General features: G+C 36.1%; 5 protein-coding genes and 1 long non-coding RNA gene across 8 annotated transcripts; 3 read left to right on the forward strand and 3 right to left on the reverse strand.

Annotated features, from left to right (window-relative positions):
• Positions 1-6,475: 6,475 nt before the first annotated feature.
• On the reverse strand, positions 6,476-8,649 carry LOC103996690 (SWI/SNF complex component SNF12 homolog). 2 transcript variants are annotated; one of them, XM_009417651.2, is made up of 3 exons: positions 8,465-8,649; positions 6,859-8,376; positions 6,476-6,760 (listed from the first exon to the last, which is right to left on the reverse strand). In XM_009417651.2, exons 2-3 carry the CDS (start codon positions 8,343-8,345, stop codon positions 6,688-6,690), a joined length of 1,560 nt encoding a protein of 519 aa, XP_009415926.1. In that variant the 5' UTR covers positions 8,346-8,376; positions 8,465-8,649; the 3' UTR covers positions 6,476-6,687. The 2 variants fall into 2 exon arrangements, with proteins under 2 accessions (XP_009415926.1, XP_009415927.1); XM_009417652.2 differs by having other exon boundaries at positions 6,859-8,385.
• Positions 8,650-13,239: 4,590 nt separating this feature from the next.
• Positions 13,240-22,195, forward strand: LOC135648656 (O-fucosyltransferase 1-like). Its single transcript, XM_065166534.1, has 9 exons — positions 13,240-13,391; positions 13,487-13,661; positions 14,846-14,927; positions 15,046-15,116; positions 17,142-17,230; positions 18,266-18,389; positions 18,501-18,784; positions 19,989-20,118; positions 21,088-22,195. The coding sequence occupies exons 1-9, from the start codon at positions 13,384-13,386 to the stop codon at positions 21,718-21,720; spliced, it is 1,596 nt and encodes a 531-aa protein (XP_065022606.1). The 5' UTR covers positions 13,240-13,383; the 3' UTR covers positions 21,721-22,195.
• A 2,098-nt stretch (positions 22,196-24,293) lies between these two features.
• On the forward strand, positions 24,294-26,937 carry LOC103996692 (RPM1-interacting protein 4). Its single transcript, XM_009417654.3, has 4 exons — positions 24,294-24,575; positions 25,674-26,165; positions 26,297-26,470; positions 26,750-26,937. The coding sequence occupies exons 1-4, from the start codon at positions 24,570-24,572 to the stop codon at positions 26,780-26,782; spliced, it is 705 nt and encodes a 234-aa protein (XP_009415929.2). The 5' UTR covers positions 24,294-24,569; the 3' UTR covers positions 26,783-26,937.
• Positions 26,938-27,746: 809 nt separating this feature from the next.
• LOC135649611 (uncharacterized) lies at positions 27,747-29,279 on the forward strand. Its single transcript, XR_010501346.1, has 4 exons — positions 27,747-28,288; positions 28,632-28,673; positions 28,824-29,047; positions 29,156-29,279. It is a non-coding gene; the product is annotated as an uncharacterized LOC135649611 (long non-coding RNA).
• LOC103996693 (ubiquitin carboxyl-terminal hydrolase 5) lies at positions 29,256-43,498 on the reverse strand. Its single transcript, XM_009417655.3, has 13 exons — positions 43,165-43,498; positions 40,075-40,332; positions 39,594-39,738; positions 39,344-39,403; positions 39,180-39,275; positions 38,477-38,896; positions 35,629-35,769; positions 35,375-35,545; positions 32,182-32,439; positions 31,929-32,074; positions 31,010-31,570; positions 30,260-30,533; positions 29,256-29,703 (listed from the first exon to the last, which is right to left on the reverse strand). The coding sequence occupies exons 1-13, from the start codon at positions 43,287-43,289 to the stop codon at positions 29,521-29,523; spliced, it is 2,838 nt and encodes a 945-aa protein (XP_009415930.2). The 5' UTR covers positions 43,290-43,498; the 3' UTR covers positions 29,256-29,520.
• Positions 43,499-44,300: 802 nt separating this feature from the next.
• Positions 44,301-50,625, reverse strand: LOC103996694 (ER lumen protein-retaining receptor). 2 transcript variants are annotated; one of them, XM_009417658.3, is made up of 7 exons: positions 50,402-50,625; positions 48,083-48,131; positions 47,866-47,965; positions 47,553-47,668; positions 44,930-45,003; positions 44,786-44,849; positions 44,428-44,692 (listed from the first exon to the last, which is right to left on the reverse strand). In XM_009417658.3, the coding sequence occupies exons 1-7, from the start codon at positions 50,490-50,492 to the stop codon at positions 44,656-44,658; spliced, it is 531 nt and encodes a 176-aa protein (XP_009415933.1). In that variant the 5' UTR covers positions 50,493-50,625; the 3' UTR covers positions 44,428-44,655. The 2 variants fall into 2 exon arrangements, with proteins under 2 accessions (XP_009415931.1, XP_009415933.1); XM_009417656.3 differs by having other exon boundaries at positions 44,301-44,692; positions 47,866-48,131.
• Positions 50,626-50,856: the final 231 nt, after the last annotated feature.

The raw sequence follows: 50,856 nt of genomic DNA on the forward strand, positions 1-50,856 counted from the left end.
ATGGTAACAAACAATTCTAAAACATCTCTAATTTTTTGGAACGAGTCTGAATTAAATAGCAATGATTTGGATCACTTTTTTTAACATTATTTATTATTATTATTATTATTATTATTATTATTATTATTATATATATATATATATATGTATATATATACATACATATACATATATATATACATATACATATACATATATATATACATATACATATACATATATATACATACATATATATACATATATATACATACATATATATACATATATATACATACATATATATATGTATATGTATATGTATATAAATGGTCACTAATGAGTTAGATGTGTCATTTGCCATGACCCAAAAATTTTGATGACAATATTGGTGACAATATTTTGTCACTAAAATTTAAATTAGAAATGATTTTAATGAGGGTATTCTAATGTATGTGTCGTCACCAAAATTTTATTGAGTGACAATTACGTAAACAAATGCTAGTTGACATATATGACATCTATGACCATTTGGAATCGTGTTTTGTCATAGGATAACCACAAGGCTCCATATTTCTTTCAATTAGAATTGTATCTTTAATATCCATCCAAAATTATCGAACCATGGTCTACAATATTTTCTACTTTTAACCAAAATGATTAACCTTGATTTGGATATTATGAAACGAACAAATATATATTTCAATTTATAAATCATAACATTTCGTTAAGACAATTCATTTAATCCATATGATGTCCTTAAACACCTCATAAGGACATATATGACGAGAAAAAGCTGATGATATGCATAGAGACATGTAGGCAAGTATGATGATTTCAACACACTAGCAATAACCACTAATAATAGTCATGTTAGCGAAAATAAGACATGGAATCGCACAATAGGATTAGGAGATCATTAGAAAAGAGTAACGAATATAAAAATATATAAAACGAGACTACATTGCAAATATTGAAATCATTTAAAAGGTCTTTTTGACAATATAAATGTTAACAAACAATTCTAAAACACCTCTAGGTTTTTGGAACTGAATCTGAATTAAATAGCAATGATTTGGATCACTTTTTAAATATTATATTATTTTATTATTATTATTATTATATATAGATATATATACATACACACATACATACATACATACATATATACACATACACATACACATATATATACATATAAATATATGTATATGTATACATATATAAACAATCACTAATGAGTTGATGTGTCATTTGCCATGACCTAAAAATTTTGATAACAATATTGGTGATAATATTTTGTCACTAAAATTTAAATTAGAAAAAAATTTAATGGGGTATTCTAATGTATGTGTCATCACTTTTTTTAACATTATATTTATTATTATTATTATTATTATTATATATATATATATATATATATATACATATATATACACATATATGTATATGTATACATATATAAACGGTCACTAATGTGTTAATGTGTCATTTGTCGTGATCCAAAAATTTTGGTGATAAGATTGGTGACAATATTTTATCACTAAAATTTAAATTAGAAAAAAAATTTAATGGTGATATTCTAATGTATGTGTCGTTACCAAAATTTTATTCAGTGACAATTACGTAAACAAATGCTAGTTGACATACATTGCATCTCTGACCACTTGTAATCATGTTTTCTCACAGGATAACCACAAGGCTCCATATTTTTTTCCATTAAAATTTCATCTTTAACATCCATCTAAAATTATCGAACCATGGTCTATAATATTTTATACTTTGAAGCAAAATGTTTACATTCATCTGGATATTATTAAATTAACAAATATATATTTCAATTGATAAATCATAACATTTTGTTAAGACAGTTCATTTACTCCATATGACACCATTAAATACCTCATAAAAACATATATGACGAGAAAAAACTGATGATATACATAGAGGCATGTAGGCAACTATGATGATTTTGACACACTAGCAAAAACTACTAATAATAGTAATTGATGTTAGCGAAAATAAGACATGGAATCACACAATAGGATTAGGAGATCATTTGAAAAAAACAACAAATATAAAAATATATAAAACGAGACTACATGTCCAATATTGAAATCATTTAAAAGGTCTTTTTGATTATATAAATGTTAACAAGCAATTCTAAAACATATATATATATATATATATATATATATATATATATATATATATATATATATATGTTTTAGAATTGCTTGTTAACATTTATATAATCAAAAAGACCTTTTAAATGATTTCAATATTGGACATGTAGTCTCGTTTTATATATTTTTATATTTGTTGTGGAAGAGTGAGTTCCATTCTTTGACTTACTTGTTTCATTCTGCAACTAGGTAGGGTGGTGACCGTAACTCTTAATTCTATTACAAGCCTCGGGTAGGTTGGTTTACTTAACACTGTAATAATCACTGAATTCAATGGCCAAGTCACATTAGCCCAACTCCTGACGCTCCTATAGCTCACTACCGCCCAGAATACAGCACTTTTGTGGAAGTTCAGAAAGAAGTATTAGTGGCCCTAATATTAAGTCGCCAGAGCTGTTATAGTAGTTGGCAAAGGGGAACTTGCTACTTCAGAAGCGGTTTCAAGATCTTAAGCAGTTGAAAGAGCAAGAGAGGGATATCAGGACCCAGCTAGCTCTTTTATGGGATAGGATGACTGATACAGAGTATGAAACTAGGATATCCCACCTGACAATGCTGTTAAGGTTTCATAGACTGCCCATGGCATATCCCACCTGACAATGCTGTTAAGGTGGATAATTCTTTCCCACCGTTAGGCAGTATCCTAGCTCTTTTCCTCTTATTTCACTGGGCAACTGTAACTACAAAGGCAAGAACTGGGCAACTGTTTGACTCGGTCCTCTAAGCAAGAGATAGGTTCTCAATCAGCAGGGTGCCCCAACACAGGTTCACTCAGGACTTGCTCTGGACCTAAAGGTAGAGAATAGAGTAGACTTAAGAATCCAATGAGATAAATCAATTTGGAAGAAAATCAAAGAAATATGAAAAAACCAAGAAAAAAATAGATCTTTTGCCTATACTAACTAAGTAGACAAACAGTAGAGAAAACCCTAGGAGAACTTTCACTCTCCTCATATAGGAAAACACTTCAGAAAGGAGAGTTTACAGTTTCGGTCTGTTATTAAAGTATAGTTCAATTGTTTAGTCATAGAAGCAATAGGTTCGACAAGGTCAGCAGTTAGAGCAGAGCCAAAGCCAGAGGATAGGTGGGCAAGGTATCATCTGTAACCAAGGAAAAGAGGTGGGCAACGTAAGCAGTTAAGTAAGAAGTAGAGTGAAGTTCTGTTCTTAGAATTATCCACCTTAACAGCATTGTCAGGCGGGATATGCCACCTTAAAGAGAAGAGGGAATCTTTGTTTGCAACGATAGAATCTTCCGCTGGGTAAGGTACTGGTGCGCGCCGCAACCGCTACACATTTTTAGTGACTTGGCTGATAGCATTAGTTGTTATATATATATATATATATATATATATATATATATATATATATATATATATATATATATATATATATATATATATATATATATATATATATATATATATATATATATGAACGAGTCTGAATTAAATAGCAATGATTTGAATCATTTTTTTAATATTATATTATTATATTATATTATATTATTATTATTATTATATATATATATACATATATATATATATATACATACATATATATATATACATACATATATATATACATATATATATATATATATATATATACATATAGATATATGTATACATAGATAAACGGTCACTAATGAGTTGATGTGTCATTTGCAATGATTCAAAAATTTTGATGACAAGATTGGTGATAATATTTTGTCAGTAAAATTTAAATTAGAAAAGATTTTAATGAGGGTATTATGTATCATCACCAAAATTTTATTCAATTACGTAAACAAATGCTAGTGGACATACATGGCATCTATGACCACTTGGAATCATGTTTTCCCACGGGATAATTACAAGGCTCCATATTTCTTTCCATTAGAATTGCATTTTTAACATCCATCTAAAATTATTGAACCATGGTTTACAATATTTTTTACTTTTAACCAAATGGTTAACCTTCATCTCGATATTATTAAACGAACAAATATATATTTCAATTGATAAATTATAATATTTTATTAAGACAGTTCATTTACTTCATATGACACCCTTAAACATCTCATAAGGACATATATGACGAAAAAATGATGATGATATGCATAGAGGTATCTAGACAACTATGATGATTTCGACAAAAACCACTAATAATAGTCATTGATGTTAGCAAAACTAAGACATGGAATTACACAATATGATTAGGAGATCATTGGCAAAGAACAACGAATATAAAAATATATAAAACAAGACTACTGGTCCAATATTGAAATCATTTAAAATGTCTTTTTAACTATATAAATATTAACAAGCAATTCTAAAACACTTCTAATTTTTTGGAATGAATTAAATAACAATGATTTGGATCACTTTTTTTAACATTATATTATTTATTATTATTATTATTATTATTATTATTATTATTATTATTATTATTATATTTATTTATTTATTTATTTATACATATATAAACGGTCACTAATGAGTTGATGTGTCATTTGCCATGATTCAAAAATTTTGATCACAAGATTGGTGACAATGTTGTCACTAAAATTTAAATTAAAAAAGATTTTATTGGAAGTATTCTAATGTATGTGTCATCACCAAAATTTTATTCAGTGACAATTACGTAAACAAATGCTAATTGACATACTTAGTATCTATGACCACTTGGAATGATGTTTTCACACAGGACAACCACAAGACTCTATATTTCTTTTCATTAGAATTGCAACTTTAACATCTATCTAAAATTATCGAACCATGGTTTATAATATTTTTTACTTTTAACTAAAATGGTTAACCTTTCAATTGATAAATCATAACATTTTGTTAAGACAGTAAATTTACTGCATATGACACCCTTCAACACTTCATAAGAACATATATGACAAGAAAAAAGTGAAAAAAGTTTATACGCATAGAGACATGCAGGCAACTATGATGATTTCGACACATTAACAAAAACCACTAATAAAAGTCATTCATGTTAACGAAAATAAGACATGGAATCATACAATATTGTATTCACAAGTAAAGCAATACGATACAAGACTGGAAAAACTATTCTTAGAGATCGCAGAAGCAATCTTGATCTTGAAATAAAACATTTCAACACAATAGATGAAAAGAATTGCAGAGTGCAGAAGAAAATGAATACACTAACAGCACATCATGAACACTGAAAGCAACACAACTGAACTCGGAGGGCAATTGACATGCCACAGAAACTTTCCTAGCCAAAAGCCAGTGAAGACAAAAAGAATCTACATAAGCTAAGATAGAGAACAAACAATTCACATAAGCTAAGATAGAGAACAAACAATTCAAACAGAAGATGCTGATGTGTTATTTGATAGAATTTTGAGAACGATGAGAATAAGCATAAGGAGGTGTAGCAACAACCAAAGCACCAAGTTTCTACATGATAGATGCCACAGAATTGGGAACACAGGCAAGAAATGGAAAGGCGAAACAAGATTTTTGAAAGGAGGTTTTTTTCCTGATAATCCAGGAAGCTTACAAGAGAAACGTGAACTCTACATAAATGAAAACAAGTTGAACAAAAGTCATCCGGTGGTTCATGATGACCACAAAGCACTCACAGTATCTATTAGATTTTGGCAAAAATTATCTTTTGTTGTTAGAGCAACAATAGATATTTTTAAATAAGCATTGTCATTCGTATACAAGTACTGATTTAAATTATCGATTAGATCAAATCCATGGTTTATTTATTGTCCTTGTGTACCCAAAATTATATAATTGGTTGATCATGTATGGTTATTATCAGATTTAATTTAATTAACAAGGAATGACATTTTGAAGCTAATTTAGGCTATCTTGTATTTCTAATCGTCTTTCTCACTTTACATATCTCTTTTTTTTCTCAAAAGAGGGGACTTCTACTTTTTGATATACACTAAACCTTTGGCAAATTTACCACAAGATTTGCTTGCAATTAAATCAATGCTCATCATCCATCTATATGAAAAAAAGGCAGCCTAACGTGTGATGCGTCCGCTGCTTTACAAAAAGGTCAAGGCATGCAGCCTTACCCTTGCAAGAAGGAAGCCATTCCTGTCGCTTAATTCGCAAAAGAAAAGAAAAAAAAAAACTACCATTACGCCAAGGTTTGTGCTCTAAATAAATTCATCCATAAGAAACAATAATTCATCAACTAGAAATCATCTATTATATCTAATAAAGTAATTCAATCTGTCAAAGTAATATAATCGCACATACAAAAAAATATACTGTCATCCTACACATTAAAACAATGTAAATAGGACTTGAGGACGACAAAAACAGGTCTAAAGCAAACAGCTCCCATATTTTAAACTTTAAAACAATTTAAGCATTACGTAAATTGGGTTTTCACTGGCAGACTAGAATGATCATTGTAGAATCATTTTCCTTGTAAAATAACTCATAAAAGACAACATACAGGAGTACCTACTAAATATGACCTATCCCATGTCTAGAAATTTTAGGCAAACATTATGAGCAACAAGTCAATCTTGTATTCATGTGCTACCAGGAGCATCGTTGCCAGCTGCAGGTTTGCGATTGAGATATCGGATGACAGCATCTTCAACCCTGTTATATTTCCATCAGTAGCACAATACATAGTCAGCATAAGAAAAGCTACTCCTTAGGGAAGTTAAAAGAAGCCAACACATAAACAAAAGGCATACCATGGTTGGTTATAGAAGTCAGAACGGCGTTCCCTCTCAGCATTCCGACTTGCTTCACCTGCAACCAGTTTCAAGTCCCTACTCTGAGAAGCAATCAGAGTGTTTATGAACTCTACAGGAGATTGACTGAATCCAAGAAAGAAAGCCCTTCTCCTACGATGCTCATGAATCTTCTTGATAGAAGCGCATATTACTTCATCACAAGCTTCGATATCTCTGTGTTTCTCTGTGTTGGCAAGGAAAGCTGACATTTCCTTCTGCAGCGGAAATGGAACATCAACTAGCACATCATAGCAGGCATTGCCCACAGCCCCATTTCCTGAAAGCCTAATCTTATGCTCCAAGTGAATGGGTTGTGGTGGATACAAATGATGTGAGATCTTCTGCGACACCATAGCAAACTTCATCTTGTCTTCTCCAAATATCTTCTTCAAGGGTGGATCACAAGCAAAATAGGAAGAATCTGTAGTGCTCTGCAATTTCTTCGCCTTCACATACTGCCATATCCCAGCAATAATTCTAGCTCGTGTATCAACCTCGATCCCAAGCACCTCCATCAGCGGAGGTGACAATCTGAACTTCTCAGGATTGTAATTCATCTCAAGCCTTATACTAGCTGTGAACTCTTTATCCCCCCTTCTCTTGACCTCAAAGCCCTCCTGCGGCACCGGGGAGCGTGCCTGCTCCCACACGATCGTGGGGTTCTCCGGGTAGAGTGATGGGTCCAATGCGATCGTAACCCTCCTAAAAAACGATGAGAACTTGGGATACATGGGGTTGGGCTTAGGCAGCGCACCAGCAGGATCAGGGTCGACCCCATCCTCCAAGATCCTTCCGACGATCTTCAGTGACCAAGAGGGAGGCTCCATGGGCTCAGGGATCATCCGCGTCTGGTTGGCGAAGGTATTGAAGACATAAATTCTAAGCGTCCTCTGCATGGAAGGCGGGCTTCTCAGAGCTTCTTGGATATCGATCTTCTTCCTCGCGAGGGCCGCATCGACCCGGGCCTCGAACTCAAGCAACTGGGTATAGAGGGCAGACTCGGGCAAGAGGGCAGCGACTCGGTCGGGCAACTGCTTCTCCGGAAGTCTGCGCTTCTTCCTCCGGGCGGCAGCGGTTATATCGGCGGCCTTGATGATTGGGCTGGCGGCGGCAGAAATGGGGGCCGGGGGCCGCGCTGGGGGCTTCTGAGGAAGCCGTTTAGGGCCGCTCGACAAACCAGGCGTGGAGAAGGAGGGGGAGTTGGAACCGAGCAAACCGACCTGGGATTGCGAACCCATCTGAATCTGGAAAGGGGAGTGTACTTGCGGCTGGGCCTGCGGATGCGCTTGGGAGTGGAAGAGACCCTGGAAAGGGGAAGAACCCGGCGGCGGCGGGGGGCGGAGATGGGGCGGCTGGTTAGCCGACGCCGGTGAGGCCATTCCAGGGTTCCCTAGCGGTGGCGGGCCGCCGACACCACGTGGCTGGTTGTTGTTGTTCGACGCCATCAAAGAACCACCAATTCGAAACCTCAGAACCCTAATTAATCTCCAAACGCCAAAATAACAACTTTAAGGAAACGAATCGAAGCCCTGATCAGAACGCCAAATCGAGACAAAGATCTCACCTTTCGGTGGAAGGAGGCGTCGATCTGAGGAATTTCCGATGGACTTCCCGGTGAAGCGAAAAAACCCTATGGGGATTAGGGTTTAGATGACGGAGAAGGAAAGAAGGAAGCTAACTTCTCGCCGTTCGTTTCCCTCTCTCTCTCCGTAGCTCGTCCTTTCTCTTACATCTCGTTCTCTTTCCAAACACCTTTTCAGATATGGGGACGACGCGAGCCATATACTCGCCAAGTCGGTCTAACCCAACCTAATCTAATGTCTCGAATCGAGCCCTTTGGACCGGGATTGAACCCAACCCCAATTGATTTGGGTCAGATTGGAAAGAATAATTTGGACTCCAATTAGGAGTCCAACACTGAGCTTTCTTTAGTTGATTAAATCAAAAAAATCCAAATCTTATTTATTTATTTATTTATTGTAAAGTCTTCTTATATCTTTCCATTTCTCCCTTCACCATCAAATCATAAAACCATGTTCAGCAGAACAATTCTTAGATGTGACACTAGAAAGCATAATCGATGTAAATGGCTAATCATCAGACAATTTATTGGCTTTTATAGAAATGCAATACAACATATATCTCATTGGAGTAGTCATATAAGATTTGGTTCCCTGATGTGAAGAAAATGATTGCTTGTGGTAGCAAACAACAGCCACTTCAGTGAAAAGAGCTCATCATCTTCTCTTTCCTTCTCTCCTTGAAGCTTAGTCTGCACAGCAAAGGCAACAAGCAACACTTTCCACTCCTCTTATCTTTACTGGGAGTTGGAACGTCAGCGACATGGGAAGTCCCATCGTGAGGGATTCCCGGGAGTAAGGTGGCATCAATCTCAGAGAACTCTGGCTTTCCATTGATTTCACTCTCAGAAGAAGGATTCTCCTGAAGAAGATCAACAAGTTTCCCTTTTGCAATAGCTGAAGAAGGCTCAGATGTGGTGACAGGAAATGTATCAGCAGAGAATGCTTTGTTTGTACTGAAGCTGAAAGGAGTTGAATCTGAACAAAACGAGGATGAGATGCTACAAACTAAGACACAAAACAGCATGAGAATTTTGGATTCTGAACGGCAGTAATACCTCCGTTGACACTGACAAAGTCATCTTCGGAGTCAGAATCCAACCATCCTCGTGAGTCAAAGAAGGCTTCCCTTTTACTCGCTTGAAAACATAAGATGCTTCATTCATATTTCACGAAAAATTAGGTTAAAATATGAAAACGACATAATTATCGTATATCTATTTAAGATGAGAATTAAATGCTTTTATAAACGATGTATGCATCTCGAGTAGAGGTTTCTATGATTAATTTTTTATCTTTTAAGAAAAAATAAAATTATTTTTTAATTTTTTTTATTTTTTTTTTAACAACATATGACATATGAGAACAAAGACCTAAATTTATGGGACTTTTGGCACTTCTTTGAATGCCAAATTCACTATAAAAAATTGTGGAAATTAATGATGAAATGCAACCCCGATCTATGATTTCGGATTCAGATATAATTTATGAACTTCCACTGAATCATTTTTACACCATAATCAAACCTATGGATCAATAAAACTAAGCAAAACTCATGTTCGTTTTCATCCCATGAGGATCTATTGTTTCTTCCTGAAAAGAATGCATTTTTAGGTAATATTTAGAAGAGAAACAAAATCTAACAGCAAGATCGTACCAAAATCCGCCACAACTTCGTCTTCCGCACGGAGAGAAGGCTTCTTCTTCGGTGTCCTCGGGGATGAGAGCTTCTCGGCCTCTGAGCCAACTCCCAACCGAGGGCTCATGGCCGACTCCATGGGCTACAGGAGGAGACGAAAGAGAGCCCGAAGAAGCTTCAGATAGCTGATGAATGCAACAGAGACGACGAACAAACAGTTTTAAAGAACCAAAGGGATGTGGAAGCTTGATGGATTCCAAAGCAACAGTGCAGTTGCAGAATGACTTGTGAAGGAAGCTTTGGTGAAATCATGGTGTGGTCTCTGGCTATCATATTTTGCTGTGGGTCTCAGCCATTTCCATGTTCTGCCGTTACTTCCACATGCATTTATGCTCGCCCGACTGTTCCATTCATGCGGTGCTGAGAAACTATCGAGTTAGATTATGCATTGTCAGCCAGTAACTGTTCGATGGTGAGAGACATTATTTATTATCTTAGGTTTCCTGTTTGACAGTATCACTGTGGAGCGGATGAGATATCGCTCGACCTTTCATGTCGAAGAGCGACGACGACACTTAATCTCTGAATGGAGCATATTCTGGCACGCCTGGCATGGCAACGGGCGAGAGCCACCTCATGACCGACATGACACACGTGTGCTGACAAAGCACATCGGAACTAGGGACGATAGACGTCGTACTTGTGTCGTCTGAATCTGTACGATATGGCATTGTCCTACCTCGAACCATCCACGATGATACAAGGCGACGTCGTATGATGCGAAGCTGTGCAAGTCGGCTCATGTCGTGCGAAAAGTATCGATCGATCTCTTGAGGTAGCATAGATCATTAACAAGCCTCGTACGATCACCCCTCCGACAAATAAGTATAAAAGCCAATCGCCTCTTTGCGAACAAAGAAGAGGGAGAAAAGAGAAAAAAATATCATATGGAACTAACTTAAACTTTGGATGAGTGAAGTCGGGAATCCCCCTCCCGACGTCGACCTTTTTTCATAGGAAGGAGTAATAATCGAAGGCCCGTCTTATCCCAATTGGTGAGGCTTATTATTAACCTGACTTGATTCGATCACCACATCTCTAGATCCTCTTGTGAGTGATCTTGCATCTTCGAGATGAAACCTAGCTATGTCGACTCCTCTACCACTATGTTCAATTCCACAATAACATCTATGAGTCAGAAGCCCCCATAAAAGTTTGTATCAGCATGTAATACGATGGAATATCGAGAGATTGAGTGTAATTGTTATGCTAAGAGAATATGAAAACCTATGCTATTTCATATGAGGATTTTAAAAATCTTTTAAATTGATCTAATAATGGGTTTTCTACAATATAGTATTTCTTTAGATAAAAATATTTATCATGAAATATCCCATAGATTATATATTAATAATGATTGAATAATCCTATGATCATTCAATAGTTTGTTTATTATAATTATATCTTTATTAGATGACGGTAGGTCATGAAGATGATTCACACCTTGTAAGAGTTGGAACATTAGAATCTTTACTATATTCTCGAAAAATAATTATCATGTATTTCGTAATTCAAAAAATTACGTCATGACTCATAATCAAATAGTTGATATCCCTTGATCATTATTTTTAAAGTATTTTAATCTATAACTTAAGAGTCACAATCTCTTGGTTATATTTTTCTTTGGTTCTAAAGGTAACTCATCAATTGTCTTTTTTAATTTTATTTACAATCTCAAACTTATAATTGAGTCATTTACAATCTCTTTGGTTCTAAAAGCTTATAACCGAGTCATTTTGAGAGATGGTGTTGCTAGACTATGTACTTTCCATAATAATCAATCAATTAATTAATTATAAAAAGAAGATTAAAAGACAAAAAAAATATATGTAGGTGATGAAAACCCCAATACACATATAGAATAAGAAGGCATCGATATTGGTATAATGAGAGTCTTGACGACAATAGAGATGACCTGATTAATTGTGTTAATATACTCGTAAAGTAATAGTTGACAGTGGTGATATTGAGGATTAAACGGAGTTGATGTCATAATAGACGATGGGGTTGTTTGAAGGAATAATGAAGATCGTCAATGGAAAGGGAGGGGATGATAGTAGATGAAGAAAAGAGGCTATGGGGGGAGCCAATATCAATAGTAGCAAAGAGAAAGAGACAACCATAATAAAATATAATTCGGACAATAAGAAATTTTATAAAATATTTTTACTAAGTCAAGAGTAGAAATGATAATTACATTTTATCATATAAAAACTCAAAGCCTGAAGTTTTTTTTTTCCTTCTTGTAAATCATCCATAAATAAATATAAATTATTATTATTTTTTTGATGATTTCTCAAAAAATAATCCTACTTTCAGTATTTCCGATAGAGTGCTCCAAGTTTGAAAAATTTTAAAAATAATTTTTTAGAATAATCATTTTGCATTTATCGATCACCTCCTTTCGTTTCACTTGATTGCACATTCGCCCCATGCTTGGCGATCTTGCCTGTTGGTTCTCGCACGATTAAGGAGGGATTGTCTGTTAGTTCTTGTATTACAATCATCGATCAAGAAAGAAGGAGAATAGTCTAAAGAGGGAGAGACGAGAAAGAGGAGTCCAGGGAAAAAAAAAGAAAAGGAAAAGACGAATCCGATAAAGACCAGTGGGATATGGGAAAGCAGCTATAAATAATCCTATGTTCTCTCCTGTCTAGCGCGAGGACCATGATTAACCATGATAAGGATCGATAGGTGAGTGAGGATTGGTAAATCGAATGGCTAGGGTTATCATCAGGGTTGCTTATCACTGACAATAATTTTTTAAATTATGATATTAAAATAATTTTTTCGTATAATCTATATCGGAAATTTTCGAACCTTATAATAGAAAAAGATTCTAAAAATGCATTTACTTTATTATTTTGAAATAAATTTAAATCGTCTTCGGCATCATTAATGTGACGGTGGATTACATAAAGATCCCCATTTACATCGCACCCATCGGTGTTTTCCTTTATCACCGGCGAGGTGATTAAAGGATCCACTTCATGGGCCTACCCGTTTCCCAAGGGTGTATATTTGGGGCGTATATCTAAAGCGGATGGGCAAAAGGTCTTACGCAACCACAGTTAACTTGTTCCTGCGGTGTGCTCGTTTTAACCTCGTCCATCACCCCCCGAGATCTTCACCTTTTCCCACTCGTAAGTCCGAGCACAGCCACAAAGCGTGCAATTTTGCCAAGTAAACTAATCCTCGATTCCGATGCGGAGGTGCGAAGACCGGCTTCACCTCGTCTTTTCTCCTCTCTTTTGCTTCGTCTTTCTTCCAATTCTTGTTCCATTAGGTTTCGAATGTTTTCACGCAGGGGTGGAGACATTTGGGGGCGGAGAGGCGGCGGTGGCGTTGGGGGGCAGAGGCCGCTGAAGCATGGGATGAAGGGGATGGCGGCGCGTCTGTCGGTCGCGTTGATCGTTCTCGTCATCTGTACGTTGTCGCTGTTCTCGACCATCGGCGTCACCCGACCCTCGAACCGAGTGGAGGTTAGTTTGATTTCTGGGTCCTGAATTTCTGGAGATTAGTCGCATTGTTCGATGTTTCGGTTCTTAGACTGGATTCAAGGCTGGGATTGGTGAAAAGATCCTGTTGGGGTTGTCGCAAGATCACGGTGGAGTGGAGCACATTGGTCGAGAGTTTTGAGATATCTAGGAAGTTGGGCGTGCATAAAATGTAGTTAAGAGCGTGAAATGATGATTAACTTTGGCAAGCAATGGGAACCTTCAGCACGCATGGATAGAGATAGACTGAGGTGAAGTCTCATTGGTCAGACATGATTGTTGAATACAAGAGTAAAACGTTTTGTGGTGCAAGATGTTCCTCATTACCAGGAATGATCTGAATCACAATCAACATCGATTTGTTTAGTGCAATATAAACATAGGAAACATCAGAACTTTGATAGTCATCATGTGAAAGATGATCAGTAAGAGCTTTTTTTGTGTGCTTATGTTGGATAATAGTGCTCCAACAATTGTTAAGTGATTTCTTGAAATGGTCCAGGAACTAAAGAAGCTGAGGTACTTTGAGTAGTCTCATATTGTTAAAGCGAATTAACTCAATGAAATTATGGACCAGTTCTTTGATATTAAGGATTGTTTTCTTTAATTTTCCTTCCGTAGATAACCATGGCAATTGTTGCAGTGACCTCAGCCGAGATGATTCCTCAGCATTATGCATTCCTCAGCTTGATACATGTGTCGTTCTGGCTGCAAATCTCAGAAGATTATGACATTTTCTTTTAGCAGATGGCATCATTTGATTAAGCTTGTGTGAAACTCTTTGGTGCCCATTTATGCATAAATGTTGTCATTTCATCCACATAAGACCTCAAGTTATGCCTTTTTCACTTTGTTTCGTATTAAGACCATGGCTTGTTCTCCATTTTCTTGAAGAATTCAGTTGCATTAGGTCGATATATAATCTTACATATACCGTGTTTCTAGTTGATATTTCTTCCTACTTTCTGTTTCTGATAGTGTCATTAAGGAGCTTCAATTTTTCCCATGACATTATCTTACTCAAAATATGACTGATCTCTGATTGATCAATGATGTGTGTCCGTACACAACCATTAAATGGAAGTTTAATGTCTATACATTTGTTGAATTTTTTTTATTTTTTTGTTTTCTAGTGCTTACTTTTTCCTGCATACTTTATGTTTTTTAAGGTTGTTGATGTTAATAAGCTTTGGAGGAGTGCTAATCCAGGGGGTTGGAGACCATCATCTGCTCCCAGATCATACTGGCCTCGTATGTGTGATCTTCTATGTCTTGATCGTAGCCACATAAAAAATGTGTTTGTGCTAGTATTTAAAATACTAATATCTGGATGGAAACCTTATGTTTCATCATGATGTCATTGTTATAGCTCCACCAAAAGAGAGTAATGGTTTTCTACGAGTTCGTTGCAATGGTGGCTTGAACCAACAACGTAGTGCGGTAAGGAACATTTTTTTATTACAATGTATTTATAGACATAATCTATCATTCTTGCATTCTAATGTTCCAGAGTCATGATTTGGATTAGTAGATAAATGCTAAAGTAAGACTACATCTTACCTTGCGCTTGACCTCGACTAATTTTGATACTGTGTTGACATAGTAGTTACTTCAATGATTGACACAAGATGCTGTTGAAAATTGCAGTCATGTCATTGACCATCTAGCAAATATTTTTTACTATGCTAAGACTTAAGAATCTATGAAATCTTTTACAGATCTGTTTAGTGTCATTAAAACTTCACTGCATTTCATTTCTATGTACATATAAGCATCTATACTTAACACATTAATATTTGGTTAACAGGACAGAACATTTGAGAATTTGCGAGGATGCCAATGTAAGAAATAAAGTTCTAGTGTTCTTGTTAATTCTATGTGACTCCTATATCACAATGCACTCAGAATAATAGATGAAGAAAAAACTTATAATTAGGCCAAAGACTCGAGGTGTGACCAAGTAAGTTTTTTTTAGGGTAATATAGATTAAAGCATATCTGAACTCATTTCATCAAGAACATGGAAAATATTAGAGAACTTAACACATTGATTCTCGTCCTAGTGAGATGTTAACTCATCTCTCTCATCTCTATTAGATTCAAAGACCTGTTCATATGAAACAGTTTATTTCAAGTACTTGATAAGATTCATTCATAGCCAAACAGCAATGTTAACACAGGTTTTAGTGGATGATGTGATGTGAGAACATGTAATTGCTGCAATAAAATGCCAGGTGCCATATTGAAACATCAGAAGTGATATTACCTTAAAACCAGAAGTAGTGGAAGGGAAAATCCATGTAAATGATATTACCTTAACACATGTCTCCCTGCTAGGAATGAAAAATTATTTATGCACTATGTTTTTGTTAATTGTAAATAACTTGTAGAGGATGAAGACTTGATATTCTTTCAAAAAAGAGGGCATTTTCTACTGAAGACATGGACGTAGTTCAAGGCTTCAAGCATGCTTAGTTGATGATCATACATTCTACTCCTAATAACTGTAATACTATTTCAGTTAACATTAAAGTAACCCCAAGTGTAAGAAGCAACCACTAAACAAAGTGTTAAAAGTTTTATTATTACTCTTAAAAATGGCAGGTGCTCATCACTTCCAAGCCTTTTTGCATCAATATGGGATGCTGCATTCTAGGTCAAGAAGGTTCATAGTAAGTTCTAGCTGTGTTTCACTTTCATATTAATTGTCAATTTGGCATGAGTGTTTTTAAGGTTTGGTCCCTGGACTGTGTAGCAAAGGTAAACTAGTGGGATAGAGGAATATTCCACAGAACCAAGACAAGCACTGACCCTTAGCAAATTTACCATTTGGGCCTCAGCTTATATTATTGTGATTATGAGGTGTCTATTCATATTTTCCATAAATTTTGGAAATATCTAGACAAAGTGGGAAATAACACATTTTTTTGTTTGAGAACTTGCTCATCCTGAACCTGAGTGTCAACAGAAAAATAACCCCCTCTTTATTTAACTGTAAGTCTGCCAAATGGTTAGTGTCACATAATTCATTTTAGTTGATGACTAAATTAGTTGAACGAAAAATTGTGTTGAATAATTGGCAGTGGTTGAATACTCAATAGTGAACTTAATTATTCTTGCATCAGCTTTTCTACTAAGTCACCAATTTATAACTAGATCGATAAAGAGGCAAGCTTGTTAGCTCCTCTGTGTTGTGCAAATTTTGTGTAATGCTTACAAACACTATTACAAAATTTGTTTTCACTTAATGTCATGTATAACTCTGATTACGATGTTTATTGAGGTTGTCTTTCAAATTACATGAATAACATTAGGTCATATCTCAAAGGTGAAATAAATTGGAACTACATTCACAGCTAATCTGGCCATTTTGAACTCATGGTTTCTGAAATATTTCAGTAAATCTCATGTTGAGATTTCACTTTCTTAAAACTGATTAATTAGTGCTTTTGTTGTGATCTTTCAGATATGCAATGCAGTTGTTGCTGCACGAATTATGAATGCTACACTTGTGTTGCCTGAGTTGGACACCAATTCTTTTTGGCGTGATGAGAGGTATTTATATCTCTGCATCATTATTTTTTAAATACGTTTGCTCTTGGCTTTGCCTTCAATAAATGGTTCAGATTCAGTGTTATGTTATCTGGATGAAGCAACAAAGTTCTAAGATGGTGAAGTTATTATTGTGGTATAAGGTGACTATCATAAGTTCTCTTTTACAATGTTTTTAAGTTCAGAGAGGAAGGTCTTTGTTGGGCGAAAATTTGCTTTTTGGACCTTTGACAAGAGACAAACTCAAACCAAGTCTTGAATTGGTATAGTCTTGGTCTTAAATTAATTTAGCTGCATAGGCATGTTATCCATCGGTCATACAATGATGAACATAAAAGAAACAAAATATTTGGTGATCAACACTTAATAAATAAAATGTGTTCTGTAATTACAACAGAAGACTATTGGTGGATGAAAATATATTTTATGCTACTTTAAATTTCAAAATAAATCAATTAAGTCATTGATGTTTTGTCTAATGATTGCTCTCTTAGTGTTGCATATGTGGCAAATATAACATCTTAAATTGCATTAGGAAAGACATGGTCGCATGGGCCAATTTCAAGTGTGCATGTTTTATTATACTATATGTATATGTATATCAAGCTTCAATACGACGGACTTAAACTTGACCACATCAAATATTGAACTGGAAAACCCTTTATAAACATTTAAGGACAGAATTCTCTGGCTTCTCAATAATCTTTCCTTTAGCTTGTAATTTTGATGGCCCTTCGCCATTGTGCAGTCAGTAGCTACTTGTTTCCTTGCCATTGACCGCCAGTTTTGTGAAAGCATCCAAAGACATCCATGATTGGCAACAAGGCACTACTCTTAGATTCTCTTTGGATCTAGGGTGTCCTTTTTTGTTTCTTTCTTTTTCTTGAGAATAGGTAGATTTTTTTTTCTACCCATTCAAAAATTTAATTAATGTCTGTGTTACAATTCCCTTGTCTATTTTCCTGTTCTTTTGCTTTTGTACTTAGAGTTTGTCTGCTCTTCTGTTGTATTCATTTGGATGTTTGCTCCCCGACCCAGCGGTTTTCCAGGTATCTATGATGTTGAGCATTTTATTGAGGCATTGAGATATGATATCCATATTGTGCGGAGCCTCCCAGAGGTCTCTTCAAAGGGAAAGACAAAGAAGATGAAATCTTATCAGGTTTCTGAAGTTTAATTTGACACCTTCTGAATGATCAACATTTTCTACTTGGTATGCACACACTGTAGTTATAAGATTCTTCTTGAGTACAGATATATTTTTTATTTGCAGATTCGGCCACCTAGAGATGCTCCTCTTAGCTGGTATACTACATTTGCTTTGGAAAAAATGAAGGAACATCGTGCTATCTACCTCACACCATTTTCACATCGATTAGCCGAGGATATTGATGCCCCTGAACTCCAGAGGCTGAGATGCCGAGTGAACTATCATGCACTTCGATTCAAGCCACATATAATGAAATTAAGCACCGAGATAGTGGATAAGCTCCGGTCGCAGGGACATTTCATGTCTATACACCTTCGATTTGAGATGGATATGCTTGCTTTTGCTGGGTATGCAATCTTATCATCTAGCTCAGATATTTTATGCAATCATGCAAGCCAGCATTCATTTATCATTATATGCACTCATTGACTCTGATTCTAAAGAGGATGACAAATGTTTAGTTTTAGATAATCACTTTCTTCTGAAATTTTTTGTGCCTTGCTTCTCTGCACCACTCATGTAACTGAATCTGCATAATTGATATCAGAAAAGTCCATCTCATCGGTTGCAAATATCCTTCAATACTTCTCAGCTTGCAGCCTCTAGCAACACAAACTTTTTGTCATTATCAGCTTACTATCTGAATCCTACATGCTCTACAAGCAGTACAAGATGTATACTCCTTTAAACTAGGAAATACTTGGTTAATCATTAGAAAATTATTTTTGTCATACACATGATCTCTAACTTCTCAAAGTACAACCTAGTTTGGCAATCATAAAGATCCATATTGCATTGAAGTCAAGCATGTTGTTGACCTCAAGAACCTAACCAGATAAGTTTTGGTATCCAGTAGTAGACCACTACTCCTACAATATTGGCCACAAACCCCTTACTGATGGCTAAATCCACATGTCTACCTCGGAAAGCTAAATCATGCATGTTCCTGTAAACAACAAAGGTATCTTTGTGTACCTTGGTCAAAGCACCAAACTTTGTAGAAGCATCTGGTTGCCTCACACCATTTCACAGATATAAAAATTTATTGCAAACTTGTTGAGAGTCATGACGATTTTAAGCATATTTCTTGTCAGAAAACTAACATTATGTTGTTTGGAAAAAGAAAAAAAAAAAGAATTGCTGTGGGCGAGATTCCTACTGATATGGGTTAATGTATTCTCTTACTCTTGCAAGCAGAGAAGATTTAGTCACCTTAGTTAGAAAGGAGCAAGCCGTTGTGGTGATAATCTAGATTATTTAGACAAACAGTTTTTTTTAAAGTTCACATGCATGAAATTTAGTATGCATTAGATTTCACATTTTTGGTATAAAAGTTCATGAGGTGCTAATTTTTCCAGGCACTGAAGAATTTTTTTTTCACATTATGTGTCGATAAGAATCCTTATTTTGATTGACAACTTAATGCGTTAAGAAAATTGATTCTAACTGAAGAAGTAAACTATTTCTATACTTCATCCAAACGGTGTCATTAAGTTGTTGAATTGTGGAATAAGAATACCTAGCTCAGAAATGAATACTCAATGTTCTCAGCTGTGTGGATATATTTACTCCCAAGGAGCAGAAAATTCTAATCAAATACCGAAAGGAGAACTTTGCAGAGAAGGAACTTGTTTATAGAGAGAGGAGGCTCATTGGGAAGTGCCCATTAACACCAGAAGAGGTAAATTAATAATTTTTTTCTTTTCTTGCTCTCTTGTTGTCCAGCAAGTTTAAAATTTTCAGGAACTCTGTACGTTATATTTCCTAACCTTCCAATGTAAATGACAAAATATGCAGATATAGTGTAAGGCACCTGTTGTCGATTACATCTTGTACCATAGAGAATGCAACATGATATTGCAAGTTCTGCTTTACATCTAGATAATCAAACATTGGCCCTTGTGATCTAGATATCATTAAAGACAGTTTTGATTTGTCTATCTAATTTAGTTAGTCTAATTGTTAATTTTGTTAACATTACATTGATTCTCTAACTTGTATATTACTTGAATATCCTGAATTGTTGCATTGATTCTGCAGCTGGTTACAATTTTTTTTTTATATTACACTCTTGTTTTCATTTTGCACCGTACAAGGACATACTCTTTGCAGTCATTAAGTGAACATCTTCGATCATCATTGTATCCCAACTGTGCTTAATAAGTTGAGGATAGCATAAAACCAGTACAGAATACTGAATTGGTCATCTTAGATGAACCACAAATAAATATGTTCAGTATGCTAACATCTGGTTACATGTGTGTCACCCTTTTTGTACTCTGCTCCAAATATTTCTTTCATTTTTTCAAATCTCTCTTGTTTGCTAAAAACAATTGTGAATATATTGATGTTTTTATTGCTGTGTGGAAATGCGTAGATGTTTCTGGACACTGTAAACCAGGTATACACATGTATAGACATTTTTGCAAACATTCTTTTATCTTCATCCTGTTTTGCCATGTTACTGGCTTCTCCTTTTGCTTCTCTTTTTTCATACATCCTTATTGCTTCACAAAAATCTTAATGGTTAATTCACGTATCAAACTAAGCGGCACCTTAAGCATTCACAATGATCCCTCCACTGATCTCTCCCCAATATTTGGGATAATTATGCCTCTTGAAATAACTGTGAGCTCTTTTTACTGAACAGGTAGGACTCATCTTACGGTCTATGGGATTTGACAACACCACACGCATCTACATTGCTGCAGGTGAACTTTTTGGTGGTGATCGCTTCATGAAACCATTCAGGACAATGTTCCCTCACCTTGAGAACCATAGCACAGTAGGACCATCAGAAAAGCTTGAAGAAAATGCTAGAGGACTTGTTGGTTCTGCTGTGGACTATATGGTTTGTCTTCTCTCTGACATTTTTATGCCGACATATGATGGCCCAAGCAATTTTGCAAATAATCTCTTGGGCCATCGTCTGTATTATGGCTTCCGGACGACAATCCAACCCAACAGGAAAGCTTTAGCTCCTATATTCATGGACAGAGAAGAAGGCCGTGCAGCTGATTTTGAGGATCGTATCAGGCAGGTCATGTTCAATTCCAAGTTTGGTGGGCCGCACAAGCGCGTCCACCCTGAGTCTTTTTACACGAACTCATGGCCTGAGTGCTTCTGCCAAATGTCACCGAAGGATCCTGCTGACAAATGCCCACCGGATAACATAATGGAAACGCTGGATGGACAACTGCAAAATGAAGAAAGTGATGATTTAGACCCTTCAAATATGTCCAACAAATCAAACAATTCAGCTTCACGTTCCACTGGAGATTAACATGCAGTATTGCAGATCATTCATTTTATCCTCATTGGTAAAGCCTCAGAAGGGAGAGATCCTCAAATGAATTTCCGGATTCTGATACCGAAGAGCTTACACAAATGATTAACATCAAATAAATTCTTACCGATCTTTTTGCTCATTGGCCTTACTATGTTGATTAGTGATGCAGGCACAATGTCTAAACCAAGTTTGCGGAAGTAACAAGGAATTGCTCCACTTGGGATCAATTTGGTATACCCTTCTACTAAATCAAGCCTCACGTGGAAGCTATTTATTGTTTGCTGGATATGTTTCTTTCTCATGAGATATTCATGTATTGTGTTGTAGTAAACATATATTTCTTGATTGCAGCAAGTGTTGGTGTGACTTACTCTGACGTGGTTCCATTTGCCTAGTGACATGTACTCTTATTTGTTGCAGCAACATATATTTCTCAAATGGTAAAGCATTACTTTTGTTTCTTGGACTATTTCAGCCTTTGAAATATGTCAAGTTTCGTGCATGCGCACATATAGCAACATACATATTGGCCTTTAAATTCTTTTCTTTCCTGGGTGGAGGTGGGTGCACCCTCGATCACCTTTGAAGGGGTTGTAGCTTTACAAAATGACGTCGCAAGCTAGTGAAGCATGATGAGTAACATGTTAAAGTCCCTTTCTTTATTCTCTGACTATTTCTTAGGTTAGCATCGTTGCTGATGGTCCATCGTTGAGAAGTGTCAACTCAGTTGCTGGTTCACACGATGCAAGACTCGGTTGCTGGTTTTTCAATGATCGTGCCTATTTTGTGTGTCTGTGTGTTTTTGTTGACTACATTCTGAAGTGTTCATTCAACAAGGATTTATTATGGAGTTGTGATCTGACAAGATGTTTATCAGCTAAATTAATTAGCACATGAAAAAGGGGTTCATTTTGGAAGTAAATATTCATACGACTCATTGATGTAAAATTCTCTATTTTTGTTGATGTTTCTTCTGTTGGTTCTGATAACATTATAGTTATATTGTGTACTTGAGAGTGTTTTGTTTTAGCAGTTCCTCCTCAGATCATAGCCAATGACTGTATTCGAACAAAACAATCTTTCTCAGTTTTGTTTTAACCTTTATTTCTGTGATTTTCGTCCAATTTCCTCAGTATATATTTCAGTTTGGATCTTATGTATCGAAATCTTCCGTTGATATTAGAGTACATTTGCTTTTTATTCGGAAAAGGAAAATGCACCCTTGACATGGTCTCCCAAGCTGTTCTTGACAATTTGGCATCATCCAGTCGAGGTTGAGAATGAGCCTTACCGTCATGGTAAAATTGTCAGTCTCTACTTATAGATAAGAGGTAAGACTTGAAAGGTTAATCATCGGTCATTTTTTATAATGTTTATTGCAAGTATATCACTATTGAAGATGGATGGATGTTCAAACTTTGTAGGATTGGTGCCTACTACAAGTCCATTTGATGTTGGTGGGTAGAGAAGTCACCGGTCAGATTATTTCCAGAGCATCATGACTTTCCAAGGCACTCAGTAGGGGCCAGGTTCAGGTTCCTGCAGATCAATTGACTTGGAATTCAAACTCTTCTGCAATCTGCAACCGGCCAAATTAATGGTCTTTAAAGAGTATCCATTATTTATTTAGTCTCCTAGGAAGGGTTGAAGTCAGTTCAAACACTCCATTCTCAATATTCTTTCTTCACAGAACAATCTGATCATGTTTGATGAAAATTCTACCTCGGTAAGGTTCTTTGATGCTTATGAATTCTTTTCTAACAGCTTTTTGGGATTCCTCATCATCTGATGATCGAAATATTTATCATGATATCAAAGTAGTTAATTTTTAAGTTTAAATAAAATTATTTATTGCAATACTTGTTCTTCATTTAGGTTTGCATCATACATTTGTTTGGTTTTCAGGAATACTTGTATTAATTTCTGAAAATTCAAATAGGTTGACAACCATGATTCAAAGTTTGTTTCTTGATCAGAACCACCTATACCTTCTGGTCAAACAAATGGAACAAATTTCCAAGAAAACAAGGGACATGAAACTTCCTACCTCTCTCTCACATACCATGATTTTACATGGAAGCTTCAACAGTTGGCTTTATATATATATATATATTGGAAAATGTTTTGATGAACACAATGACTTCTTTCTCCATTTTGTGCATTTGTAAGAGAATATATCAAAAATCACAATCCAAGATTCATCATACAAATGCTTATTTTACTTTCTCATCACTATTTTCTATTCCTTTCCCCATTTCAGTCAATTCTCCAACTTCTTCAAAGTGTGATGTTCAAAGTCCAACCATCAATTCAACAGAGAGACCAAAAGTCCATACTCCACAAGGAACAAGCTTACCAGACACAAACCAGAAAAAGTCCATATATATATATATATATATATATATATATATATATATATATATATTAGTATTTTTGCAAGTTTTTTTTTAAGGTATAGTTGGTGTTTTAATATTTATCATGTTTGCAACTATGATGCAATTATTTTCATCTAAAATAAAATATATTTTTATTTATATAGAACTATACACTGTAGCAGTCACCACAAGTAACTTACAAAGTGGTCTTCCTGCTTGGTTGCCCCATGTACGTTTCCACCTCCCAGGAAGACTTCAAAAGCATCGCCAAGTCACCGCTCGTCAACTATATCAATCATCATTCCCTGCCCCTCCCCATTTGCTTTCTCGATTCCCATCCAAAAAAAGCGATCATTGAAGTGCCTTTCTTCGCTTGTGCCGTAGGGACACTCCGTGGGAGGAGAAAAGGTGCCACCTTTGTCGCTTTGAAGAATTCCGCTCATTATTCTACACCGAAGGCATCGATTAATGGCGGTGAGGCCTTTTCCTTCTCGCCTGTTCTTGGGTTGGTTCTCTTGAAAGAAGCTTAAATCATACCGGATCTTGTTGCTACTTTCGGTTTTCGTTGTTTTAGATGGGTGTATGCTTTTGTTCTGCTTCTTTTTTTGGAAAATTGAATAGATTTGGGTGGGTTTTTTTTTCTACCATCTCATTCGCGGAGAACATAGTTTTCTCGTATGTTTAAGAAGTGAAAATTCAAGGATCCAAGGATGGGAATTTGGGGAATTTAGAATTTTAGGAATGTCTAGTTTAAAAGCACCGAGTTGGATGAGAAGCAACACAAACGTTTCATTTCTGGAATTTTAGGATTGTTTTCTTTTGATCTATTCTGCCTCTTTCCCAAGATAGATAATGCTAATGCTCGAGGAGGATATTTCTGGTTCATCTTTTATTGCCTAGTTTTCACTCAACAGAGTTTCCTTTTTATTCATAACAAAAGAAAAAACCAAGCTTCTCATTTCTATTTTCTTCTATCAGAGTGAACAAAATTATTGCCTAAATAACAATAACTCTCTCAGTTTCACTCCACAAGTCTAATTTTGAATTGAAAAGACTTCACATTAGTTGTTACTAAACATCTGCTTTCAATCACAAACAAGGCAACTTGAGCAAGAAAAAGTCTTCAGATTTTTCTCTCTCTTTTGCTACCTTAACAAAGATGTGGTTGAGTTTGGTACATCAAAGGGATATTATGCCTGAACATTGCAAGCTCGATCAACTTGTTTTGTTCTCTTGTCAACTAATATTCGCATAGCCGAGTTCTGGAAACTCTGGTGCTTTCATGGGATTTGATGCTTCAATTTAAGAGCATTCTGGGCTGTGGTACATTTCAACTTCCAACTGTGCTCTCATTTGTATTTTCTGCATCTTGTGTTTCTTGGATCAGACCGTGCCTTTATTCAGATAAATTGTTGCCTGGTTTCTTCAGAATCTAGGACAAAGCACGATGCATCTTCTACACCGGTAGAATCCTTGTAGGAGACATCGTTTGTCCATTTCAGTGTGGCAAAACCTTCTCATATTTCTTCTGCTGATGATCCGGCTTCCACTCTGATTTTAATCTGATGGCAGATTCGGATGCAGCAACAAACTCAAGTACACAAATTCGGCAACCGGGAAACTGCTGAAAGTGTCCTTTATAGACAACACTTCAATCAAACCCAGGGGGCAAAAGGCAGGAAAATTACCACCAATTTAAATGATGGTAATGAAAACTCCGAGACAACCGCTAAAGATATACCACCACCAGCAAATGCAGCTCCATTTACACCCGAGGCCGCCAAACCTAGGGATGCAAAGCCAATTCATCGAACTGATACACCTTCTGTACATGACAAAGGTGTCATTTGTAAATCCCCAATAAACCCACGCGATCAACAGCATGTGGCCCGAGCAAATTATGGTGACAACCAGAAGAAACCAAACAGAAGCCATGGTAGATATCAGGGTAAACCTGCTGCTGAAAGAACTGCAAATGATGCTCCTCCATCAGACAAAAGGATAGCACCAGAAGATACTCCAGGAAGAGTTAGAACAAATCCCAGTGATCGAGCCTATGGAACCGTAAGTTATATGATGCTTCTTCAGTAATTTCTATGATGCTGCATGCTCGCACTGCAAAAATTGCAGAAGCATAAACAAAAAAAGAATTGTCAAAAATGAATGGCAAGCTAATGTTGCTTATTGGTTAGCAGCCTCACCATGATGTCACGGTGCCACCTTTTGCTGGATGGGATGAGAACGATCCAGCCTCTGGCGAGAAGTATACTGGCATCTTCAACATAATAGCTGATAATCGAAGAAACCCTGGTACTCCATATAACCCACCAACGCCAAGCAGTCAGAAGCAAGAAAGCAACAAAACTAAGGTCAGAAGCTCTCATTTTTATCCTTGTACTAGCTACTGCACAAACCAAATCAGAATAATCTTAATAGTAAATATCTAACTACGCTTGTAGCACATTTACTTCTCGGATGGCTATCAGACTTCTAACATGAAAATCATTAACATGGGCTTCCCAATGTTAAAAGTTCAAAGTTGTTGAACTCTTCATTTTTCCACTGCAATGTTGGATGTTCATCGCGAAGAAGAAAAAATTCTTGTGTTACCGATCATGTTATAACGAAATTCTTTATTCTTGTTCCAGGGCTGTGGGTGCCTAAGCTGGATTATGAAGTGAAAGCTTCTGTGGTAGAGAGTCTAGGAGATGTATGCCTGCCAAATCCTGTTTATCGGAGCTCTGTTTCTCAAAGTGTGTGTGTCTTTTCATTTCTTTACACAATGGGCATTAAACTCTTTTTTCTTTTATCTTGATTAGTATCTTGAAGAATGCCATATCCAAATTTGAGTTTGCTCTTTCAGTAATCATTGAAATATACAGATGCAGAAGTTTTGGACAGATATAATGGATTCAATCATTCAACATCGTGCAGCATCACATGGCTTTCTGGAGATATACTCTTTTGAAGCCAAACCATGCAGCTTATGAATCAATTGAAACCTTGGAGAACTAAAACCAAGTAGAAAATGATAGCCCTTATGCAAGGTATTGCCTATTTCGATTCCAACACAACTCTGTGATGAAGATATTTTTCGGTACAGGGTCAGGTTTGTTCTACTCCTTGATTCATGAACTATGACGCAAAGCAACTAGCAAATGTCCTAAAGGTCAGTGGTTGTCTTTGTTCCGTGGAATATTACTCTACTCCACCGTTTTACCTTTGCTACAAACCAAGTGGCCGTACCCCATCGCGTTCTTGATGCAAAGCCTAGGCTTCTAGACAACCCCAAATCCCGACCTTGGGTCCAATTTAGGAACGAAAACATCGAAACAATGCGACTAACCTCCAGAATTCCAGGAATCCGGAAATCTAGGTTCGACGGCCGCGTGACGCCGATCGCCGAGAACAGCAACAACGTACAGATGACGAGAACGATCGAGGCGACCGACAGACGCGCCGCCATCCCCTTCATCCATCCCACGCTTCGGCAGCCTTTGCCCCCCACCGCCGCTGCCTCTCCGCCCCCAAACGTCTCCACGCTGCATCAAAATGTTCGAAACAGAATGGGATGAAAATTGGAAGAAATGATCCAACAAAAACGAAGAGGAAAAGACTGGGTAATGGCAGTCTTCCATACCTCAACATCGGACTCGAGGTTTGTTTGGGGTTTTCTTCGCAAGCAAGGGAAAAGGCAAGGATTTTGGGAGCTGATGATGGACGATGTTGAAACGAGCACGCCGCTGGAACAAGTTAACGTGGTAACGTGAAGTCTTTTACTATTCTTCTTCTGCTCCACCCGACCCCAAATAAGAGAAGCCCCTCGGTGTGGACCCCGCATTGTGTTCTCAGTTGTCCCACTAATCGTGACGGTAACGACGAGTGGTAAGATACGGCGTGTGACGCACAGCGCATCCATCAGATTAATAGTGCCACGTATATATACATTGGAAGTTTAAATTAAGTGACCTGGCTCGGCCCGTGATTGGCTTACGCTAAGGCGGTGGGTCCAGTTGGCCGTTGGATTGTTGAAGAACCGCACGCATGACACGACTACTTAAAAGAGCATGCACTGAGGAGCTCCTCGCTTCGATGATTCGGTCTTCCCGAGATCGAAAGCGAGGTCGGAGAGCAAGAATGCGAGAGAGATGCGATTTCGAGGCGATCGAAGCGCTTCTGCTGATCAGGTACACCATCTCGCTCTGTAACTCCTCTCTCGTTTTTGGATTAGTTTGATTCTAGGGATCCGTCGTCCGCTTGTTCCTCCCTGATCTTTGCGTTGGATCCTCAAATTTCTTCCTCCTTTGTGGATCGTTCCACGTTTTCCTTGTGGTTTTTCGTTCTTTTCGTTGCTTCTCCGTCGGAATCTTGATGCTGTATATTCTAGTGTCCTGTGCTCTTCGACTAAGTCATCGAAGTTCTTTTATTTTTGGGTTTCTTTGTCTGTTGGTTCTTCCTTTTTTGTTTTGGTCTGTTTCTACCTTATACATTAAGCAACCAAACAACAAAGCTTAGAGTTTCTGATTGTAGGGAAGGACCGATTAAAAGATGGAAGCAAGCATAGCTATGGAGGTTTGATACTTCTCTCTCTTAACCATAAAACCCATCTCAAGATTCTATCTCGAGAGAACCCTATCGGGAATCTCCCATGAAGCTGAGATTCTATCTCGAGCATCAAAAGAACCGTATCGAGAATCTCACATGAAGTCGGTCATCTTACAGGTCAAGAACATCTCGGACGAGTTGGATGAAATCAGAGATTAATTAACCATCCCAAATCTGCCACCAACTTCAGCAGGAACAATCTTAAACACTCGGTGAACCACCTGTACAAACTGTCCTCAGATTCACACAAGCGGTTCCTGAACTAAAGGTGAAAAACAAGCTGTGCCATTAGAACATCAGAATCAAGAGCAGTCTTTACTTTAATCTGTAGACAGTGAAAGGTTATTTCCAACCATCTTGGCTTTAAAACTTTTTGTTGATTCTAAAATACAAATCTTGTGCATGTTATGCTTATAAGAACGTGATTCAACCTGTTAATGACATTGTAGATTACAGAGATTACAGTACAGAGAACAAAAGAGGATAAACTAGTCATACTGCTAATCCTCAAGCACAGCAAGAAAGCTCATATCACGCCACACACTGATGTTAAGGTAAACTGATTTTTTTCCCATTTAACTTCTGAGTTACACCATCGCAAAGTGGTTCATTTTTGGTGGACTACATAAAGCGCATGTACAAAAATTATAGAGCATAATCCTCCCAAAAGTCCTGAGGCTGGAGCACCATAAAGATATCAATGAAACATAAGTCTTGAATAATCATACATGACGACTCCGTTGCATATTTGCTACCTACTATCTGCTCTTCACTGTGGAAGCATGCGGTAGCACATAACCCGTAGCAGCCAAAATCATCTTCTGCTTAAACTGTGATTTTTGTTTGCATATGATTCAGCACCAATGCTTGTCGATGCATCTTCTCCTTTAGTTCTCCTATAGAAGAGCACATAGGCTGCAGCAGATTTCACATCCTCCTCATTGATAGGTGAAATATGGCTATCATCAAAATTGTACCATCTATTTTCATCTAGAAGCTGCAAAAAAGAAGAAAATTAGAATGAAAATAATTGTTAGCCTTCATTATTTAACTCGCTAGAGAGGAACGGAAGCTACAACCAAATAGTGGCAGTAACAATTATAAACATTGTGATTTCAATAAAAAATCCATTTGCTCTTGTGATACAAGCATGTTTCAATCACAAACTACATCTAGTTGCATAACTAAGATAATCACAAGCCAATAGAACTTTATGTACGAAATAATGCAACTTGAGGAAGGAATACTATAATTACACTATTTACAATGAGAAGGCAGTGTAGAGGTGTACATCCATTTGGTTGGATCAATTTATGCTTAAGTCATCTCCATTCCAACATACTATGACATTCCAAGGCATGACATGCTGCGAACATGGCACATCAATACCAAACCAGGTAACCCCATCATTGCATTCATGCTTTTATACGTGTCAACAAATTAGTTGCTCAATTTTTGATAGAAACCATTCAAGGACGATCCACATTCATCAACATGCTCAATTATTCCGAAAACTGGATATAGCATACAATATACAGTCAGTGAAAACTCACCTTTATGTGTGCAGTGTAATGCCCGCTCGCCATGCTGCCATAGTGGTTACTTAAGGCATAAAGTTCATATATCTGGCGCTGAGAGCCTTTCTTGTGTGCCACATAATTCGTCAAATCGAGGTCATGAATGGGGAAATTAACAAAAGTTTCCAGCTTATGCTTTGTCGACCGGCTGAAGGAGAACCTTTTCAGATGAATAACCAAAACCTCAGGAAGCCTCCAGAGGTCCAACTTTTTGCTGGCTTGTCGTTGCTCCTTGCACCTTGGGCAGTACCTACAGGATAACCACATTTCGGAGTTACTGAGATTGGAAGCAACAAAGGTGTCAAAAAAGAGAAAAGTGCATGGGAACTACCATTGTTTTTTTCACAGAAAACGAAAACATATGCTTGCTTTGAGGTGTCAATTATGTACTAAACTATCCCAAAATAACTAGTGGCCAAGAAGTGCAGATGATTTGACATCCACAAAATATGGAAGCAAAACAAAATTAAATAGAAAGTATGAAGTCTACAGATAATTGCTGAGAGTTTCAGTTTATCTTTATGGATAGCAGTAAATATCATCTATTTAAAATATAACATAAAGCAAAATGTCTCATTATTCTCCATAAAGCATCTGCATTAACCCTATGAAGCTAAATATTATCTCATTAACTTGTGAAACAATGCCTTGGATACTTTCAACTGGAACAATAGAATCTCTGAAGAAACATTTACTTTTAACCAAGCAACAAGAAATTATACTAACCACATATCTTCAGGCACTAGTGGTTCTTCTCTCAAGAAAGCATCCAAACATGCATATAGTGAGAGAGGTTCACCACGAGTCCTCTTTGGTGCAGGAACATACTTGAACACTTCTGGATGATTCTCAAAGTGATGTGTATCATACTTCTTGAGATCCTTTTTTGACCAGTTAATAAACAAAACTATTGATGACCCAGGCATCATAATAGGATTTTCTACCGATGACAAGTCAACCTGTGCATTATTTTCATCAACCAATTGAAGGTGCATTTTGTGGCTTGATTCTGATTTACAGTTCAGTTCTTGATCCTTCAACTGACTCTCATCAGAATCTAAGCATGCTTTATTGGCTGTGTCTTGATGATTGTGTGATGCTGCATTCATGCTGGAACCTGACATGCTTAAAGGCTGTAATTCCTCACTTCCTAGCATAGGGGCAAGCATTATCTGAAGTATCTCTTGTATAGCAGCACCTGTCACAATTTCATCTCGTGAGATTGATGCAAGCAAAGGTATTCCATAGAATTCCCAGGCCACTGAGCTGTTGATATTTCCAGGTCCCCTGTGAGATATAATATGTGAATGGAACAGCCGAGTGAAAAAGTAAATCTGGTATAGCTAATGATATAGCAAAATCAAAAGGGTAGCATGACTAAAGACTGACAATAGCAGAAATAGTAAAAAACCAAGGGCCTACAAGGTTTGTAAAATATAAAATGAATATAAATAGCAAGGATCGAGGAGTATACTCTACAAAATGTGTCGCGAGACTGGATAAAAAAGATAAATTAGATAATTAAACAACATTTTCCACTACAAATATGAGTAAGAACCCATACCATAATTTCTATTATGTAACTTCATTTATTGATATTGAGCCTTATATGCAGACAAGTGATACTGATCTGAAGAATACTTACACTTCACGACGATGTACAAACTGAAGATAAATAGTGTTCTTCACAACATTTAGGATCTTATAAGCTACAAGGCGATCATCATCTTTGATGGTTGATAGCAGCGTTAGAGGATCTTCCAGAAGTTGATTGATCATGTGGCCACGTATCTGTGAAATTGATTCAATTAAAATTTATGCATTAGACACTAGAATATTACTCCAATGGTTGAATGCCTTGACAACTGCATATCTCATAAAAGTATAGTTCCACAAACCTCGGCAAGTAGAAGTTTCTCCCCATTCTTTAAGGAGCAAGCATTGCTTAAAGCTTGGATTAAGTCCCGGCACCGACCATGCTTTGGTACATTTACAGTACAAGTTGTTGGAAGAGCACTACCATCACTAGTGAAAACCATGACAGTCATAGTCCGAGTGGAAGCAGATTGTAAAGGCAACGAGAGGTACATAAATGGATCAAAAGTCACAGAAACTTTTCCACAAACAGGACAGACCAGAGTGGATTTGTATTGCCCCTGTCAAATTTACAGTAATTAGCCACAGAAAATGAAGTTTGATTGTGTAACAGCAAAGAAAAATGAAAACAAAGATTTTTCTTATCCAAACAAGTATTTCCATGCATTGTGGGAAGGTTCCCTTTTTCTGTTATCTTAATAATTATCTTGACATGGCTCACTTGTTCTTTTATATATTTTAATGCCAAACTCTACCATCAAACCACTAATGCAGTAAATTTAGGCTACTTTGGCTGCATGTATAAAGTAAAACAAGATTCCAGTATTTTCTGATAGCACCATGAGGTTTTTGTTTAGCAACATTAAAACAGGAAAATAACAAATGATCCCTTGAAAATGCTAATATAATTCTTCTAATACTGCCTTCTAAGTCCTAAAATAATGTTAGATAAAACTGGATCTAAAGAAGTTTTCAGTGTCAGGCTGTTTGTTTATAGATCTAACTCTGTTGGATAAATTTGACAGATGTCCTAATTATGAAAGACTTTTAACATGGGGAAAATTTTGAACCTTAACATAAAGGAATGGTGTTGACTTCGTATTATTAGTTTGAACTCTTGGAATATTTTAAATGGGGAAGGACATTCCCTAATTTACATTCACAAAAACATCACAAGTAATATACTGAATGGTCTTTTTTTCAGTCAATATTAACCTAATGCTACAGGAAAAGCATAATCATTAATGCCCTTTTAATGCTCTAGTTTTTTGTTAAAGGCTACTAATGGCCTCAGGCATACATGTAGTACTTTTTTCCCCCAACCTGTTGGTTCACTAAAAGCATAACCATTACAATGTGGTAGAGTAACTAACCCTGTTGGTAATAAGTCATCGATACCTTGGCCACACAAGGTTGTCAAGCAATCAGGAGTTCCATAGGAAGCACAGTCCTCGATGCCTAGCATCACCTAGGTGTTTAGGCAGACCGCCTTATAAATTTAGGTGGTACGATTTTTCAATTTTTTTATTACAAACACAATCAATACTAAGTATTACCATATTTTCTCAAGTAAAGTTGAAGCTGATCAGTCATTTAAAACTAAATAATCCTTATATTAGTCCAAATTAAAAGTTCAAATACCAAGAATTTTCAAAATAGCATTGTTGTTGTTGTATCCAAAAGAAGCTATCACTAGAAGTCTACAAAAGGCTAACAGAAAGGGACTTTAGAGTTATTGTCTCTGAAGTCAAGAATATATTTAGCCAAACATGTCAAGCTGAAGAATTTAAATCGGTTTAAATTAGGTGGTCAAATTCATTGAAGCGACCTAGGTGCCCCTATATGACAAAATTGATGTCAACAATTTCTATTATATAATATAAACTACCAGGCATCAATGGAGAAAACCAATCTTCTTACCAGCAAACACAGCTAAACAGCATAAGATGGTCTCCATCCGAATCCTGGGGCTTACTACAAGAAGACATGGGAAGCAAGACGGCAACACAAAGTAACAGCTTTGAGTGTCGATGCATGCATTCCTCAGTCAAAGGAAGGGGCAATAGATTTATAAGAAAGGGCCTCCTTGAGTAAGGTTGTTCGAGGGAGAACTCTGAGCCATCAATAGTGAAAGGTATCATTCAGGTGGCAAGGATGTCAGGCAGCTAAAAGGTGATGATTCCACTCGTGACCCCGATCATACATGATCAAGAGCAAGGTTCACCATACCATGGCATACCGCTCGATATGGGCGGTATGTACTGGTCCAATAGGGAATCGGTATGAGCGGTGCATACCAATTTGTGGGTATACCCCACTATATCATGTGTCAGTATGTTGGTTCATAACATACTGATAGTCGATCGGTATACCAGTACGGACGAATAAGGCAAATCATGATCAAGAGATCCTAGGGCAGGATGCCGACCCCTCACACAAGTCATCCATGTCTTGTTCCAGCATAATAGTTGGTGAGGATGCTTGCAGAGGTTATCATGTAATATCTTGTGGATAGGCTTGGAAATTGACACATGCCCAGCATATAGGCTATAGGCTGACGGCCCAATGTAGAGGGTGTTGTAGGCTTGCATAAGGACTATGGGTTGAGGGCCTACGGGAAGAACCAAGCATTCTTTTGCCAAGCACCAAATGGTTTTCTCGAGTTTGTCCTGCAGGTACAAGCTAGGTCGAGTCTAACTTTGTGGTCCGAACTCCGAAGGGCCATCCACTTGTGCTAAACTTTAAGATACCTAACATTGAAGCGGCTGGGCAATGAGATGGGTCTTGTGGACTACCCTCAACACCTCCAAATCCCCAAAAAAGAACACTTAACATACCAAATGGTCAATTATATGATGAAACCCATTATGTTATATTCCTTTTATACAACAACAACAAAGCTATAATTTTGTTATGTTCCTTTTCTAATTTCAGAAATGTTATTTGTGGAAAATCAGATCTAACATACAAAAGAGTCAACAATGCCAAACTTTTTTTTTTTTTAAAGAAAATTAAAGATCATGAATTCAGAAGATTAGCCAAGCTACAAAAATCAGTGGTGGCATCTAACCAGTAAGAATGCCCTCCGATCCTTGCCTTGTTAGCAAGCTTGTGGGCAACAAAACTTGAAACCCTAGGAATGTGAGACCATTTCAGCACCTTGGTCTCCTTCCCAAGAACAAAAACATTATTACATAAATTCCCATACTGACATGGTATACCCTGTTGTTTGTTTGAAATCTGGATAATGCATTGAGCACCACAACAATGCCAAACTTGTTAAAGGTTGAGCGCACATAAGTAGTTCAAAGATCAAGTATAAGAAACTAAAATGAAAGAAATGCAATTCATAGAGCTACATAGTCACATCTGATTGTCATCATTATGCTAAAGATATCTAAGAATACTGAAAAGAAGAAGCAAGTGTTAGGCAGTGCATCAAATTTATATTATCATAATGTATCAAATTTTCATTTGAATTCTTGCAAAATCTACCTGGCATACGTCAACAATGATAGAATCATTTCGAGCAATGTGGTTTGCCCAATACTCATCAGCGACCTCTTCATCGGGTCGTCCATCTGTATCCTTGGATTTAATATAAGGTTTATGCTTCACACGATTCAGGTCCTCATGAAGTCCATCCAACAAAAATGCCAAAAGTTCCTAAATGAAAATGAGTATAGAGTTGCATCATAGGAGTCTACATTTACCAAGTTGAGTCGAAATAGTTTAAACAACGGTAACACCTGAGAGTCATGTTGATTATTTCCACTGAATTGGGGTGCAAAACGAGCAAGTTTTGTTTTAAATGGTCGAGGGGAAACAGGAGTACGCCCAGGGGCCCAAAGTTTTCTTAGTAACTCCCCAAAAGCTAAAGCAAGCTCACCCTGCATGACTACCACTGTAATTTAGTACATCCAACATTATAAATCAATGTCCAGAACACATTATTTGCAAAACTCAGAATATCAATTGCATACAGATTCAACTTTTTTGGATTTCTACATCATGAAATGAACATTTTTCCAGTTGCAAATGAAAAATAAAGCTGATGTTCATAAGATTTAGGTGCATGTCAAGACACTTTGCCCGAGGATGGATGCATGGTACATATCATAATTACATAGGTTGTGCAAACTTAGATGATAAGAACATGCATAGAAGTTAGCACAAAATTTGACAAGCCAGTATACAGTAAACTACCTAGCATAAATCATGCAACCTTGCACAAAATCCAAAAGGGCATTAAGGGGAGACCGCATTTGGTAACTGTTTGAAGACAATGCTTAATGCAGATCAGAAAATTTGTACTTCAAAATATATTATACTTTTGGAAATTTGCTGTTCATAAACTTCAGATACGTGTAGCCATCTCATGATCAGCTTAATGTAGATGATGCATAAGAATACTCCTAAGCTTTTAAGCAAGTCTATTACCATAAAGCAAGTAGTGGGCAACTACTACAACATACCAAGCCCTTAAAGTTACAGGCAAGTATATAAATAAAATTAGTTTTAGGAACATATCAATATGAATGTGATCTTTTTGATGAAGGAATGCAGATATGACCTATAGAAAGAAAAAAATACAAGCATTGCCATATGAGTTGTGTCGGAAATTTATTGTAGTGTTTTATTAAATAAAATCAATCCATAAGAAATAACTATGCAAAGACCAATAATGTCAGTGATTATACGGCATTAACTCCACCAAATATTCTTAAAAGGTCAAGAGAATATTAGACCATTTTGAATTATTGGAAACTTTTCTGTGACATACACTTATATGGGTATCAACAATGAGCCAACAGGTTTAACAGTGGACTTGAGTTTTCAATATATCTAACAGTAGCATCTTTAAGAAATTAAGGAACTTGGACAAGGGAGAATAGCCATAAATTAAATATGCATGGACAGCAACTTTGAAGTATTTAGTGCATATCCATGCTGAATGCAGGCTAGAAGTGTAGGGTACATTTTCCTACTTTATTATGCCAGTCACATAATAAGATGCAATTCAAATACATCGAAGAAGTGGCAAAAGTACTTGGCTTCATTTTCTGTCAATGTCACTGAACATGCTAGATAAGGTAAGCAAAATGTAAAATAACCATGCAGACCCCAAAGGCAATCGTAAGCAAAGTTATGAGGCTGAAGTCTCTTAGAACCTAAACACAAGGCCAAGACACATGCTTTAGTGAAGCAAAGCAAACTTAACAAGATAGCAATGAAAGATGATATTAAGATGAAATAAATCAAGTAATCAGATATTCTAAGAAAACAGAGTTTTGGCTCAATAACCCAACTATTGTACTACTCGCAAATGCAATAACGAAGGCATAGAACAGGAGGAAGAGAAACCCAACAAAAAGGAGAAAGCAACAATAGCAAAGGGGATTGGAAATAATGGAAGGAGTAAAAGAGAAATGACAAACTGATGATGTGAAATCCGTTCATCCAAACTCTTCACCTTCTCAACGAAACGAAAAACTAGATAACGACCTGGCTAGATGGGACAATTGATCAATTAATTTAATAGGCTTAGAAACCACATGGCTGAAAATGAACACTCATCAAGGCCTTATATTCCAACTCAAATCTTCTTCCATTTATGATATGGGATCAAAATTGAGGTGTTACAATTTTCTTTACTTTATGTTTAATGTCCTCATCAGGAGGACCAAACCCTAACATGGCACCTGTGAAGTCTAACCAATGGTAGCTACATGTCGTGATGTGCATTTAACCTTGTCCATGGATAGTACTTTCTTAGGCACCTCATCAGGCTTACTACTATATCATTTCTAATACTATTTATCACAATCTGACTTGATGGAATAGTTGACCCATTAGCTTGACAAATATAGAATCATGTTCCCCAAAATGCTTAAAACCGAATTAATGATAGCATGATAGCATATCCATCTAACCCTTATGGACCAACTCGAGTCTTCTCCCACTTCCGAGATGGAACGAAGCTCAATGCGTTATAAACTTCTTTTACGATTGGTCCTGTCATTCTCAACTAACAAATTTTTTTATCCCTTTCACAATAATGTTTAATTCCTTTTGTCACATAAATATTGTTGTAGTGATGAAGACAAAATTGCTAATATCATTAACATATAGAGGTGTGCCCTTTAGACATATGGGGCTGGATGCTGATGATGCATGCCTGTAAATTATGCCTCGGTGCTTGTGAGCCTTGACAAAGGCAAGCCACAAAATCCTGAATTATGCAAACTTTGACAGACTAAATCATAATCATAAGTCCTTCCTTTGTTCTGATCAAATTCTCATCAGAGGAAATTTTCAAACAAGTGATTCATACTATCATTAAACTTAAGGTATTTTAGTGAACACAAGTTAAATTCTTATAAGAATCAGTAACAAACATGGAAACTACTGCTATACAAATTACAAAGTGCATGAGAAAATTAAGCACAAGCCGGAATAACAGAACAATATACTAGTGAAAAACAATATTAATATTTATCATCAGTGATTGTTTTATTCAAACAGAGGCTTAAAGTTCTTGAAGCTATATTCTGACATTATAAACACCATATAATAAATGTTGAGACAGATACTTACAACCATGCCTAAAGGGTTCTGCCAATTTATTTCTTGCCTGTAATCTTCACGGAAGTATCTCGCAAATTCTGGTGTATGGACAAGGCATTGTATTGCACTGTTCATAAAGCAAGTATTTCCAAGATTCAACAGCCCTGTAAGACCCAAAGGAGCTGTTCTGGTATTAATGTTGTTTGTTCCATGCAAATTATCCAAGTCATTACTTGGGGAAGCCAAATATTGGCTTTGTGAGAACTCCGAACTGCAGCTTCTGGAAGCATAATTGTTTGTGGACAAGCCATCAGCAGCTGATAAACTTGATTGAGAAGGCTCCACAATGACAGAAGTTGAATATTTCTCAGTGTATCCATTTTCCTGTAGAGGAATCGTGCATCCACCATCAGCAGTACCATTTCCATCAGTGAAAACCTCCACCAAAATCTGTGCAGAAACAATATTCTACTATAATTAGCATCATAATGCAAATGAATTTTTATATAGATGGTGCTTAAATAGTAAGCAAAACCTTAAGCAGGTTAATCTTCATGTTAAACAAGCCAACTAAAAATTTAGATCATCACAATTTAGAATTACAGAATACCATAAGAATGACATCGACCAAGCACATAAATCATTCTTAATTTCCTAAATAAGAATACAAGTTCGAAGGAAAATTAGAAGTTTTCCAAGACTAGAGGACTAGAAAAAGTGGTCAAAGACCTACATCCTGGTCCATCTGTATATTTGCATCATCAAGAGTTTTATCCATGTTGTCCATCAAAGCATGTTTCTGTTCACCATAATAGTCCCAGATACAAACCTGAAATATGGGGAAAATGAATATCAAGCAGTTACATGAACAGAATGTGTAAGTCAATAACCTCTTACTTGGTCTACAATTAAATCAAAAACCTCACAAGCCTTTTTATGAAGTTCACCAACAGTTTCCTGCAAAAGTTAAACAAATTATTATGTGTATGACACAATAAAAGCATTTGCAATGACACATTTAAACAAATAAAAGTATCTTATCTAAGGGATTACAAGTTAAATTAAGTTTTTATTGTTCATGACGCATGTACAACCTAAAGTAATAGAATGGCTGATTAAGTAATTGAATATAACTCATAGAACAAACCTTCTTGCTTATCCTAATTATTGCTCTCTCTCCTTTTGGCATTAAAGTTAACCGAAGACGTAGGGGATAGACTTCTATGGCCAAATCAGTCTGAGATAAACCTGTATTTATGGCTTTTCGTGGCAATGTTGGACCACCTCCATACCTGGAAACGCAGCAAATTAAATTAACAGAACATATGGTTCTCCAAGAGGACTTTCTGATTTAATAATTTCCCATGTCCATGTTTTCAGAGATATTTTATAGACTAACTAGGATGCAAAGTTCAACATCAAATTTATGAAACAATAATCCCAATTTAGCCTTTGCAACCATGAAAAAAATCTAAAATATATTATTCAATCTATTGAAAGTAAAAGGAACATATCAACTATCACTTATTAGTTGCACACGCATAAGAGAAATTTGTTTAAGGAAATCTACACTTGATGAGATAAGCAATCAATCAAAATTTTAAATTAGATACTGGAATAAGAGTTACCAGCCATGCAACTTTTCCCAAATTTGTTGAGGAAGCAATATATAATCACGTCCTTCTACTAGAGTGTCATGAAGTTCAATTTCAACATTTGATCCTTTAGATGTTGCATCATATATTAAATCAGAATTGTCAATAACTGAAGGTCTCTTAGCACTTGAAGAAGCTGAGTCATGATGATGAGCACCATATGAAGATGAGCCATTAACTGAGCTGCTAGTCATATCTTGGTTAACATAATCAAGCCAATGCTGCCACCACCTATATAAACAAAGTATCCTTGGGTTAGAAACATACAAAATCATGTGCATGATATCCTATGGTATGCTATAATTATTAATTAGGAAGAAAAATCCTTTGGATATTTGATTCTGCCACCAAGTTTATGGGTAAAGTAAGCATCTGCAATTGTGGACCATTAGGTTCACAAATTTCCAGCCATCTTGGTGATGCTTGGATTGAAAGAAAACAAAAGTTCTAATGTTCTATATCTCATGCAAACAGAGAAAAGTGATTTTTTTTTATTCACAATTTTATTTCTTATTAGGTTTTCTAGTCATAATATATTGTAAACAAAAAGGCAACTACTTGATGAATTTTTTATGTCACTTTGTAGTTCCTTTGTGAGACATGTCCTTATCAATGTAAGAAGGCCAACTAAAGCACATCTAGCATGCTCCCAATAGATGGAATGGAATTATATTAAGACTTAAGAGAAACTTACAAGCTAATACATCACTATATATTAAAAACCATATAATACATACCATGATGTCGGAACTCCCAAGAAAAAATATCAATACATGACATATTGAGAAACATAATGCTAAATTAGTGAGCACTTTATTGACAAGAAAAACACTTCTATACAAATATGACAGAGACAATGCCGAGTGTCATTGAATTCACTGGACATGAGAAAGACCAAGAAAACACTAAAAACACAAACTAACAACCCATCCTAACCTACAATTTTCCAGCAAAACCTCCTTTACTAGTAGCCATATGATAACAGTCAAGAGCATTAATCAAAATTGAACTAGGGTATTGTTATTGCTAAGACTAAAATTAACAAACTATGCATCAGATTAGAAGTTTCGAATTTGAAATGATGAAATGATATGATTGGTTAATGAATAATAAAAAATCTGCATCAGTGATGTCTGGAAGGAGATCAGAACTCAAAATCCAGCGATGTAGGGGTATACTAGCACAAATTGTGAGACATGATTTCATGATTCTTTAGACATGCTCTTTTGTTATAGTTGGCTCATAGGCAGAAATTAAAAACACAGAACAATCCTCGGAAACAGAGGTTACTTCTTTCTGTCATAATCCCAAAGAAAATGAACCTCATTTGTTTTCCATGTACAGATTTTCAAAAAAAGCATGGGGAAATGAATTCAGAGGCAAAAAAATCGATTTAGATCAGGTGGGTGATATTGGTTCAAGAAAAATGTAAAAGGTAAACCATTTATATAGTGTCAGGCTGTCAGCTGTGTCTAATGAGATTGAGGTTGAAAAGAATGCTCAACTGTTTTCCAGGAAAAGATGCTAGCCAGATATTAGTGTCTCAACATATTCCAATGCATATTCAATGAGATTGACTGCTATCCAAATGCATATTCCTCATACTAAACTTTAAGTTATGATATGAAACTGTCTCAACATCTTAAGCGTGAGTTTTGGACCTAGGGTTCTTTTGTCTCAAGAAATGAAAACTTTCTCCAATCGTTCTTTCTGAATTAGTTTCATATGTGCATCAATTAAGACTAAGCCCAAACACAAAATAGAGAAAGAAATAATATTATCCTTCCTTTCTTTACAATCTAAACACTTAACATGCATGTTCTTTTTTCTTAAAGCACTTAACATGTATGTTTCCAGAAATTATTCTCCGCCATTCTCACACACCTGAACAGACGCTTGTCAAAACTTTTGATCCGGTGGAGGATGTAGGGGAGAGGTTTTTAAGAAGGGTAACCCCATTTTCTAAATTACTACACAAATAGTTCTTCTTTTGCTTCACCAATACTTCAAAGTTGACCATGATGTGAGGTTCCACAGACCGATGCTTCCCGTTGAAAAGTATTTCTATTACGTAGCATAAGCAGGTTTCACTCATAGTGCTTGTGGATTCTGCCCTTTACCCGCTGCTACATCTTTTCTTTTGGTAATTCTCTTCCATTTTCTACTAATGAATATATCTTGTCAAGGAATGACCAACAATCATTTGTTGCAAGTGCATAAGGCTCTGTTTAAGACATTACATTTTCCTCTTTTATTGCCTTAGAAACCATCACCGGAAGCAATAGAGTCAACATTTAGTGCTAAACATTATATATGTGGTAGAAATTATTCTCAAACACCTACCGGAAGCCATAGTAGTCAAACGTCGTGATAGCTAATCATCTATAGACCATGAGATCAGAACAACTACTTCAGAATACTTATGTTTATTTTTTTTTAAGACCTGCAACCTTCATTGACAAGTTGGACATCAACGAGAATTGTATGCCTTGATCATCTCCAACTTGCTCTATGATCTCCATATTTTGCCACTATTAAAATCCCCATTATTAGCGCGTCAAATATTTCAACAATATACAAATCACTAAATATTATTTTAATTATCCAGGCGTGTACACGAGATGTTGAAAGCAGTTAAGAAGAAAAAGAAGGATAACAAAAAAGAAACCAATGATAACAACAGAAGAATCAAAAGTGTAGAAAGAAATCGCAATGCACTGTAAGACCAAAGGGAAATGGATTCATAAAACTCTCATAGGTGAAAACACAAAAGTAAGGTAGATTAACTTTATCTAACAAAATGCAGAGAAATGCTCGCTAATCCGTTAAAGTCCTCCAGCCTCAATACAGAGTAAAAATATTCAAATTCGAACAACTCAAGAATGTCCGTTCTTTTATCCGAAAACCTAAAAAGAAAAAAAAAATCTTTAACCGATTAGGTGAAAGAGGAAATTAAAAACATTTCCGGTCATTATACCGCGGGTTCAAACCATGATGCACTGAAATCATCTCCAAATCTATAAAATTTTGGGAAAATAATACAAAAAAAAACGGATCTTTGACCTTTGGCTGATGAGGAAGAAGGTGTCGCCCTCCTTGGCGAGGGATTCGGCGGCGATGGTGATGTCTCTGATGAGGATTCTCTCTTCCTCAGGACTGAGCTCCATCGCGGAACCCGAGGCTTCCATCTACTTCTCCTCCGGCGGCGGCCCCCGGCGAGAGCGAGCTCTACGGCCTCTGGTCACTCGGGGCTAAAACGGGGAAGCAGGGAAAAGAAAAGGGGCAGACGCGACCAAAACAACAGAGGGCACGGCTGCCGTCGACTTTTGGTCACTCGGCCAGCAACATAAAGGCTTGGTTTGGGATCTTGTTCATGCTCCGGTGAGTTAGATGGCGAGCCAAGTATTGTCTTACAATTTTAACCTTGGGGTTTGTGTTTGACTTGGGATCACGCAATTTAACGTTTAGGCAGATCGTAACATTCCATCATGCTGACAATCATAATTCATATTAATAATACGAAAATCTAAAAAAAAAAGTAATATAAATTATAAATAAAATTTAAGTATTCTGAACTTAAACTTCTTACCAATCTCAATAATAATAATAATAAATTTTTATAATTAATTTTAAATAATAAAAAATTATGATTTTATTGCTGTTGTTGTTGTTGCAATATCCCTATCACACGAAGATGGAAATGTGACAAGAAAGGGTTTGTTTTGGATATTTGTGTTTATCTGACATATTAAATAGAATTTAGATATTCTTTAATCGAATTAAAAATATATATGTACATAAGTAGAATCCTGATTTATTGGATTATCCAAATATATTCATCATTAGAAACAAATTCGAGTACATCTTAGTCGGATTTACACCATATTTCTGTAGAAATATAGGCATCTACATCAAATCTGGATATGAATTCAAGGATCTATGTAATTGTTGGAGTTTAAATTCAGATAAAATTTGCACGCACGGTATCAACTGTGATTGGGAGAACTGTTAGGTTGCAGAGTTGTGGTGCCTCAACAACTCTTCAATTCAAAGATCTGATAAGAATTACTTGGTATTTATACTGAACAAAAAAGATTTGAACTAAGCTTTTTAACAGATAAATACTTTGAGAAAGGATCAAGATGTCAAACTTGGTCTTTCTCAAATAAGACTTTGACAGTCTTTAAAAATCAGAACCGGAAATAAATAATAGACCATCAAATATTCCCAATATTATGATTTTTAATACAATAAATTGCAAGGAAAGTTCAGGTTATCTTCGCAAACAGATAAGGAACCTCAGATCTGACTTCTAGCACAGTTGAATTGGAATATAAAAAGAACACATACCTTGAATTGAACATAGTTCTACATTCCCCATATATGGGATCGGATATTCTTACATATTCATAAATGCCTGACATGCTTAAAACCGGTTTTAAGTCGCTTAAAGCACCCAAACAAGCAGATGGGCTTCATAATAGTGAGCGTACGGATGAGAATTCTTCACACGTGATGGCTGTATCCTACGAGAGCTGACCTTGAAAGACAGATTTATGCTGGTAGATGGAGCTTGACATTGTTCTTCCAACTGTGAATGATATCGAACTCAACATGTTACGGAAAAAAAATCTATCGTTTTGCAGAATTGTAGCAGAGTTTTTAAGACATTACCAACGCTTACCTATTGAAGTAGTAGTAGAAGAAATCAGCATAAAGCAGTGTCTGCACCAGTCCAGATATCCATGCTGTGGAACGAAAACAAGGCAAAATGAGACTAAAAGTTATAAGATAAAGTTGAATTCTTAGGAAAGATGGGAATTCTTACTTATCCAATGAACATAGTGAGGCTCAGTGAAGTAGCGGTAAATCCAGTTAAAAATGTAAAATGCTCTATATGCCCTGCACCATAAGAGATTGTGCTCAGCAACTTTGAAAGTTCAATTAAATATCCCAAGTTCAACTTACAAAATGAGGAAACACTTAATTTAAGAAAAATCTTCAGTATGTGGAACATAATATGGTAATAGCATATAAAAGCCAATCAACAATATATAAGAACAACTATCATCATATGCCGATACAATGCATGTTTGAAGTATTCACTATGAAAAGTTCAAAAAAGAGCAGCCGAATGGGCAACGTGAGATTCTATTAAAGGTCAATATATGCAACTTTAATCATGATGTTTTTATAACTCAATCCTTCATCATCATATCATAATAGATTGGTCTTACCATGGCTCCAAAGCTTGTCCTCTATTCACTACAAAAATTATAATCAACAATGTTATTGCTTCAATAGAAGATTTGGTCCCTGATACTTTATGTGCAGAAATAGTGGGGTCAGCATTATGACTTGACCTTTCTGACATAATTAAGAATTTCTGAATGATTTATCCATACTAGGAAATATCTTGTCTTCAGAAATATGTTTCAGTTTGCAAAGAAGTTGAGAAAAATCAGCAGGAAAATGTTTTGGATGTTCAATTGTAAGAACATTTTATAATCCATTTCCTGAAGCGCAAATGGAAACCATGAAATGAATGAGAAGAAACTTGAACTAATTTGTATCGCAAGTCATGGAGAGTATGCCAAGAGAGCATGATAAGGAGAGACAATTCAAAAATTTAAGATATTGATAACCATACTGAAACTCATGGTAGGAAGTCTAAGAAAAGAGAAAAAAATGCATTATCTACAAAGTTGAAGTTGAGAGCAATGCAATAATATCTGATGACAACTTACACAAAAATGCACCTGTGACAGGAAAAAATAAACTCTCTTTAAAACAAAAGGCACTAGAAAATTGTAATGAGACCATGTGATTGTAGTACATTGTTACATGAATTTCATTATTTTGCAGTCACTTAGAAACACATAAAAGCTGCATATCAACTGGGTTCTGCCACATGAACAAAACCTATAAACTCAGTCTTATTTAAATGAACCCAGTAAAAAAGCCCATACTTGTCATTTGTCAGAACTGTATGAATGATGCTACAATGTGCCAAGCCTGTCTGTGGACACCATGTCAGTGAGATTTCTCATGTTCTCCAAGTCAAATTGGATATGAGATATAGATTGACAGCATAGATACATCAAAGTTGGCACAGATTCTGATGTATTATGAATATATTTATACTGATTTGGAGTCAGGATCTCCGGGTCTGCTGGCTACCATTTATATTTTATAGTGACTCAGATGAATTGGCATGTCTCATGCTGATGAGGAACTGGCCATTACCACATTGAATTAAGGTATCTGCCTGTGACAAGTCTAGTCTGATTTGTTGGAAACCGATCCCATTGTTCTCTTTTTTCCTTAATAGGGAAGGAGGCATTTTCCTGTGGATAGACCCAATAGAGACCGACTGAGAAGTCCAAGTCTGCTCTTCACATGAAACCACAATTCCTGAACCTCTTTCATGTTTGCATGTCAATCACAATGAATGTATGACATTGGAGAATTGGGGCTACCTAATCATGAGATATAGATTCATGTACAGATGTACCTTTACAATTTGGATTCAAAAATTAAATTCAAAGAAATAGGTAGTCATGTAATAAGCAGAATGCTTATCAGGATTATAACCCTGCCTCTAAATGAGGCTAGTTCCTCTTTTCTTCTCCCTCAAGAGTCCCCTCTAACTTTTCTTTCTCAAGCACTTTACACTGCTGCTGTTTGCTCTAGTCACTTCCACCATTTTTCCCATGCCACACTACCTACAGGTCTCTCCCACCTTATCCACGCATAATTTTTAATTAACATTTTATGACAATAATATTTTCAGTTAATTTCTTTTAGAATATTGATAATAATGATATATGTTCTAAGGAAGTATTTAGGCTTACAGATAAAGTAAATATCTTTTCTTCTCAAATATGTATTCAATCATCTTCATGTTATCCTCGGATATCAAAGACGTACATCAGGATTAAACCAATTATATAGTTATGCAAGCTTGCAAAGTCAAGAATGTCAAGGAAATGGCTAGACTATTAGAGATTGACCAATCATACTAGCAGGCTACTGAAAAGTAATTTATTACATCAAGAGAAATCTCATGCTTTTCATAAATTTATGTTAGCATAAGCAGAAATCAACAACTTTTAACCAACAACCAAAGTTTCAAAATTTTATCTAATCACAATCTCCACAATTAATAAGAAATTTCAAATAAGTGTAAGTGGCCTACAAAATTGTTCTTTTATTTGAAAAATAGTTCACATAACCAAGTTAGGCTTTTATGATGAAATCACTTCATATCCATTGAATCGTGGCAAAGCAGCATCATGAAGCAATTAGTTAGATACTTATCTTCTAGGTACATAAATTCCATATCCATGGACATTATTTCTAAAATGGAAAACAGAGCAATAAGGTCGGATGTAAATACAAGGAAACTATCAACTCAAGTCAAAAACTAAAGATCTGGGATGGATGCTTACCCTAGGAGAAAGACATATTGACCAGTCAAGTTGTCTATATTTTTTGTCCTTTGCAGCAATACCAGTTGAGGAAGTATTGCAACAGCTTCCAAATATAAGGAGAATGCCCACATAACCTGTCATGTAAAAATAAATTTGCAGGACAAATAGAGCAGAAGCATCAAGTTACAGAAGAGACAAATTCCATGAATAATTGCAAACAGAATCTGTTCAAGCCATAATGACATTCTAACTACAACATAAATCTGCAAGTCTTGTTGATTGCAATTTTTTTAAAAAAAATAAAATAATCCTATCAAACAGATGAACTTACCTCCTTAAATGTGAACTTTTCATTCATAACTAGGGCCAAAAGTAGACATGGTAATACAAGGAAAAAATGCCGAAAAGTGTCTTGTTCCTTGTCATAAGATCTACGGACAAGTTTGTGTCGTCTCATGTACCAGACAATTGAGAAAGAGCTCCCCAAGAAAATAAGCTTCATAATTGTATTATAAACTGAGATAAAATCAGTAAAAATATCCAAGTACCGAGTGGCAAAAACAAGAGCATAAAGCTCTTGGGTCTTCAGAGAAATACCTGTGAGAGGAATGACATGAACTATGTTAATTATAAGCATACAATATAGCCAATTTAACATAATGCAAAGAGATGCAAAGAATTTGAAATACCAGAAAAGACAAAATTAAGATCCAAACAAGAATTAGATACATAATGGATGTCAGGTTTGAGATTTATTTCATGAGTACAAATAAAACTTTTATAATATAGTAATACTAGACACTCGGTTGTAAATAACTTGCATGAAAGAAAATCATGATGTTTTGTATTATATTAAGTAAACAACCAGAATACATTATTGATAATTGAACTATTGAAGTTGGAGAAAAAATGGGTCAAACTTGAATTAGATTAAATGAAAAGGAAAGATGGATATCTTTATTAGCTGAAAGATAATAGATTATCAAATCAACACCCAAAGATGCATTTATGGCTATGACCTTTTAAGAGAAGTACAAAATTGCAAATGCTTAAACATGTAGTTCTGAAAAAAGCTATAATCTGCTAGATGACACATATAGCAAAATATATGACAAGGAAACAAAGTGAGGAATAAAAGAAATGATACTTAGCCTTCAGAGAAACTTATTGTACACCTCTCGTTGGGCTCTAATGACAGAAAGTAGGTCAGCTATGAAACTCCACAAATCATAACGATATATATGCATCAAGAGATACCATAAACTAGGAACACAGGGAGGTAAAGCACATTAGGAATACAACAAGCAAAAGTTTATCACATATCATCCCCACTGCATATAATTTAACAATGTCAGTGGGAAACGGTTAATATGTTTTGTAAGACAATCACAGGATGATCTTAAAACATGATAAACTCTGTATAGTATATGTATGTCATCCATGATGATACAGCTAGTCAATTAAAATATAGTCACAGGCTATAATGACCATCAAAATATTTAGAGAGAAAAAGAAAGAAAAAAAGTTATATACAGCACTAGAGCCACCAGGTGGAGGGGAAAGAGCATTATGCTTGCTCCCACCTTCCCTTTCTTTTCCATCTTTTAATAGAATATGGCCTTCCTAGCAAGCTACCATCCAATTTAAGGATGAAAAAAGATCTTCAACGGTGAGTGAGAGAGAAAATATCCAAAAGATATATTTTTTTATTGTCCAAGGAAAACTAAACAAGTCTCATAATCATGTCTCAAGAGCTTCCAATGGCTTATAAATGTAACCATCAAAAAGACCATGTGAGAAAGATTTTTTTCTTATCATCTGATCACTATCCAGAACCCATAAAAAGAGACCTCTACAACTCTTCAAATATGATCCCAAATAACTAAACAACTAACCTGACCTAATATTATATCACATTAGGACTTGAATATCAAAGAGACTGAAAAATGGACTCTAGAGATTCCCTAAAACCTCAATTATAAATAATGACGAAAATACATAAGATAATCATTTAACAATAGAATATATCTACCTAACACAACTATGACACCAACAGAGCATGACTAATCCCCTCTTTTCCTAACTTGATTGGATGACTCTGAAGTGGCTTTATAGTATATTAGCTTATTTTAGTTGGAGATAGATAGGCAACAGGCATCGATCGTAGCACCTTTTTCTAGTAGCTACAGAATTTCTAGATCCTTCTTAATTTTTATCCATATTTTGTTAGCTCAAAGCACTGTTTGCAAGCACGAAAAGAACACGTCAACATGGTCGGAGATCATTGCAAATGAGTGTTTCCCTTATCACATCGTAGGACTAATGATAATGCTTATTGGTGATTGACAAGAAATCTCCCCTCATTACCTATACCAAGCTTCTTGAGCCCTAGGGACTATACTCAGCCAACTCATGGTAATATATCGGCTTACACTAGTATGTTTGAAATTTTGATAGGAAGCAAGAACGAGAAGAAACGCCATATCAAGAACACTATAAAGTAATAGCTAGCACCAAGTTTCGGTCTTCGCAATCTTCTCACTTTACAATCGAGAAGATCAGCCAAAAGATTAACCCTAAACGTGTAGAATGCATTATCTTCACATCTGGACATGCAGATTGAAGCATGCGTTGTGGTCAATTTTACTATAAGCATCCAATAACCCTTCGGCTTCATGTTGTAACCCAATTACAGATCCCTAACCTAACACCAAAGTCATCCCTGATCTGCTCTCCACTCTGGCAAGAACTCGCAAAATGCTTCCAGGGAATTTCCTTTCAGCAGAAAATCCTAAAGCTAACAATTCAAACCAGACTCCAAGAGAAACCAGAGAAGAAGAATAAGAAGAAGAAGAGTAGGGACTTGCCGGCACATGATTTGATGGTGTGGATCTTGAGGAGGAGGACAAGGACGCTCATGAGATGCGTCATGTCGCCCGCTAACCTGAAGATGTTCATTTCCAGCGACCGGTTGGCGGGATCCGAGCCGTGCGTTCTCCGCTCTACGGGATCTACTCGGAGATGGGCGCTCCGGTCCCTCGCTGCCGCTCCCCTCTCCTCCCTTTTGCTTTCGTAACTGAGCCCCGATGGGAAGAGAGTGAAACGTAAAAATAATAAATAATAAATAATAATAAACAATTATAGGACAATTTTCGATGAAAGACCTCAAGATTTGTGTTTTTCAGATACCTCCCAATCTTTTCTTAAATGACAAATTATATAACTGACCATCTAAACTTTTATTAATATAGAAATTCAAGTATAGTTAGGGGATTGTTTGTAAAGTCGTTACTCTTTACTACATATGAGATTAAAAGTAGTT

The sequence above is a fragment of the Musa acuminata genome, chromosome BXJ3-9, assembly GCF_036884655.1.
Source record: "Musa acuminata AAA Group cultivar baxijiao chromosome BXJ3-9, Cavendish_Baxijiao_AAA, whole genome shotgun sequence".
Classification (NCBI taxonomy): domain Eukaryota; kingdom Viridiplantae; phylum Streptophyta; class Magnoliopsida; order Zingiberales; family Musaceae; genus Musa; species Musa acuminata.

Bases quoted from the DNA above. Each gene is read 5' to 3' on its own strand.
- LOC135648656 (XM_065166534.1), top strand. The intron at 15,117-17,141 runs GTAAGGAACATT...GTGATCTTTCAG, and splicing joins TGAACCAACAACGTAGTGCG to ATATGCAATGCAGTTGTTGC. The intron at 20,119-21,087 runs GTAAATTAATAA...TTTACTGAACAG, and splicing joins GCCCATTAACACCAGAAGAG to GTAGGACTCATCTTACGGTC.
- LOC103996690 (XM_009417651.2), bottom strand. From the start codon at position 8,345: ATGGCGTCGAACAACAACAACCAGCCACGTGGTGTCGGCGGCCCGCCA. The intron at 6,761-6,858 runs GTATGCCTTTTG...GAAATATAACAG, and splicing joins GACTTCTATAACCAACCATG to GGTTGAAGATGCTGTCATCC.
- LOC103996692 (XM_009417654.3), top strand. The intron at 26,166-26,296 runs GTAAGTTATATG...ATTGGTTAGCAG, and splicing joins GTGATCGAGCCTATGGAACC to CCTCACCATGATGTCACGGT. The intron at 26,471-26,749 runs GTCAGAAGCTCT...TTCTTGTTCCAG, and splicing joins AAGAAAGCAACAAAACTAAG to GGCTGTGGGTGCCTAAGCTG.
- LOC103996693 (XM_009417655.3), bottom strand. From the start codon at position 43,289: ATGGAAGCCTCGGGTTCCGCGATGGAGCTCAGTCCTGAGGAAGAGAGA. The intron at 39,404-39,593 runs GTTTGTTCTATG...TAACTTTTGCAG, and splicing joins TAATTAGGATAAGCAAGAAG to GAAACTGTTGGTGAACTTCA. The intron at 30,534-31,009 runs GTTAGTATAATT...GTTATCCTGTAG, and splicing joins CTAGTGCCTGAAGATATGTG to GTACTGCCCAAGGTGCAAGG.
- LOC103996694 (XM_009417656.3), bottom strand. From the start codon at position 50,492: ATGAACATCTTCAGGTTAGCGGGCGACATGACGCATCTCATGAGCGTC. The intron at 44,850-44,929 runs GTAAGAATTCCC...TTCGTTCCACAG, and splicing joins TCACTATGTTCATTGGATAA to CATGGATATCTGGACTGGTG. The intron at 44,693-44,785 runs GTAAGCGTTGGT...TATCATTCACAG, and splicing joins TTCTACTACTACTTCAATAG to TTGGAAGAACAATGTCAAGC.